General features: G+C 32.7%; 2 protein-coding genes and 2 long non-coding RNA genes across 5 annotated transcripts in view; 2 read left to right on the top strand and 2 right to left on the bottom strand.

The window, feature by feature from the left end:
• Positions 1-16627, bottom strand: part of LOC129914500 (secernin-3) — a 20571-nt gene extending 3944 nt beyond the window's left edge. The window contains exons 1-4 of one of the 2 annotated variants that reach the window (XM_055993795.1): positions 16301-16627; positions 16056-16240; positions 15791-15963; positions 15436-15715 (exon numbers count right to left, since the gene is read on the bottom strand). In XM_055993795.1, coding sequence (XP_055849770.1) covers positions 15436-15715; positions 15791-15963; positions 16056-16208 — 606 coding nt within the window. In that variant the 5' untranslated portion in view covers positions 16209-16240; positions 16301-16627. Of the gene's footprint in view, positions 1-15435; positions 15716-15790; positions 15964-16055 lie in introns of both variants that reach the window. The other variant, XM_055993794.1, reaches the window with a different exon arrangement.
• A 458-nt stretch (positions 16628-17085) lies between these two features.
• On the top strand, positions 17086-17403 carry LOC129914511 (uncharacterized). Its single transcript, XR_008772190.1, has 2 exons — positions 17086-17135; positions 17191-17403. It is a non-coding gene; the product is annotated as an uncharacterized LOC129914511 (long non-coding RNA).
• A 7120-nt stretch (positions 17404-24523) lies between these two features.
• Positions 24524-24841, top strand: LOC129914512 (uncharacterized). The gene is made up of 2 exons (XR_008772191.1): positions 24524-24573; positions 24629-24841. It is a non-coding gene; the product is annotated as an uncharacterized LOC129914512 (long non-coding RNA).
• An 8458-nt stretch (positions 24842-33299) lies between these two features.
• On the bottom strand, positions 33300-63483 carry LOC129914504 (uncharacterized). Its single transcript, XM_055993801.1, has 4 exons — positions 63316-63483; positions 63154-63206; positions 37716-37901; positions 33300-33777 (listed from the first exon to the last, which is right to left on the bottom strand). Exons 1-4 carry the CDS (start codon positions 63353-63355, stop codon positions 33307-33309), a joined length of 750 nt encoding a protein of 249 aa, XP_055849776.1. The 5' UTR covers positions 63356-63483; the 3' UTR covers positions 33300-33306.
• Between the last annotated feature and the right edge of the window lie 8606 nt (positions 63484-72089).

The raw sequence follows: 72089 nt of genomic DNA, 5'->3' as shown, positions 1-72089 counted from the left end.
CTTATAATTTTCAAGGATTGCACACTTATCTAAATTATTCACGCGACGCCACTGATGTATGTATATGTACAGCTGTGTTCAAAATAATAGTAGTGCCTGCATCAAAATAACATTTTTTATAATTACGGTGCTTCTACGGTTAAAAATTTAGTTTCTTTGATGTCAAAGTTTGTAACGGTCAATTACTAATAAATGTATCATAGTTTTAAAATGAAAAAGAAGGTTCCAAATAATTTTTCATTGACTTTTGGTTGTTCTTTCTAATTTGACCTGTTCAAAATAATAGTAGTTAAAGTTATTTTTGAAGAATTTAAAAGCGGTTTATAATATAGAATATTTATTTTTGGTTTAAAAGTAAGTACTCATATAATATGAACAATTTTTCAACAAAAAACGATTTGTTTCGGTTTTAATCTATTTAAAGTTCGAAGAGCAAAACACTGCAGTTCGGATAACGGAAACTTTTACGAAAGCTGCTTGAAGAAGGGAAAACCTACTTGGAAATTCAAGGTTATATAAGGATGCTCCCCTACAATGGTAGCCAATGCAATAAACTCAACGAAAAACCCGAAACGTGCGGTAGAAAAAGAAAAAAGACCGTCGTAGATGACAGGCGTACTGTCCAGATGAGCAAAGCTGAGCCTTCAGCATCGTCGTTTCGAATCCAGAAGGCTTTAAGCCTGGATTGCAGTGCAGTGAACATTCGGAGGCGACTGTTAGAGACTAATTTGTACGCTTGAAGTCCACGAAAAGTTCTGTGAAACATGTTAAAAAGCGTATCCAGTTTGTAAAAGATTACATAAACTGGCCAGCGAAGTAATAGCGTAACATATTGTTTACTGATGCGAGCAAATTTGTCCTCTTTGGTGGTACTGGATCTCCAGAATACGTCCGACGTCCACCCAATACGGAATATGTTCCAAAGTATACGACGGAAAAAGTTAAACATGGAGGGTCGAAAATTTTAGTATTTTAACATATTTCTTTGTTAACAGCGGTACTTTATGTGAACTTCAAGCGTACAAATTAGTCTCTAACAGTCGCCTCCGAATGTTCACTGCACTGCAATCCAGGCTTAAAGCCTTCTGGATTTGAAACGACGATGCAGAAGGCTCAACTTTGCTCATCTGGACAATACGCCTGTCATCTACGACGGTCTTTTTTCTTTTTCTACCGCACGTTTCGGGTTTTTCGTTGAGTTTATTGCATTGGCTACCATTGTAGGGGAGCATCCTTATATAACCTTGAATTTCCAAGTAGGTTTTCCCTTCTTCAAGCAGCTTTCGTAAAAGTTTCCGTTATCCGAACTGCAGTGTTTTGCTCTTCGAACTTTAAATAGATTAAAACCGAAACAAATCGTTTTTTGTTGAAAAATTGTTCATATTATATGAGTACTTACTTTTAAACCAAAAATAAATATTCTATATTATAAACCGCTTTTAAATTCTTCAAAAATAACTTTAACTACTATTATTTTGAACAGGTCAAATTAGAAAGAACAACCAAAAGTCAATGAAAAATTATTTGGAACCTTCTTTTTCATTTTGAAACTATGATACATTTATCAGTAATTGACCGTTACAAACTTTGACATCAAAGAAACTAAATTTTTAACCGTAGAAGCACCGTAATTATAAAAAATGTTTTTTTGATGCAGCCACTACTATTATTTTGAACACAACTGTATACACACACACACTTGCTTAAGTTTTCAAATTTTTTTATTAAACAAAAATTTAATTGTAAGTAGTGTGACGCGCAAGCAAATTTTAACTTTTGCTATCCTTAAGGGCCCAACCCATAGAATCCGTTGCGTCCGTTGCGTCGAAGTTTTCAACTGACAGCTTGATAAAATACACACGTTCTTATAAGAAGCGACCCATAAGCGACGGATCGGACGGATTCGACGGAAGAAGTAGCCCAACTTTCAAATTTTTCATCCGTCGCACATAGGAGTATTTCGATCAAAAACCTGGACAAAATTATTTTTTTAAGTAAAACAATTTATTTTTGCTAGAAATTATTATTTATGCAATGAAAGGTGGTTTTATGTAATAAGTTGAAAAACTTTAAAAACGCTCGTGATAATTTTTCATTGACTTTTGGTTGTTCTTTCTAATTTGACCTGTTCAAAATAATAGTAGTTAAAGTTATTTTTGAAGAATTTAAAAGCGGTTTATAATATAGAATATTTATTTTTGGTTTAAAAGTAAGTACTCATATAATATGAACAATTTTTCAACAAAAAACGATTTGTTTCGGTTTTAATCTATTTAAAGTTCGAAGAGCAAAACACTGCAGTTCGGATAACGGAAACTTTTACGAAAGCTGCTTGAAGAAGGGAAAACCTACTTGGAAATTCAAGGTTATATAAGGATGCTCCCCTACAATGGTAGCCAATGCAATAAACTCAACGAAAAACCCGAAACGTGCGGTAGAAAAAGAAAAAAGACCGTCGTAGATGACAGGCGTACTGTCCAGATGAGCAAAGCTGAGCCTTCAGCATCGTCGTTTCGAATCCAGAAGGCTTTAAGCCTGGATTGCAGTGCAGTGAACATTCGGAGGCGACTGTTAGAGACTAATTTGTACGCTTGAAGTCCACGAAAAGTTCTGTGAAACATGTTAAAAAGCGTATCCAGTTTGTAAAAGATTACATAAACTGGCCAGCGAAGTAATAGCGTAACATATTGTTTACTGATGCGAGCAAATTTGTCCTCTTTGGTGGTACTGGATCTCCAGAATACGTCCGACGTCCACCCAATACGGAATATGTTCCAAAGTATACGACGGAAAAAGTTAAACATGGAGGGTCGAAAATTTTAGTATTTTAACATATTTCTTTGTTAACAGCGGTACTTTATGTGAACTTCAAGCGTACAAATTAGTCTCTAACAGTCGCCTCCGAATGTTCACTGCACTGCAATCCAGGCTTAAAGCCTTCTGGATTTGAAACGACGATGCAGAAGGCTCAACTTTGCTCATCTGGACAATACGCCTGTCATCTACGACGGTCTTTTTTCTTTTTCTACCGCACGTTTCGGGTTTTTCGTTGAGTTTATTGCATTGGCTACCATTGTAGGGGAGCATCCTTATATAACCTTGAATTTCCAAGTAGGTTTTCCCTTCTTCAAGCAGCTTTCGTAAAAGTTTCCGTTATCCGAACTGCAGTGTTTTGCTCTTCGAACTTTAAATAGATTAAAACCGAAACAAATCGTTTTTTGTTGAAAAATTGTTCATATTATATGAGTACTTACTTTTAAACCAAAAATAAATATTCTATATTATAAACCGCTTTTAAATTCTTCAAAAATAACTTTAACTACTATTATTTTGAACAGGTCAAATTAGAAAGAACAACCAAAAGTCAATGAAAAATTATTTGGAACCTTCTTTTTCATTTTGAAACTATGATACATTTATCAGTAATTGACCGTTACAAACTTTGACATCAAAGAAACTAAATTTTTAACCGTAGAAGCACCGTAATTATAAAAAATGTTTTTTTGATGCAGCCACTACTATTATTTTGAACACAACTGTATACACACACACACTTGCTTAAGTTTTCAAATTTTTTTATTAAACAAAAATTTAATTGTAAGTAGTGTGACGCGCAAGCAAATTTTAACTTTTGCTATCCTTAAGGGCCCAACCCATAGAATCCGTTGCGTCCGTTGCGTCGAAGTTTTCAACTGACAGCTTGATAAAATACACACGTTCTTATAAGAAGCGACCCATAAGCGACGGATCGGACGGATTCGACGGAAGAAGTAGCCCAACTTTCAAATTTTTCATCCGTCGCACATAGGAGTATTTCGATCAAAAACCTGGACAAAATTATTTTTTTAAGTAAAACAATTTATTTTTGCTAGAAATTATTATTTATGCAATGAAAGGTGGTTTTATGTAATAAGTTGAAAAACTTTAAAAACGCTCGTGATAAGAAAAACTAAAAAAAAAATAGTACGAAATTTCATATACCCAAAATGTGAAAAATTAAAATATCTAAAATATTAGATTAAAAAAGGAACCATTGTGTTTTTAGGCTTTATGAATCCATATGCATCAATTTCAATAACAAAAATTTCTGGAAAATGTTAAAAACCAGTAAAAAAAAACGTAGGGCTTATGAGTGTTTTAAAATAAGTTAAGTTATCATAAATCTATGTATCGAAGCAGAATAGTAGGATAAACTATAAAAAAGCACTTAGACTTTTAAAAAAAGCAATACAAATACACTGCCGGTCATCTGAATACGTCCACATTTTAGTTCATCTTATTTTTAGCCTGGCTTGGTATTTAATGCAATGGTACATCTTTTTTACATACGTAACGAGAGAACATCTTTATGCGCTTAGCTTAGGAGAAAAAAAATTGTCTTGGGACCTACCGTTCTTCTCACACGGTAGCTAGACAAAATCTATTCATAAAAACAAGTATATTTTTTGACTCATCTGAATAGACTCAAAATCAAAAATGTTAATAAATGATGAGTTGCATGGGTCAGTTGGACTCAAAATTGTTTCTGTCAATAAATCTGATTGTCTATAACCTATAAGGACGAAAACGGCTCGAAAAAAATCATTAGGCGCGGGAAAAATGGCGAAAATAAAAGAAGTCTTTGAATTAGGCCGAAATCAACGATGCATTGGGACAAAAATTAACACAAGTTAAAATTTAGTATGCAGTTATTCGCGCAATATCCAAGGGTATAGAAACAACATTTACAATCGAAGTTGCTTAGCCACAACATTGGCCGATAGATGTGCAATGATCTGAACAGCATGACTTCGCGCTAAAAATTAAGCTGAAAACCGGTATGAAATGCAGTTCAACGACGGCAAAACGTGTTGTCAGAAGTGGTAAACATTTGAGAAGAACAAATCTTCGCAAAAACTACCACTTTACAAACCACGAAAAGAAACTCGCCTCCAATAGTAAAAAAAAAAACATGTCGTGAAAGTCGAATTTCCAACCGGTGATTTTACAAAGGAAAAAAATGAATTAAGTTAACCCTGAGGTCTAAATTCCTATTTGTATGACCTTCGTAGAGAGAAGGATTATTTTAAGTTGTCTGCATAACTGTGAAGGGAGTGTCATTAAGTGCAAGCTATTTTTTTTCTACAAAACTTTCGATCTGCAATTTCTAACACAGTTTTTTTTACTATTGGAGGCGAGTTTCTTTTCGTGGTTTGTAAAGTGGTAATTTTTGCGAAGATTTGTTCTTCTCAAATGTTTACCACTTCTGACAACCCGTTTTGCCGTCGTTGAACTGCATTTCATACCGGTTTTCAGCTTAATTTTTAGCGCGAAGTCATGCTGTTCAGATCATTGCACATCTATCGGCCAATGTTGTGGCTAAGCAACTTCGATTGTAAATGTTGTTTCTATACCCTTGGATATTGCGCAAATAACTGCATACTAAATTTTAACTTGTGTTAATTTTTGTCCCAATGCATCGTTGATTTCGGCCTAATTCAAAGACTTCTTTTATTTTCGCCATTTTTCCCGCGCCTAATGATTTTTTTCGAGCCGTTTTCGTCCTTATAGGTTATAGACAATCAGATTTATTGACAGAAACAATTTTGAGTCCAACTGACCCATGCAACTCATCATTTATTAACATTTTTGATTTTGAGTCTATTCAGATGAGTCAAAAAATATACTTGTTTTTATGAATAGATTTTGTCTAGCTACCGTGTGAGAAGAACGGTAGGTCCCAAGACAATTTTTTTTCTCCTAAGCTAAGCGCATAAAGATGTTCTCTCGTTACGTATGTAAAAAAGATGTACCATTGCATTAAATACCAAGCCAGGCTAGAAATAAGATGAACTAAAATGTGGACGTATTCAAGTGACCGGCAGTGTATTTATATGTGGCAGACTCTTTTCTCACTGTCATTTAATTGAACAAAAAACATTTAATATTTCCATAACGACTCTTTAATTATTATTCAATACCGGCAATTGTATTTTTCATTTGTAAATTTTATGTTTAAAAGCACACTCGCTCACAATCAATCTCTTAACAATGCTCAAATCACCACAAATTAAAAAAAATCCAGAAAATAAACAACAGACTTTGAACTTGTTTTGTCACTCCACACAATCTACCACAAAAAAGAGGTTGTCTGTAAAGCCGGTTTACGGACGATTATTTTACGTGATAACGTCGACAGAAAACAGGTTGTGTGCTCTTGTTTGAAATGAGTCAATTGAAGCGTTTACTTATTTCAAACAATCATAATTTACAAGAAAAGGTTAAAAAAAATACCGTTTTTATTAATTTTATTTTAAAAGCGTACAAAAAAAATTATGCAATTAAAAAGCCAAGTATTTCTTCTTAAGAATAAAACCATTTTTAAAATTTTACAATACGCAAAAAGTATAAAAATAGTTTATTGAAAACAATCATTTTCATCAAAAAAAAGCAAAAAAAACATGAATTTTTATCTTCGCAAGTCATTAATTCCATTTTTTTCCCTAACAACCTATACAAAATTTTATACCATCTGAAAGCTTATTGTCTTAGCTCAAAATATATATATCGATCAGGTCTATGAGCTCGATCAAATTTCATTAAAAAAAGCAAAAAAAAAAACATTTATTTTTATGTTCTCACGCTATGGAATCAATTTTTTTGTTTAACAACCTATACAAAATTTTATACCATAAGAAAGCTTATTATTTGACCTTTCATATGACGTATCAATCTCATTTCAAAGATGCCTACAAGACAAGTTAGAATTTTTTAAAGTCAACCATGTCGAATTTCCAGACTGAGGTTACGGTACTTCCCACACTGGTGGCTGTTCGGGGGGCAACTGATCTTAACTAGTGTTTTGAGGTTTTTCGCAAGTTTCTTGATTTAACATTGTGTAGCTTGTAGTTAGTCTACCGTTATGTGTTATATACCAAATGAAAGGTAATTGTATAGTATCAGGATGCTCATAAGTTTAATAAAACTTCTATCTGCTCCTGGTCAAAAGTTATAACCTGTTGAATTCTAAAATATTATTTTACCGTTATCTCAAAATTGTGTTTACGAAAATGATTGAAACTTCGCACACATTTAGTCGTGGTCATGGTCTATCATTACTCCATATACTTTATTCGAAATGGTAACGGAGTTACGAATACCAGAGTTACGGGCCACAGAGTTACGAGTGTCAAAGTTACGCCAAACCGAAGTTACGAAAAACTAGAGTTACGAATTCTAAAGTTATGTTAAGCTATAACATATGATTTTTGGGTTGGCAACAATTGCGAAGAACGATATGGAATTATGGAAACATAAATAAGAGAATATTGATTCTCAGTGGTTATTGGGTGTGATTTAATCTTTTTATGCAAAAAACAACCCCATTCCTTGTTTATTTATTTGACACAGGATAAGTTAAAAATCAAACAAAAACCCCACCTAATAAAAAGAATTCTAATATACCTATATATTTGCCATATGGGCAGGTCTTTTGTGTCAAATTTATGTACCTACCCAACTATCAGAACTTTATGTTAGTTGATGTATATTAAAATTTAATAATTGAGTTTAAAAAGACAACGAATTTCAGTATTTATCATCAATTAATACCTGACAATTGCAATAAGGATGACAGGTAGATACCTATATGAAAAAAAATATAAAAAGGAAGTAACACAACCACCTAAAAAATAACAACAAATTTAAGCAGCAAAATGTTCCATATAAAGTGTTCTTTTTTGGTGGGAGGTGGAAGTGGGAGCAACACAATCACAGCATGAACCTATCTGTTGGACTACTCGACTACTTCTCCCTCTCCACCTTGTGTTATACTTTACATAATACAACAACCTTATTTTAATGACACATTTTTTTCGACTAGTTGATGTGGAGGTGGGGAGTGTGTGTGAGAAAGATGTCATCTATCGTTGGCTTAGGTTTGTCCTAATCTAACAACAGAAACAGAGTTATATGTATAATGGAAATAAAAATGCGCTTTTTATTTTACTCATTCAGGTGGGGAAATAAGAATGCATGTTTTTTTCATTTAAGATGTCACTGTCTAACACTATTATTGTTATGAAAGAGATAACCTAACAAATTTTTAACTTGTTGACTTGTTCTTTTCTAAAACTTGCATTTAGTTCAGTCAATGGGGAAAAATCCGACAGTTGTGACGTCTGCTAAGTTTGGATGCAGTATAGAAGGGGGTTTATCCTGAGTATAAATCTCGGTTTGCGTATTATTTGGGGCGTCCGCCATTTTGAAAAACGCATAAGTCTGAATATCTCGAGAACGCCTGGTCGAACAGAAAATTTGCAAGGTCTTTTTAGATTGGAAATATAATTACACTGTGATAGTTTTTTTTAAACTTTTTTGCAACAGAAGGGAGACACATCGATTCTAGTTAATTCGAGTACGCTGAATTCAGTGGTGGCAACCGTTTTGAAAGTTTGGCTGTGGTTTTCGAGATATTTCGAACTACAAAGGTACGGAAATGTATCAAGTAATTGCATAGTGCTGAAAATACTTTCTAGACTCTCATAGAACTTTGTATTAAGTTTTTAGTACTTTCTAGTACCTTCTTTAACTTTCTAACACTTTATAGAACTTTCTTGAACCTTGAACTTATTAAAGTGAAATTTTCGACAACTTTCTCGATCCCCACCACTCTCACTCTGATTCTAGCTAAGTTCATAAGCATGACGGGTCTTCTTGATGCAGTTCTAAACTAAGTTTAAGAAATGAGCTATAGTTAAATCTATTTAAAAATCGTCAATTTAATTTTAGTAGAAGTACCTTTGTAGTTCGATGGAAAAATAAAATAAAAGACAAAAAAAAAAACTAAAAAAATGTAATTTTGAATCGAAAAATGCTTCGTTAGCATCCGAACCATGATAATGCAATTTGAAAATACTTTCTTCTTATATATATTATACATAAAAGTGGAGATCTGGTAATATATTAACGAAAAAACTACTAAAAACGATGAAAATTTTACGAAATTCTCATATAAAGAGAGCTTAGACCTAAAATTTTATTTTCGAAATATCTCGAAAACCAGAGCCAAACTTTCAAAACGGTTGCCACCACTGAATTCAGCATACTCAAATTAACTAGAATCGATGTGTCTCTCTTCTGTTGCAAAATCGAACTATCACAGTGTTATTTTTTTTTTCCCCAGTACTATTTTTCTCTCTGATTTATACTCAGGATAAACCCCTCTTCAATTCTGCATCCAAACTTAGCAGATGTCACAACTTTTGTCGGATCCACTGCTTGACTCCTCATTGACTGAACTAATTGTTATGAAAATAAAATAACCCTATTAGCCCAGTCATTTTAGTCATTTTTAAGCCCAATCTGCGGAAAAATTCCTACTGGGCTGAATTTTGGTATACAGCTAAATGACGGCTTTGTTATGAAGATGTGAAAAATCGACATTGATATCGTGTCCGCGTTAAGAGTTATAGGGGTCAAAAGGTCACAAAAACTGGTTTTTCACGATTTCAAGCAAAACGGTAAGTCTTATCAAAAAATTTTCAATGCAAGAATTGTAGACCAGATTATTATATATAAAAAGTGTCATGACACTTTTTTTCCTAAGACCCACCGTTTCTTAGGTATAACGATTCAAAAAGTTGAAGTTTAGTTGTAATCGTCATAATCCTATTCCTGAAAAAAAACTCCTAACTGAAAAGTTCCTGAAATTTCATTATTTTTTTAGTTTGAATTTCGTTCCTCAACTGTTAAGAATATGGGGAAACCAAAAAAAATGGAAATTTTCGCCATTTTTCCGATTGGGGCCCTTCTCCCGAAACCATTTCCCTGGGAATTTTTGTTTAGAATATGTCTGAAAATATACAGGGTGTGCAATAGAGAATGGACAACCCTAAAACGGCTTATAGCTACACTTATGATTGTTCTAAAAACAGATAGAAAAAAGTTCTATCGCAACCAGTTCATAAAATATGGACTTTTTTTCGTTCAGTGTATTTTAAATTTTATCATCTTATGTTTTCGTTCACTACAAGCACGAATGAATGAATTTTATTTATTTCTTTTTTTTATCATTTTCTTCAATAATTGTATGAGTACATAAACACTTTATAAAATTTTTTTTGCTTTTTCCATATTCTTAACAGTTGAGGAACGAAATTCAAGCTAAAAAAATAATGAAATTTCAGGAACTTTTCAGTTAGGAGTTTTTTTTTCAGGAATAGGATTATGACGATTACAACTAAACTTCAACTTTTTGAATCGTTTTACCTAAGAAACGGTGGGTCTTAGGAAAAAAAGTGTCATGACACTTTTTATATATAATAATCTGGTCTACAATTCTTGCATTGAAAAATTTTTGATAAGACTTACCGTTTTGCTGAAAATCGTGAAAAACCAGTTTTTGTGACCTTTTGACCCCTATAACTCTTAACGCGGACACGATATCAATGTCGATTTTTCACATCTTCATAACACAGCCGTCATTAAGCTGTATACCAAAATTCAGCCCAGTAGGAATTTTTCCGCAGATAAAACCTAAAATTACTGGACTATATATATTTTCAATTTATTTAAAGGTGGGGATATGATTTTTTTTGTATACGTTTTTAAGAGTCCATCCAACCCATAGAATCCGTCGCATCCCATAGGTCGACGGATTCAACCCACAATTGAATAAAGTACACAAGTTCTCATGAGAACCGGCCTATAAACAAACGGCAACCATCAAGTCCAACTAATATACGAATTGGTTCTTATAAAAATGTTGTTTATCAAGGTCAATTAATGCCGTCAACAAATCAACGGATGCGACGGTTTCTATGCCTTTACTTTGGCGCCTTTATGTAGGTGAGACGTCGGAGGCGTTACCGGGAAATTTTTTTTTTGAAAGTGCCAATGTTAACAACAGGTGCCAATTTGGGCCATTTCGTGCATAAAAGTAAAAACAAAGTCTGAAGACTAAAGAGATAACTAATGAGAATTATTAAGCGCAAAACTAGTAAATTAATTTAATTATAAAAAAGAACTTAATGAATGGCCACACAACAACCGTATTCGATAATGGTATGTTTGCAAAAAAAAAATTCCAAACCTGATGTACATCAACGTTAAGATGCGGAATTTTTTTCATACACTTACCCGTAGGTACCGCATACCTTTTCGGTGTGGTCAAACCCTTAAAGTTTCAAAGAAACATAACAAATAAATAAAGCATCAAGAAATTATTTAATTAAAAATATAAGTCCATACATAGGGGTGCGACATAAGGTCAAATTAACTAAATGTTGTAAATATTTTATCTTTAATATACATTTTTCTAGAGTGGCATTTCAAGCCATTTGAGAACCAGAGTACCATTTATATTAAAAAAAATAACACCAAAAGTAAAAGTGCCAATTCGGCAACTCTACGGTCGGATGTGAATGATTTTTTTTTTAATTTTTTTTGACTGCTCCTTCCATCTCTTACATCCACGATCCATTTTTTGAAGTGTTGCGGAAACAGAAACATTGATCGGCCACCACCATTGTTCTTTCTCAATAGGTTTGCATTGAATTTGTAAAATATCTGCTTTTATTTGTCAGTTATTGCCAAAGAAAAAAATATGAGTTTTTATTTACATAATTAAGAAAGTGTTTTATTCGCACCAACATGACAGACAGAACGCTTCTCGGAATAAAAATTCCCTTCTTGATTTCAAAACAGAATTCACTCAAAATCAATAATATTTATATATGTATTTCCTAGTAGAAAGAAAAAAATTTTATTTGATTATTCACCAATACAGATATACAATTTCAGAATTGATAGGAAGCGATTCAGACTGTTTTATTGGATTTAAGAATGAGTGAATCCTTGAGTGGAACCAATCGAAAACGACATAAATATCAGTGATTTTGAGTGAATTCTTTTTGTAAATGAAGAAGAGAAGTTCTCTTCTGAGAAGCGAAGCATTTCCGTGCGAATAAATAAACGCTTTCAGCAGGCTTCTGAATGATTCTGGAAGCTTCTGGATGGCCAATCGAAAACTAGACACATACCTTTATAAGTATTTTTTAATTCTCACACACAAACGTAGTTTTTATGAGAAATGGAGGAGCTGTCAATTTTTCAAGAATTTGAAAATGAGCTCGTCTAGTTTGAAATAAATAAAAATTGTGGACATTAAGAAAAATTAACACCGAAAGTTTTAGAGTCCTTATATTGCACCTATTTGCAACTTTTTAAATCTTCATTTGTTTAATTCTTTTAAGTATCTACAATATTTTACAAATAACCCATTTCGTGAATAAATATTAATTTTGTTTTGACACACAAATATGACTGTACAGCTGAGCTGATTGATATTCTTTTCGGTCCATGGAGTCAATTCCCGATCTGTGAAACTGTGGAGTGATAAGTTTTATCAAGTTTTCATATGTCGTTTTCGATTGGACGTCCAGAAGCGTCCGGAAGCATTCAGAAGCCTTCTGATACCAATTTATTGGCATGAAAATGACAGCCAGAACGCTTCTCAGAAGAGAAATTCTCTTCTCTATTTCAAATCCGAATCCAATCAAGAAGCACTAATACATTTAATACTTACATGTCGAAGAAATACTCAATCATTGTTTTTTTCTGTTTTTCATTCAATTTTTTTTTTGTTTTCTGCAATTAATTTGTAAATTTATTTTCAAACAAATAAATTATGCTTTTAAAATTTTTTTCATTAATAGCTAATATCATCGGCAGCCATTTAAAGTCAAATTCTTGTTGTTAAAAAACACATTTTTGTCATTATTTCGAAAAAAGCTTATATTATGATTGACATTTTTCTAACTTATTTTGTAGCCCTGTTTATGTCCTGCATTTTAAAGAAAAAATGGGCTCTTTATCAACAAAGATGGCCGATGAATGACCAAAACCCATAATCCCAAAGAGAAAATCCCCAAAGCCAAAATTCCCAAGACAAACCTGGGTATAGACAAAATCTCCAGGAAAAAATCTCAAAAATAAAAAAATCTCCGAGCGAAAATCCCAAAATTTTAGATGCGCAAGTTGTGTATCAAGCAATCAAATCGCGCGCGCGATTTGATTGCTTGATACACAACTTGCGCATCTTCATTTTGGAAAAACCTATTTTTACTCATATTTAATTGTATGCTGTGATAACTTGCCTCAAAAGATTATGCTTAGTTCAACTCGCTGTATCCTTCCAGTATATTAGAATCATGGTTAAGGCACACGAATGGTAGGTCAAACAAAGAAGGTTCAAGTCACAGTTGTTTACACAATTTATTTTTTCTATTCCGTTTTAAAAGAAGAACCTTTATGATTTTAAAATTGTTGTGTTTAGTTCTGATTTTACTTTGACTAACAGTGTTTTTTTTATCATTTTATTAAGTTTTTGTTTTTGCTAATTGGAGATGTTTGGGGATTTGGAGAAAATGGGAGAAAAAATTATTTATTGGAGATTTTGTCCATTGGATGCCTTTCCCCATGGAGATTTTGTCCATGGGGTCAAAAATTTTCTGGAGATTTTATCCGATTGAGATTTTTTTTTGGAGATAGTGTAGGTTTCCCGTGCGAAAACACCCAAAAATATCGTTTTTTTGGGAATAACTCGGCTTCAGGATGTCCTACAGCAAAAAATAAAGCTTTTAATTGTTCGTCACAACATTTTCTATCGATTTAATGCACATTATATTTGTTGAAACAAATAAAAAATAAGTAATATTAAGTCAAAGACGTTTTTTTGTTTAGCAAACTCTTGACATATTATTTTGTAAACGGTGCAAGTATTGGCTAAAAAAATAAAATACTGTTGTAGTCCTTTAAATTATCTACAATTAAAAAAAAAAATTAGCTCTCTACGACCCACACGAGTCGAATGATAGTTCTCAGTGCGAGAGGTTGTTTTCATTGTTTCTTGTTACAAGAGGATTTGTCTCATGTTTTTCGTTGGTCATTTGGAACTTTTTTTAAAAACTAGTTTCTCGGCTCGTGTGGGTCTTAGAGAGCTATTTTTTTTAAATTGTAGATAATTTAAAGGACTACAACAGTATCGATAGAAAATGTTGTGACGAACAATTAAAAGCTTCATTTTTGGCTGTAGGACATCCTGAAGCCGAGTTATTCCCAAAAAACGATATTTTTGGGTGTTTTCGCAACGGTTTTGCATGCGTTCATTTATCAATTGCTCGTCCATCTTTGGTGATAAAGAGCTCATTTTTTTTTTAATGCAGGACATAAACAGGGCTACAAAATAAGTTAGAAAAATGTCAATCATAATATAAGCTTTTTTCGAAATAATGACAAAAATGTGTTTTTTAACAACAAGAATTTGACTTTAAATGGCTGCCATTTTGTATTTACTCACTCAAATACAATGAAATTATATACAACAATAGAAAATATTATAACGAAGAGAATGTATGTTTATTTTTTAGTCTACGACAATCTGGAGCGAAGATATTAGCTTAGAAGTAAAATATCCCAAAGAATGCATTTTTGTGAATAACTCCGCTAAAAAGAATGATCAGGTGGTGAGAAATTGGGTTTAAGCCTTTTAAATATACCCCTATTGATCCATGAAATAAAAACTGACAGTGCCTCTCTGCGCAAGGTCAAATGACGCTTTGACTCGAGTATATGACAAGTTTGATATTTTAAATTTCACATAAAAACAAACACAAACAAAAAAACAGAATTGAGTGGAAGCGATTCAAACTGTTTTATTGGACTTCAGAATGAGTGATTCCAATCGAAAACGACAATTATAAATTCGATTCTGGATTTATAATAAAATCAAAACAAACTTCAAAAATTAAATTAAAAAAATTTAAAAATTAAAACAAACTTCAAAAATGTTTCATATGAAAACTAAAATGATAAATTTTTTATCATTTCACAGTTTCACAGATCGGGAATTGACCCTCAGTTCTGTTTCTTTATTCATTCCAGTCTGGATCTGGATATTCTTCATAAACTATTTTTTTTCGTCGGTCTATTCTTTTCCATAGCCGACAAAAATAAAGAAACACACTCCATTTCCATTTTACCAGCTATGATTTAGTGATTTAAATATAGGGGCGCCTTTGCAAAAATTAAATTGGTTGGAGGAATATTAGGTTTGCTTTAGTCTTTCAAAACAAATTGGGACGCCTTGTTCTTCAAAGATGAAAAAAGTTAAGGACAAAAATAAGAGCGCAATTGAAAAAGTAAAATAGAAAAAAAATTGGGGCGCCTTTGTGAGAGTAGAAATAAATAAAATATCGATTGGAAAGACTTCATTATTTATATATACTTTTGTTAAAGTTCAATTCTTGCGCCCCTGGGCGACGGCCCATCCTGCCACCCCCCCCCCTCCCCCCTAAAACCTGCCCTGAACCTACACGCTCTAGCTTTTTGTAATATATATTATATTATATATATTAGGTATATATGCAAATAAACAAAAAATAAATTTTAACTTACATCACCGCTCCATAGACCGAGTGACTTCAATGAGTCACCTAGACCCTCGCTGGACTTATCGATTGAAGTTGTTACTCCCAGACCAGAAGAAGGCAATCTTTGGAAACCGTTATCGAGCTTCTGCGCTGCCCAAAGCTTCCCACCGACACTTAATAACCAAGCTTCTGTGGGATCGCATATCAAAAAACTGAATCTTGCACTATCACAGCCATTGCTGTTGACTAAGTCCCCTATCTGATTCAGTGCCTTTAAAGATGAACAAGATCTCTCCAGTGCCAATCTGCAAGTTATAGTTAAAGTTTTACGTCGGGAAAAAAATGAAAAATCAATAAAAACGGTAGCGCATAGAACCCACCTCACAAGATCTGTGGAACGCAGTGCGTCACTGTCAGGCTCTCCGGCCGACCACAAAATTGCAATTGATACATTTTTTTCGTTGCTTCCACACTCGGCACCCCAAATGAGCAGAGGTTTTTGCAAAACTAGTGCGAATGTGGGAACACTATCTATTTCGGCTCCACCGTCACACTGTCACAAAGTCAATTGTTTTAAGATTTTCCATTATCCATGATTAATGCTCATTGATATTTAATAATGCGATATTATTAAATTGAATTTACCTTAATTGTACCCTTAGATGCTGAAGAAGGCATAAATAAAACTTCTTGAGCTTCACCATTTGCAGGTGAAGAATTTCTTCCGAAAATTAGTGATTTCTCTTGAGAATACGGGGTCAGAACAAGGAAACAATCACCGGATACAGAAGATGACATTTTTTGTTAGATATTGAACAACGACGACCGTACTAGAAAATTATAATAAAAATGTGTTTTTAAAGCACCAAATAAAGAGAGCCGTGTAGAACCTAAGTTGCAGAAGATGCAGTCGTGAACAAACTTTTTTTTTCAACCCAAATTTCTGACACCCCGAATCATAGACATACTATACCAAGACTGGAAACTTTCGCACCCCTTCAAGCAAGAAAACTGAGTTCAACAAACCCACTCCGACCTCAGAACGCGAAAATCGGGGTACACTCACACACTTGCAACTTTTTGTGTATGAACACAAAAGTCGAACGAGAATCGTGGTGAAAAAGTGTGAAAAGGAAAACACTATATGATAGGGACAAGTGCAACCCCATATTTCACAAAAGAACAAAACGTCAAAATTAATTAAACAAAAAAAAAAGTTGATTTGTCTAGTCTAGAATGCAGATCTTGCTACATTTCACCAACTCCTTTACCCGAAGGTACACCAATGCCACAGTACACATAAAAAGGTAATATATTCCGAACTGACGTTGGTCGCCAAATTGTCAAAATATGACAATTTGGCGACCAATGTCAACTACCGCATTTCTTAATTGTTTAAATTACCGACGAAAAACGCACAAAAACCGTAAAACCACGCACACAACTAATTTTTTAACATTTATTTATCTTTTTCCGAGACGAAACACGCAGAAAATTTGTTATTTTTCAATTTATAATTTTTTCAAATGACATTTTATAAATCAAAACAAAAACAAATTTCCTGTTTACTGCGATTGAAATATAAAAATTAAAGGCCGGCCTGACAGATTGGTGCCCATTTTTTGACAAACAAATTTTGACATTTTTCGGTATATATTACCTTATTATGTGTACTGTGCACCAATGCACCCGGATGTGATGCGAATGACTGGGAATCGACGGCATGTATTTAATAACATTAATATATCTCATGATCATTGTTTAATCAATATCTTTCTAGAGAATAACGAATTAGTAGGAGATATCAACAAAGGAATCCACCGTGTATTCACTAAGTGGAGGGAATACTGGACATCCAAAAGTGCACAAACAACAGCAGCAACAACAAATAAAAAGATTTATTTTATTTAATATGTGATTTAATATTGTATTTATTGTAATTTCTTTTGCTAAAAAAAACATTAAAATTAAAAAAAAAAACATTTTCAGTGAACAGAGATAAACAGAGTTTTTTGTTTTGCTAGAAATGTCAAACATATTCGATACTCGAGTATCGATCGATGTCAAAATGCCGGACGTCATTCGTTCTGACTTCGGCTCCGTTTTCTCGGAATGGAGATTTTCACCACACTAATACATATGCAATCGACTTCGCGGTGATTATAATTTCCATACTAATTTGAGCCGCCTTCGGACCAGTTTCTGAGCCTTAGAAAAAAACTCAATGAACAGCAAAAAGCTGTACTTTTCTGCCAGAACAGTCCAGCACAGTGTCAGTGAACACAGCTATATTCACGGTAAACTACCCTTCAAGCAAGAAAACGTAGTTCAGAAAAGACACTCCGACCGAGAAAAACGGGGTTGCACTCACACACTTGCAACTTTTTGTGCATGAACACAAAGTCGAAGGAGAAGCGTGGTGAAAAAGAGTGTAAAGGAAAAAAGAACGTATTAAAGACAAGGGCAAAAAAAACAAAGTCATTTTGTTATTCCATTTGTGAAGTGTCTCGTGTCGTGTCTTGTATAGTTAATTGTTTTTAAAATATATTAAATAATAATACAAAAATATTTAAAATTTACTATTAAAAATGAAATATGAAAATATTGTGTTTGCAAGTCGCGATTTTCAATGTGCAACCAAGAAGTGGAAGTACGAAAAATGAAAAAAAAATATTTTGGCGTGAGACGACATCATTAGCGAAATGAAAGAATTCTGCACAACACCAACAACCAGCAGCAACAACAAATGAATTAAAAGACTTATTGTATTTAAAGTTTTATATTGTATTTATTCTGATTAAAATAAAAGTTTGTTTGTCAAAATAAAAAAAATTCAACAAAAAAAATAATATATATTGTTCTTTTTTTGGTCGCAAATGCGTCATATTTGTTTTTGTTTTCGCAGCTCCGACTCGGGTACGACTTCGGCTCCATTTTCTTGGAGTGGAGATTTTCACCACACTTATACATATGCAATCGGCTTCGCGGTGATTATAATTTCCATACTAATTTGAGCTGCCTTCGGACCCGTTTTTGAGCCGAAGTCGGACTCAGCTCCGCCTGAGGTGGAGCGGATTCGGACCGAGGTCGGACTTGTTTGCTTGAAGGGTAGTGTAAACGAACGGTTTTTGGGTAAGACGTCCCTTCAAGCAAACAAGTCCAACCTCGGTCCGAATCCGCTTCTTCACCCCAATAGTGTCAAAAATTTTACACGGCGTTAACTATTTAACGCAATTCACACACGGCCTAAGAATAAGAAGTACAGGAACATGGTATAAAAAGACAAGGTATGATCATTAGAGCCGCTATCTTACAAAATGGGGTAATAAGTTTTTGACGTTTAATTTCGCAAAGTCAAAAGCAACAACAATTTCCAAGACAAATTTGTTTACAACAATTTCAATGGGCAGCTGTCAAAACCTTTAGTAGCCATTTTCAAGTTTTGACAGTTCTCGATACCGACCCTTCAAGCAAGAAAACGGAGTCCAGAAAAGACAGTCCGACCTCCGACCGAGAAAAGCGGGGTTGCACTCACACACTTGCAACTTTTTGTGTATGAACACAAAGTCTAAGAGAATCGTGGTGAAAACTGAGAAAAGGAAAAAAAAGTAGACAGACATAGCCAACAAGAGCAAAAGCGTCATTTTGTTATTTTTTGTTGAAGTGTTTAGTCGCGTCGTGTCTCGTGTCGTTGTTAATAAAATATGAGTATAATTATAAACAATTATTATCAAACTATTAACAATATGGAAACAAAAAAAGGAATGTTGTATAAATATATCGCTCAAAGTGTTTGGATTAAAGTGATGTGTTTCTGTTTGTGTTGAAGATGTAATCTCTAATGATGAAGAAAAAGGCAGAAGGTGAAACATGCGATTGGGCATCTAAAGAAACACCAACAACAGCAGCAACAACAAATAAAATAAAATGAAAAAAATGTATTATATTTTATATTGTATATATTGTGAAAATTTCGTTTGCCAAAATTAAATAAAAAAAACCAGTTTCAGTGAAAAAAAAAAAAAAAAATCTTGTTCTTTTTTTGGTCGCAAATGAGAAACGTCATCCCTTTTTTGTTCCTCTTTCTGGTAGGTTTTCGCTGATCCGCCTCGAGTCCGACTTCGGCTCCGTTTTCTCGGAATGGAGGTTTTCACCACGCCAATACATATGCAATCGACTTCGCGGTGATAATAATTTCCATACTAATTTGAGCCGCCTTCGGACCAGTTTCTGATCCGAAGTCGGACTCAGCTCCGCCTCAGGCGGAGCGGATTCGGACCGACGTCGGACTTGTTTGCTTGAAGGGCATTTTGTTATTTTTTGTTGAAGTGTTTGGTCGCGTCGTGTCTCGTGTCGTTGTTTGTATAATGTTAGTTTATTAATTATAAACAATTTTATTAAATTATAAACAATATGGAAAACAAAAAAGGTATGTTTTATATATCGCTCAAAGTGTTTGGGTTAAAATGTTGTTTCTTCTTGTGTTGTAGATGTAATCTCTAATGATGAAGAAAAATCTAGAAGGTGAAACATGCGATTGGGTATCTAAAAAAACACCAACAACAGCAGCAGCATCAAATGAAATAAAATGAATTGTATTTTATAAAAATGTATTGTATTTTATATTGTATTTATTGTGAAAATTTCGTTTGCCAAAATAAAATAAAAAATAAAACAGTTTCAGTGAAAAAAAAAATAAATCTTGTTCTTTTTTTGGTCGCAAATGCGAAATATCATCCCTTTCTTATTCCTCTTTCTGGTAGGTTTTCGCTGCTCCGACTCAGGTCCGCCTTCGGCTCCGTTTTCTCGGAATGGAGATTTTCACCACACCAATACATATCCAATCGACTTCGCGGTGATTATAATTTCCATACTAATTTGAGCCGCCTTCGGACCAGTTTCTGATCCGAAGTCGGACTCAGCTCCGCCTCAGGCGGAGCGGATTCGGACCGAGGTCGGACCTGTTTGCTTGAAGGGGAGTTTTTTCTAATGATCATACCATAAACAAAAAATACCAAGAAGGGAAACTCGGCGGTCAACTGACGTTTGCCTACAAGCTGCGAGGTGTGTCGAATGTCGTGAACCTATCGTTGTGTTCGTGTTGGATGTGTGGTGAATGTCGTGAACCTATAAATGTGTGCGTGTTAACGTCATTTACCAACGTGGTGGCTTTCACATATATTGACAGACAACATTGTACACAAAAGGGTTTTGGGGGGTAAGACGTACTAAAGTTTTTCAGTCTTGGTATTTTTTGTTTATGGATCATACCTTCTCTTTTTATACCATGGTCTTAAAGGATATAATAGGTGTGTTTTTTATTACAACCGGTCTTAACTGGACAAAAAAAACGCAGTCTGGGCTAAGCAATTTACATGTTAAATACAACAACACCTTAGCCCCTTGGGCTTAGTTGTTTAGCCCGGAGAATTCTCTGGGCTTAACTTTTTGAAGAGTTTTAAATCTGTGCTACCAAACTAATTTTTTCATAAATTGTTTAGAATTTGTTAAAAAACGTGAAAACTCACGTTTGGAAGGACAAAATGTATTAAAATAGTTTTGCTAGCATACATTTTTGTATCTCTTTGTAAAACATACATGAAAAATACAAGAAAATGACTAAAGCGAAAAATATGACAACTCTAAATTTTTGTTGTGTCTGCTGTTTTCGGAACATTCAATATACAGTGCTGCCAAGATTTCAGGTTAAGCCCCGAGACGTTTTTTTTGTCCAGTTAAGACCGGTGGTAATAAAAAACACACCTAATATACATATATATATGGAGTGCTTGTGCTGTTAGTTCCATGAAGCTTTTATAGAGGGCTCTAGTTACTTTAAGATTTTCGATGAGTGCATGCCTCCATTTTATTTTCATTTGATGGCTGTCATCAACAACATTGTATATATTAGAGTGACCGCAAGAAATCGATTTTCGAAATTTGGTCGGGGGAACCCCATAAAATGTTCCGCCTTTGCAGATTTTTAGATAGCCAAAATTTCAGCTCGATTGGATAACTCTAAATGGTGCCGACACTCGCTCAAAGTATCAAAAATCTCTGTTTTTTCACTGTTTTTCGAAGAAAATTAGCTCTAGCTCCCAAACAGATCGGGTTATTTTCACTTTTTATATATTAAATTAAGGGTAGTGTTGCTACACATAATTCAGATGCTAAATTTGTTTAGTTTTACTAAAAAACAAAAATTTTGTCATCAATTTAAATTTTCAGTATACTTACCTCAAAAAGAGCTGAAGTGCAAACTCGATTTAAAATGAAACTTTTTTTAAACTGTTTTATTTAAAAAAACGAAACATTTAACAGAATTCTAAGGCTGTGTGTGAATTGCGTTAAATAGTTAACAACGTGTAAAATTTTTGACACTATTGAGGTGAACAAAAAAATTTCAGCTGTATGGCTTATTGTTTAATATTTTTCTCTGCCTCTTTTCTGCTATGAAACTCCTTTTTAATAAAAAAAAAAAAAACAAAACCATCTGCAAAAAAAAATTTAACTCAAATTTAACCAGGTCCCAGAGCCCAATAAATTTTTAACAGCTGAAATTTTTTTGTTCACCTCAATAGTGTCAAAAATTTTACACAGTGTTAACTATTTAACGCAATTCACACACAGCCTAAAAAACAAAAAAAATAACATCGTGTTACATTTCTTATACATAATTAATGAAGTAAATACTAAAAAAATTTAATCAAGAGATTTACAAAGTAGTTTTGGAAGCATCAGGATACAATTTTCGGCACTCACTGACTACTTGAACCTTGAAGTACATATTGTTTTTGTTCCTCATCTTTAGTTAAAAGGTTATTAAAATCTGTTATTAATTTGACTCCTCTTTCTGTCATGTCATTTACGACTTTAAGTTATTGCACTTTTTTAAAGCCTTCTTTAAAATGCGGGTTTTCGGGCCAAAGATTTGGAGGTTCTTTGAGAAAACTTGTGTCTATTTCAATCGGCTGAAAATGTTCAATGTTTCTTTGTTCACAATATTTTTTAACCCTGCTGTGACAAATTGTTCATCTTCATGTGTATGTAGCTTTGGATTTACTATTCTGTTGGTTTCCGTTTCACTGGTTTTCAAAATTATGTTGGCCGTTTCTAATTTTTCGCCATCTCGTAAAGTTAGGTCAAAGAACGCCAGACCTGCCAGCTCTGAACTCAAATACCATAAATGGTTTGAGAATTTAGCAAGAGCCTTCTCTGAAATATCTTTTTCTATCTTGCGGTATTCAACGCAATTATGCAAAAGATCAAGATCTTGTTCAGGAGCCAGATAAGCTCTTGGGGCATTAAACCAAGCAAAAGTTTTTTCTTGTTGAATGTAAGTTAGATTTTGAAAAGTCAATTGGATTTTGCCCTAGTGCTTCTATTGTAGCTATAATTATGCGAGAAGCATTTCTATCAGATGCCTTACATCGATCCAATAACATAGAAAGTTTCATTGTTAATAGCTCTTTCACCCCACGACTATACCTCATACTTTTGCTACCCGAGGGCCCAGAGATAGAGAAACATCCATTCTATCCCAATCCGCAGAATAAAACAGTAAAAAAAAGTTTAATTTTAAATCGAGTTTGCACTTCAGCTCTTTTTGAGGTAAGTACTGAAAATTTAAATTGATGACAATATTTTTCGTTTTTAGTAAAACTAAACAAATTTAGCATTTGAATTATGTGTAACAACACTACCTTTAATTTAATATATAAAAAGTGAAAATATCCCGATTTGTTTGGGAGGTAGAGCTAATTTTCTTCGAAAAACAGTGAAAAAACAGAGATTTTTGATACTTTGAGCGAGTGTCGGCACCATTTAGAGTTATCCAATCGAGCTGAAATTTTGACTATATAAAAATCTGCAAAGGCGAAACATTTTATGGGGTTCCCCCGAAAAAAAATTCGACAAAAATTTTTTTCTATGGGAGTTGCGGTCACTCTAATGCCTACATTATTTATTTTTTATAATAACGACTGTTCAACTGTTTTTTTTTAATCTATTGAATGTATAAATATTGTATTATCAAATGTCAAATGAAAGAAACCCTATGGCGTATTGTAAAAAAACGGCTTTTTTCATTTTTTGCTTCTTTTTTATGAATTTTCGTGTAAATTTACTTAAAAATGGTGAATTTTATGAAAATTATCTTATTTTGATATAATAATGCAATTATAAATTGAATAAACACAAAAAATAATGTTGGCCATGTTTTTGGGAAAATTTATCTGTGTGGAGCGTTCAATTCCCTACAAGAATATGTAAAATTTGCTGAAATGTCAATTAATACAAAAATGATTCTTTTTAAGTAGAAGCTTGATGTAAAATTGGAAAATTGCGAGCCCGAGGACCTTCCCATTAATATAAAGATTTCATAATTGGTATGTTCATTCAAGAGGTGTCTAGCAATCGATTTTTCGGAGTACAAAATCAAAAAAATGAATATCGATTTTTTTGACCCACCCTAATATACATGGACGAAACGTTGTGACAAAAAGAAATTTGAATTTGAATTGAATTTTTTTTATTGAGTCTTTTAGGTTACATTTGCTGTCTTAGTCTAAAATAACAATTCTTTCTCAACTTTTATTAGTTAAACTGGCGTTTTATTAGTTAAAAACGTCAAAATTAATTAAACAAAAAAAAAAGTTGATTTGTCTAGTCTAGAATGCAGATCTTGCTACATTTCACCAACTCCTTTACCCGAAGGTACACCAATGCCACAGTACACATAAAAAGGTAATATATTCCGAACTGACGTTGGTCGCCAAATTGTCAAAATATGACAATTTGGCGACCAATGTCAACTACCGCATTTCTTAATTGTTTAAATTACCGACGAAAAACGCACAAAAACCGTAAAACCACGCACACAACTAATTTTTTAACATTTATTTATCTTTTTCCGAGACGAAACACGCAGAAAATTTGTTATTTTTCAATTTATAATTTTTTCAAATGACATTTTATAAATCAAAACAAAAACAAATTTCCTGTTTACTGCGATTGAAATATAAAAATTAAAGGCCGGCCTGACAGATTGGTGCCCATTTTTTGACAAACAAATTTTGACATTTTTCGGTATATATTACCTTATTATGTGTACTGTGCACCAATGCACCCGGATGTGATGCGAATGACTGGGAATCGACGGCATGTATTTAATAACATTAATATATCTCATGATCATTGTTTAATCAATATCTTTCTAGAGAATAACGAATTAGTAGGAGATATCAACAAAGGAATCCACCGTGTATTCACTAAGTGGAGGGAATACTGGACATCCAAAAGTGCACAAACAACAGCAGCAACAACAAATAAAAAGATTTATTTTATTTAATATGTGATTTAATATTGTATTTATTGTAATTTCTTTTGCTAAAAAAAACATTAAAATTAAAAAAAAAAACATTTTCAGTGAACAGAGATAAACAGAGTTTTTTGTTTTGCTAGAAATGTCAAACATATTCGATACTCGAGTATCGATCGATGTCAAAATGCCGGACGTCATTCGTTCTGACTTCGGCTCCGTTTTCTCGGAATGGAGATTTTCACCACACTAATACATATGCAATCGACTTCGCGGTGATTATAATTTCCATACTAATTTGAGCCGCCTTCGGACCAGTTTCTGAGCCTTAGAAAAAAACTCAATGAACAGCAAAAAGCTGTACTTTTCTGCCAGAACAGTCCAGCACAGTGTCAGTGAACACAGCTATATTCACGGTAAACTACCCTTCAAGCAAGAAAACGTAGTTCAGAAAAGACACTCCGACCGAGAAAAACGGGGTTGCACTCACACACTTGCAACTTTTTGTGCATGAACACAAAGTCGAAGGAGAAGCGTGGTGAAAAAGAGTGTAAAGGAAAAAAGAACGTATTAAAGACAAGGGCAAAAAAAACAAAGTCATTTTGTTATTCCATTTGTGAAGTGTCTCGTGTCGTGTCTTGTATAGTTAATTGTTTTTAAAATATATTAAATAATAATACAAAAATATTTAAAATTTACTATTAAAAATGAAATATGAAAATATTGTGTTTGCAAGTCGCGATTTTCAATGTGCAACCAAGAAGTGGAAGTACGAAAAATGAAAAAAAAATATTTTGGCGTGAGACGACATCATTAGCGAAATGAAAGAATTCTGCACAACACCAACAACCAGCAGCAACAACAAATGAATTAAAAGACTTATTGTATTTAAAGTTTTATATTGTATTTATTCTGATTAAAATAAAAGTTTGTTTGTCAAAATAAAAAAAATTCAACAAAAAAAATAATATATATTGTTCTTTTTTTGGTCGCAAATGCGTCATATTTGTTTTTGTTTTCGCAGCTCCGACTCGGGTACGACTTCGGCTCCATTTTCTTGGAGTGGAGATTTTCACCACACTTATACATATGCAATCGGCTTCGCGGTGATTATAATTTCCATACTAATTTGAGCTGCCTTCGGACCCGTTTTTGAGCCGAAGTCGGACTCAGCTCCGCCTGAGGTGGAGCGGATTCGGACCGAGGTCGGACTTGTTTGCTTGAAGGGTAGTGTAAACGAACGGTTTTTGGGTAAGACGTCCCTTCAAGCAAACAAGTCCAACCTCGGTCCGAATCCGCTTCTTCACCCCAATAGTGTCAAAAATTTTACACGGCGTTAACTATTTAACGCAATTCACACACGGCCTAAGAATAAGAAGTACAGGAACATGGTATAAAAAGACAAGGTATGATCATTAGAGCCGCTATCTTACAAAATGGGGTAATAAGTTTTTGACGTTTAATTTCGCAAAGTCAAAAGCAACAACAATTTCCAAGACAAATTTGTTTACAACAATTTCAATGGGCAGCTGTCAAAACCTTTAGTAGCCATTTTCAAGTTTTGACAGTTCTCGATACCGACCCTTCAAGCAAGAAAACGGAGTCCAGAAAAGACAGTCCGACCTCCGACCGAGAAAAGCGGGGTTGCACTCACACACTTGCAACTTTTTGTGTATGAACACAAAGTCTAAGAGAATCGTGGTGAAAACTGAGAAAAGGAAAAAAAAGTAGACAGACATAGCCAACAAGAGCAAAAGCGTCATTTTGTTATTTTTTGTTGAAGTGTTTAGTCGCGTCGTGTCTCGTGTCGTTGTTAATAAAATATGAGTATAATTATAAACAATTATTATCAAACTATTAACAATATGGAAACAAAAAAAGGAATGTTGTATAAATATATCGCTCAAAGTGTTTGGATTAAAGTGATGTGTTTCTGTTTGTGTTGAAGATGTAATCTCTAATGATGAAGAAAAAGGCAGAAGGTGAAACATGCGATTGGGCATCTAAAGAAACACCAACAACAGCAGCAACAACAAATAAAATAAAATGAAAAAAATGTATTATATTTTATATTGTATATATTGTGAAAATTTCGTTTGCCAAAATTAAATAAAAAAAACCAGTTTCAGTGAAAAAAAAAAAAAAAATCTTGTTCTTTTTTTGGTCGCAAATGAGAAACGTCATCCCTTTTTTGTTCCTCTTTCTGGTAGGTTTTCGCTGATCCGCCTCGAGTCCGACTTCGGCTCCGTTTTCTCGGAATGGAGGTTTTCACCACGCCAATACATATGCAATCGACTTCGCGGTGATAATAATTTCCATACTAATTTGAGCCGCCTTCGGACCAGTTTCTGATCCGAAGTCGGACTCAGCTCCGCCTCAGGCGGAGCGGATTCGGACCGACGTCGGACTTGTTTGCTTGAAGGGCATTTTGTTATTTTTTGTTGAAGTGTTTGGTCGCGTCGTGTCTCGTGTCGTTGTTTGTATAATGTTAGTTTATTAATTATAAACAATTTTATTAAATTATAAACAATATGGAAAACAAAAAAGGTATGTTTTATATATCGCTCAAAGTGTTTGGGTTAAAATGTTGTTTCTTCTTGTGTTGTAGATGTAATCTCTAATGATGAAGAAAAATCTAGAAGGTGAAACATGCGATTGGGTATCTAAAAAAACACCAACAACAGCAGCAGCATCAAATGAAATAAAATGAATTGTATTTTATAAAAATGTATTGTATTTTATATTGTATTTATTGTGAAAATTTCGTTTGCCAAAATAAAATAAAAAATAAAACAGTTTCAGTGAAAAAAAAAATAAATCTTGTTCTTTTTTTGGTCGCAAATGCGAAATATCATCCCTTTCTTATTCCTCTTTCTGGTAGGTTTTCGCTGCTCCGACTCAGGTCCGCCTTCGGCTCCGTTTTCTCGGAATGGAGATTTTCACCACACCAATACATATCCAATCGACTTCGCGGTGATTATAATTTCCATACTAATTTGAGCCGCCTTCGGACCAGTTTCTGATCCGAAGTCGGACTCAGCTCCGCCTCAGGCGGAGCGGATTCGGACCGAGGTCGGACCTGTTTGCTTGAAGGGGAGTTTTTTCTAATGATCATACCATAAACAAAAAATACCAAGAAGGGAAACTCGGCGGTCAACTGACGTTTGCCTACAAGCTGCGAGGTGTGTCGAATGTCGTGAACCTATCGTTGTGTTCGTGTTGGATGTGTGGTGAATGTCGTGAACCTATAAATGTGTGCGTGTTAACGTCATTTACCAACGTGGTGGCTTTCACATATATTGACAGACAACATTGTACACAAAAGGGTTTTGGGGGGTAAGACGTACTAAAGTTTTTCAGTCTTGGTATTTTTTGTTTATGGATCATACCTTCTCTTTTTATACCATGGTCTTAAAGGATATAATAGGTGTGTTTTTTATTACAACCGGTCTTAACTGGACAAAAAAAACGCAGTCTGGGCTAAGCAATTTACATGTTAAATACAACAACACCTTAGCCCCTTGGGCTTAGTTGTTTAGCCCGGAGAATTCTCTGGGCTTAACTTTTTGAAGAGTTTTAAATCTGTGCTACCAAACTAATTTTTTCATAAATTGTTTAGAATTTGTTAAAAAACGTGAAAACTCACGTTTGGAAGGACAAAATGTATTAAAATAGTTTTGCTAGCATACATTTTTGTATCTCTTTGTAAAACATACATGAAAAATACAAGAAAATGACTAAAGCGAAAAATATGACAACTCTAAATTTTTGTTGTGTCTGCTGTTTTCGGAACATTCAATATACAGTGCTGCCAAGATTTCAGGTTAAGCCCCGAGACGTTTTTTTTGTCCAGTTAAGACCGGTGGTAATAAAAAACACACCTAATATACATATATATATGGAGTGCTTGTGCTGTTAGTTCCATGAAGCTTTTATAGAGGGCTCTAGTTACTTTAAGATTTTCGATGAGTGCATGCCTCCATTTTATTTTCATTTGATGGCTGTCATCAACAACATTGTATATATTAGAGTGACCGCAAGAAATCGATTTTCGAAATTTGGTCGGGGGAACCCCATAAAATGTTCCGCCTTTGCAGATTTTTAGATAGCCAAAATTTCAGCTCGATTGGATAACTCTAAATGGTGCCGACACTCGCTCAAAGTATCAAAAATCTCTGTTTTTTCACTGTTTTTCGAAGAAAATTAGCTCTAGCTCCCAAACAGATCGGGTTATTTTCACTTTTTATATATTAAATTAAGGGTAGTGTTGCTACACATAATTCAGATGCTAAATTTGTTTAGTTTTACTAAAAAACAAAAATTTTGTCATCAATTTAAATTTTCAGTATACTTACCTCAAAAAGAGCTGAAGTGCAAACTCGATTTAAAATGAAACTTTTTTTAAACTGTTTTATTTAAAAAAACGAAACATTTAACAGAATTCTAAGGCTGTGTGTGAATTGCGTTAAATAGTTAACAACGTGTAAAATTTTTGACACTATTGAGGTGAACAAAAAAATTTCAGCTGTATGGCTTATTGTTTAATATTTTTCTCTGCCTCTTTTCTGCTATGAAACTCCTTTTTAATAAAAAAAAAAAAAACAAAACCATCTGCAAAAAAAAATTTAACTCAAATTTAACCAGGTCCCAGAGCCCAATAAATTTTTAACAGCTGAAATTTTTTTATTCACCTCAATAGTGTCAAAAATTTTACACTATGTTAACTATTTTACGCAATTCACACACGGCCTAAAAGGCCTAAAAAACAAAAAAAATAACATCGTGTTACATTTCTTATACATAATTAATGAAGTAAATACTAAAAAAATTTAATCAAGAGATTTACAAAGTAGTTTTGGAAGCATCAGGATACAATTTTCGGCACTCACTGACTACTTGAACCTTGAAGTACATATTGTTTTTGTTCCTCATCTTTAGTTAAAAGGTTATTAAAATCTGTTATTAATTTGACTCCTCTTTCTGTCATGTCATTTACGACTTTAAGTTATTGCACTTTTTTAAAGCCTTCTTTAAAATGCGGGTTTTCGGGCCAAAGATTTGGAGGTTCTTTGAGAAAACTTGTGTCTATTTCAATCGGCTGAAAATGTTCAATGTTTCTTTGTTCACAATATTTTTTAACCCTGCTGTGACAAATTGTTCATCTTCATGTGTATGTAGCTTTGGATTTACTATTCTGTTGGTTTCCGTTTCACTGGTTTTCAAAATTATGTTGGCCGTTTCTAATTTTTCGCCATCTCGTAAAGTTAGGTCAAAGAACGCCAGACCTGCCAGCTCTGAACTCAAATACCATAAATGGTTTGAGAATTTAGCAAGAGCCTTCTCTGAAATATCTTTTTCTATCTTGCGGTATTCAACGCAATTATGCAAAAGATCAAGATCTTGTTCAGGAGCCAGATAAGCTCTTGGGGCATTAAACCAAGCAAAAGTTTTTTCTTGTTGAATGTAAGTTAGATTTTGAAAAGTCAATTGGATTTTGCCCTAGTGCTTCTATTGTAGCTATAATTATGCGAGAAGCATTTCTATCAGATGCCTTACATCGATCCAATAACATAGAAAGTTTCATTGTTAATAGCTCTTTCACCCCACGACTATACCTCATACTTTTGCTACCCGAGGGCCCAGAGATAGAGAAACATCCATTCTATCCCAATCCGCAGAATAAAACAGTAAAAAAAAGTTTAATTTTAAATCGAGTTTGCACTTCAGCTCTTTTTGAGGTAAGTACTGAAAATTTAAATTGATGACAATATTTTTCGTTTTTAGTAAAACTAAACAAATTTAGCATTTGAATTATGTGTAACAACACTACCTTTAATTTAATATATAAAAAGTGAAAATATCCCGATTTGTTTGGGAGGTAGAGCTAATTTTCTTCGAAAAACAGTGAAAAAACAGAGATTTTTGATACTTTGAGCGAGTGTCGGCACCATTTAGAGTTATCCAATCGAGCTGAAATTTTGACTATATAAAAATCTGCAAAGGCGAAACATTTTATGGGGTTCCCCCGAAAAAAAATTCGACAAAAATTTTTTTCTATGGGAGTTGCGGTCACTCTAATGCCTACATTATTTATTTTTTATAATAACGACTGTTCAACTGTTTTTTTTTAATCTATTGAATGTATAAATATTGTATTATCAAATGTCAAATGAAAGAAACCCTATGGCGTATTGTAAAAAAACGGCTTTTTTCATTTTTTGCTTCTTTTTTATGAATTTTCGTGTAAATTTACTTAAAAATGGTGAATTTTATGAAAATTATCTTATTTTGATATAATAATGCAATTATAAATTGAATAAACACAAAAAATAATGTTGGCCATGTTTTTGGGAAAATTTATCTGTGTGGAGCGTTCAATTCCCTACAAGAATATGTAAAATTTGCTGAAATGTCAATTAATACAAAAATGATTCTTTTTAAGTAGAAGCTTGATGTAAAATTGGAAAATTGCGAGCCCGAGGACCTTCCCATTAATATAAAGATTTCATAATTGGTATGTTCATTCAAGAGGTGTCTAGCAATCGATTTTTCGGAGTACAAAATCAAAAAAATGAATATCGATTTTTTTGACCCACCCTAATATACATGGACGAAACGTTGTGACAAAAAGAAATTTGAATTTGAATTGAATTTTTTTTATTGAGTCTTTTAGGTTACATTTGCTGTCTTAGTCTAAAATAACAATTCTTTCTCAACTTTTATTAGTTAAACTGGCGGCTATAATGTATGGCCTGCTCTTTCTATTAGTTTGCAATAAAATACAATGTTTGCCTCATGGCTGTCAGTAAAATGTTTTACCTACTCTTGCTCATGACAGAGGGTTGTGTATGCTTTTGCTGTGACGTTTTGTCGTTATCTGTTACATTGTTGGCTTATGGTTGCAACGTTATAAATTTACATATATACAAAAACTTAAAACTAAATAATAAAAAAAAACTATACTAAAATGCCTATGGTTAAAGATTTACAGATATATATAAATATTCTTTTTATTGTATATAAGAGCGAGAGCTCTGTACATTACTTTTTCTTGTAAAATGTGACGAGACAAATTTAATAGACTTTTAGAGCGAGAACGCTCTATACGATTTATAATTTCATGTATATTAGATAGGCATACATTTACGATTATTGCACACAAACAGATTTTTTTTTCATGTATCATTTAGACAAAATAATATTTATATATTGATAGGCAAATGAAAAAAACATAAATGGAAGTTACATTGAATGCATGCATATTATTTTTGATTTTTCTTTAAAACAAAACAAAATGATTTACACTGATAAGACACTTGTCATTGAAGAAGATTCTTTACGTTGCAACGACGTTGGTTTGTGTATATTGGTTTCAGGTACAGCATCAGGTGTTTCGATGCGCCGTTATGATTCATACCGCTTACTTGTATGGATATATATAGCGTTCGATGAAATGCCGCTATTTACTGTTGTGGTGTGTTATGTTGTACTGTTAGCACAGTTTAGCTTTTTGTACATACTAGGTTTCTTGATGGTTTATGGCGATGTAAATATCCATCCTAGTCACTTTTTGTATTATTATTAGCTGTGGTTAATTGCTGTTGCTGTTGTTGATTTATGTCGACTTCATAGTCGCACGTTCTTTGCAGGACACACGAACGGGTTGGGGCATCCCGCAGACCCGTAAGTGACTCGTCCGGATCTCCCCCACTATTTGAATTAATTAGCTGTGGCTAATTATCTATTGCTGGTGTTGACTTATAAGTCACACGTGTTTGCTGGACATACGAATGGGTTGGGGCAATCCCACAGACCCATAAGTAACTCGTCCGGATAATATAACTTTACGTTAAACTTTTACTAGCTCTAAGAGCTGCGACTGCCTTCGCCCACGGTTACTACCAAACCCGAGAATGAAAAATGTGACAAAAAGAAACTGTTTGTTTCATTTGACCTGAAGCCCGTTCACCAAAAACTTATAAAATTTGTATCTATTGTTTTTAACTTTATGGTTGTTTTATATGTAGAATACTTAAATTTAACATAAATTTGTATACAGTTTGAACATAGTAATTTTGTTTTTTTAATTCTAACAAAAACGGAGTGATTAAAATAAATTGAACTAAAATTAACTAGTTCAGAACTAGTTCAGTAGCGTGATTTGATCGATCACTCAAATTAACTAAAGTGCCCAAATCTAATTTTTAGGCTTAGTGAACCCATAAGCATAACTTTAAAATAAGTACGAAACTACCCCCAAAATGTGAAAAAACTAAAATAATTAATAAAATAGAGCTCCTAGAAAGAAACGAATGTGATTTATAGGCTTACTGACCCCAAATACTATATCGTCTCTACGAACGGATTCCGCGTATCGTAGAAAATTTCTGATACGAATAGAATTCGTGATAAAACTGATTAAAAATAAAATATTTCAAAAATTAGAGCTCTAGAAAGAAACCTATATAAATTGTTTTAAATTCTTCCTTATTTCGTGACCTTTCTTTATTAAAATGATTTGATCTCCATCGTCGGCCATAGCCGAAAAAGAAGTGTTAATTTTTGTATACATATGTCTTATAAAAGTAATGCAACTTGTGCGCTATCAGGGTGCATTGGACCAATGCGATGACTAAATGGTTTCCCATCAAAAATAAATCTCTTGTACGGAACACGATTAAGGACTTGAAAATTATTGGCTTTACCACATTTTTGCGAAAAATTAGAAGTAAATAGTGCAGTTACAGCCTTTGGTCTTTTGTTTTGTAGATGTTTGGCAATCTTATTCACACCAATATTCTGGTTGAGCTCCCGAGCTAGATCTATTGAGTGTTTGGTAAGAGCACTTCCTAGGCCTTTCCTTCCGAACTCTGGCAGGACAACAAGAAACATTAACTCCAAGAGACAATCGATTTTGAACAGTTCAAATGGATCGATTTCTTCATCCATCTCTATCATGTATGACATTAGAGCTTTGGCGTTTTCCGATGCACAGCTGTTGTCTCGGAACTCAACAAAAAATGGAACTTCCACTGTCTCGTCAATGAACTAAAATTATAAATAAAAAAGGTGTCTCAACAAAAACATTTCGCTGGCTGAGAACTATAATGCTGTATGTCTGCAGGGTTTTCCATAAAACATAGAACATTATAGTTCTCAGCCAGCGATTTATTACAACCCGGCTGAACTGGACATTATCAATAAAAACGCAGTCGGGGCTAAACAATTTACATGTTAAATGCAGCAACATCTTTGACAAGTAACTCCACAGCGAATGCAAAGGTTTACAATTTGATCAAAATAGGAATTTTAATAAAAATTACAATCAGAATAATAATCAGAATGATAATTTTAAGACTGAAAGAGAACAAAGTGTTCGATTAAGCTCCCAACCAGTCGGGATGTACAAAAAATTAAGCTGAAATGGAAAAAATTAGATCGTGCAATTTTTTCATAGGATGGTAGAGGGGATCACTGAGAGCTTAAACCAGTTTTTCGGGAAAATCGACCTTGTGCTTAAGCCACCATCTTGGATTAAAGGTAAACCACGTTTTAGTGAATAACTCGGCCATTTTTGATTTTTGACAGAAATTATATATATAAAACCTGTCGAAATTTTTATTTTCTATAACTTTTATCTTAATAAATTTTTCTATATGACCCATAATATTCGAGTTAATTTGAAAAAAACTATACCCCACTCAGCTTAAACTTTATACCCGCTTTGATTATAGATTTTAAGATCAACGCAATATGGGAGTGTTTTTACATGTTTTTGGTGATGATAAATCTAGCTGCAATGTTAGTTTTTGCAAATTCCAAATTCAAATCGGTTCATTAATGCCTGAGATATGACCAATTGTGTATAATAAAAGCTTAAACGAGAGAGTGAGTTATAAACAATTGGTCATATCATTAATGAACCGATTTGAAAAATTCAAAGATTTAATTGTCTTGCTAGACATCAATTATAATATTTACTAATTTTGTTTAAAACGACCCTTACCGATTTTGAGATAGTTCCTTTTGTTTATAAAATTTCAGGAATTTGCAAAAACTAACATTGCAGCTAGATTTATCATCACCAAAAACATATAAAAACACTCCCATATTGCGTTGATCTTAAAATCTATAATCAAAGCGGGTATAAAGTTTAAGCTGAGTGGGGTATAGTTTTTTCAAATTAACTCGAAAAATATGGGTCATATAGAAAATTAAATTTTCGACAAGTTTTATATATATAATTTTTGTCAAAAATCAAAAATGGCCGAGTTATTCACTAAAACGTGGTTTACCTTTAATCCAAGATGGCGACTTAAGCACAAGATCGATTTTCCCGAAAAACTGGTTTTAAGCTCTCAGTGATCCCCTCTTCCATCCTATGAAAAAAAATTGCACGATCTAATTTTTTCCATTTGAAATGTTTAATTCGACTGGGCTAATATAGATATATCTCCTCTATGAAACAAAGTAAGCAAACACTTTAATTACATCCAAGAGAATCATTTTTTTTTTTGAGATTTTGTATAGATAATGCTTTGTAAATCAGTTCCATAAATTGATTAACACACATACTACAGGCAAAATAGTACCTACATCCATAAAATCAAGAAATAAAAAAAAATTGTTACACTCATGAAACTTGCCAAAAAGTTTGCTTTTGGGATAATAACCAAGGACAAAAAATGTCTATAAAAAAAAGTTGGGTGTTTTTTCGCAGACAAGAGGGAGGGGGTGAACGTCAAAAATATACTGAAAAAAATTGTTTGTCGAATATCATCATATGGCACATGTTTTCAAAGTATTTTTTGATGCTGAAAGCTGAATCTAATGACATAAAAATAAAGTCAATAAGAGTGCTATAAAAAAAATTATTGCCGATTAAAAACTAGGTGCTTGTTTTTTGACTTCAACAGGTAAAATATAACCGAAACCCATGTGAAAAACATGCTTCACTGATAAAATTGGGGATGAAGGTTTTAGATAAAGCAGGGACAAAAGAATTAAAAAAGTTCTTAAAAATATTTTTGAAGAAATGGTGTTTTTTTTGATGGGTTGAGTTATGTGTGAGAAAGGTATCATAACAGATGACTTAAATTTAATTAATTTTTAAAACTTGGTGAAAAAGTTTTGTTTGGTATAAGAATTAAGAATCTATAAAGGGTACAAAATTATCCTGAGTGAAAGGGTGTTTTTTTTTAAAGATGTGATGAAATTCGGAATTAGTACCACAAAAACTGGGAAAAAATTACTACACCAATGAAAATTGGTACCTACAAATGTTTGATTTATAACAGAAAACAAGAATCTATGTAGTCTATAAGAATATTTAAGGTTAAAGGGTGTTTTTTTTTTGGGAAATAGGGAAAACTCGCAATAAGTCCGATAAAATCAATGGTATAAAAGTTACCCTTACGAAATTTATTAAAAATGTTGTCTTTTCCAGGGGAATTACGAATAAAGTAAAACTATATTTTTTTTCATCTGTAAGGGTGTTTTTTTTAGGTGTAGAGAAAATTCGGATATATGTATTTGAAAAAGTGTGTAATACTAGTGTAATATTAGTGCTACCCTATTGAAATTCAGCAACTAGTGTAATATTAGTGCTACCCTATTGAAATTCAGCAATTAGGTTGCTTTTAAGATAAGAAACAAGAATCTAAAGTGTCTATAAAAATATCATATTTAAAAGGGTGTTTCTTTGAGTGAAAACAAAAATGATGGGTCACCCTAATGAAATTTGGTGAAAACATTGAATTTGGAATAGAAAGCAAGAATAAAGAGTTTTCATAAGAAAAAATTAGGTGAAAGGGTGTTTTTTTTTGAAGAGACAGTAAAATTTGTAATTGGTACCATTTTTTTTTTAATTGCATATTTTACCTGTAGGTACTAACAGCCCTATTCTCGTAACCGATTCGAACAAAATATTCTCCGTTTTCTACGAAATGTACAGTATAGAGTTCCCTAATTCCGGCCGTCTCCAGTAGCCGGCCACCTTTAATTACATATTTCATATTCCATTATTTTTGATGGCATATAGGAGTGCCATACATAATTCCACTGAAAATACTCCATCGGAAGTCCTATTTGGCTAAACAATACGTCTGCCAAGTGAGATAAAATTCGGATGTGTTCCAAACAAGCCACATGAAATTATATGAGTATGAAGATAACGTGAATGCAACACCGGTTGACATTCACAAACGGACATGGACAAATGCAAAAGCATCTAGTAACAGGCTGAGAACATGATATGACGCCCGAGTGTCATCAACAGGGTTTCAAGAACTAGAACTTTTGTGGTTTTACAATTCCCATCGACAAAAGGGACTATCACCGAAGCTACAACAAAACTGGGAAGGCCCTTACTCAGTAACAACCAGAATCAACGACGTGGTTTACCGTATACAGAGAGGGGTAAGAGGCAAACTAAAAGTAGTTCATTGTGAACGTTTAAATCGTTATAATGGTGAAAGAAGCGATGGAGTTGTTCGGGGCGATAAATTCTAAAAGAGGGGCAATGTGACGATGAATTACTGAACCACTTTGAAGATAAATACATATCTGAACCCACTACCTACTACTGCGAAGGTAGACACCTGAACGCACCTGTCAGAAACATGAACCTCCCTTTTGAATGCTGAATATCGCCACTGGAGGGGAAGTATACAGCGCCACCTCTTGGAAAGGAAATTTCTAGAAGCGAAAGACGAGAAATTTCCCAGTTCTTATCCCAAAAGCAAACTTTTTGCCATGTTTCATGAGTGTAACAATTTTTTTGTATTTCTTGATTTTATGTACTATTTTACCTGTACTATATTACCTCCTCTATGAAGTAAAACGTAAACATCGTTCAAAAGAGAGTAAAAAGTTTGAAAAATTCGTTTTCAACGAAGCACAACAAAAGAAATGCTTATATTTGAAAACGCAAATGAGCCTCGCTCACCCGCCAAAATACAAATATAATTTGATTTTTTTTTTCTTACTTGAAGTTTGTTAAATGAAACCCCTGCAATTTTATTTGAAGGCACATGTCTGGCAACCAAGGATACATTATCTTCGTTTACGATTTTACATAGTTCGGTAAGATCCTTACGAGCTTGAGCATTTTCTGGGAGATTTATTTCAGTACCAATGCAAACACATTCGTTGGCGAAAAAAGCTTCAAGAACCTGAAAAAAAAATAGAAAAACAAAGAAACGGTTTGAAAAATTAGAAAAGTATTTTATAAATGATTATAATTTGTAAGGTTCTTAATTTAAGGCATAAGGATGGTACAGATACTCTTTGATTTAAGGTTTAATGGTGTCATGATAAAAATCACGGGATGAGTTTGATTTTTGTTTACGTAAATTTTTCAAACACATTTTTTTGAGTCACTTTCCATATCAAGGGGCACGGTAGTGCCCAGCCAAGTTCTCTAGCAACTTTGGCACTACACCCTTATTTACAGGAAACAACTCAGGCCATTTTCGACCCCCCTCTAACTTCCACACCAAAGATGCTAGAAATTTCAAACTCGCTACATTTGTTGAGCTGGTCAAAACCAAACACCTCACAAAATTTCAGCCTCCTACGATGAGTAGTTTCTGAGATATAGGGCTTCAAAAATCGCAAAAACCGTAACTGACTCACTGACTCACTGATTCACTGACTCACTGACAGATCATCAAAATTATGGAGAACTTCCCGATATCGTAGAAACTTGAAATTTTACACGAAGGTAGGACTTGTGGTGTATACAAAGGAAAAAATCGAAAATTTGAGATTTTCAATTCAGGGGGCGTGGCATCCGCCCATTTCCGCTGAATTTTCATCAAATACTTTAGAGCACTTCTGATTATCGTAGAATCTTGAAATTCAGTAGAATGGTAGAGCTAGTAGTTTATACAAAGGAAAAAATTTAAAGTTTGAGAATTTTAGCCAGGGGGCGTGGCAACCGCCCATTTCCGCTGAATTTTCATAAAATATTATAGAGCACTTTTGATTGTAGTAGAATCTTGAAATTTGGTAGAATGGTAGAGCTGGTAGATTATACAAAGGAAAAAGTTTAAAATTTGAGAATTTCAGCCAGGGGGCGTGGCAAGCGCCCATTTTCGCTGAATTTTCATCAAATATTATAGAGCACTTCTGATTATCGTAGAATCTTGAAATTTGGTAGAATGGTAGAGCTGGTAGATTATACAAAGGAAAAAATTTAAGGTTTGAGAATTTCAGCCAGGGGGCGTGGCAACCGCCCATTTTCACTGAATTTTCATCAAATATAGAGATTTTCAATTCTACAGCCATACCTTGCAAAAAGTAATGAAATCACAACAAAAACATTACTGTTAAAAAAAGAGCCAAGTTCTCCTATGTTGAAATTATGCTGGCACAAAAAGTACTGAGATGTAAAAATTTACCAAGTTCTAAAGTTTGGGTTCAAATTCGTATCAATAAAATTTTGATTGTTTACTTGGCAATTTTTGAAATAACTTTAAAAATCGGTAATTAAAAGAAAAATTGTCAAGAGAACAATCAAAATTTTATTGATACGAATTTGAACCCAAACTTTAGAACTTGGTAAACTTTTACATCTCAGTACTTTTTGTGAGGAATTTGGGTTCGGCGAGTTCAACAAATGTAGCGAGTTTGAAATTTCTGGCATCTTTGGTGTGGAAGTTAGAGGGGGTCGAAAATGGCCTGAGTTGTTTCCTGTAAATAAGGGTGTAGTGCCAAAGTTGCTAGAGAACTTGGCTGGGCACTACCGTGCCCCTTGATAATATTTGCGTTTTGGTGTATATATAAAGTTAAGTTATAAATAGTGTCTAAATATTCTTGTAAATTAATTCTGTGATAAATTCGATAATAATCACTTATTATTGGTATGTCTCCATCTTTTATTAGGATGATTCCTTCATCTTCTATGTTTTCTATTTGGATATCAGCATTTATGCTTGTTATTTGACTCATAGTTAACAATGTTACAATTATAAAGATTGTTTTTCTGTTGAGTTGATTGAAAATCTGTAATAAAAGAATTTTATTGATTTTGGTTTTGTTGATTTGTGGGTTTATCTTTATTTGGTCCTTTAAAATACTTTTTCTGTCTTTTAATCCGTGTAGGATGGACTTTTAATTTTCTGTTGCCTTTATTATGTCTAATATTTCCTTCATCGTCTGGTTTAATATCTACTTTTCTAAATTTTGGTTTTTCTTTATGTCTTACTTGACCATAATTTTTAATATAAGCTTTATCGTAGGGGTATTTTTTATTTGTTTCTCTGTTTTTATTATGATAATCTAAGCATTGATTTTTCTTTGATTATAATAATTTTAAAATTTCATTAATATCTAAATTTCCAAATTGTACTTCTATTGGTTTCTTACCTATGGTTGAATGTATTGTATTGTTATAATACGTAGCTGCTTTAAGAATCTTTTCTGTGATTTCAAGATTCGGTTCCGTGATATTAAGTATTCTTATGTGTTCAAGGAGAGAAGAATGACATCTACTCATGTCAGCATTACCTGTATGGCTATTTGGAGAATAAAAATGAATTGATAGATTTTCTTGCTCTATAAATTCTATTACATTAGCTGTATTGAATTCGTTATCTGCCACAATTAATTTGGGTCTATCAAAATTTTGAATGTATTCTTTTATCATTTCAACTAAGGTAGTTGAGCCTTTTTCTGCAGTTTCTTTGACGTATAAATGTTTTGAAAATTTATCAATTACTGTAAAATAATATTTCTTTTCAGTGTGAAATATGTCTAAATGAATTATTTCGTTTTTATTGTTTGGCGTTACCGTATGTTTAAATTTTGGTTTAGGGGTTTCATATCATATTTTGCTAAGTTACAGACTTCGCAATTATTAATATATTCTGTTATTACTTCTTGAAGTTTATTGAAATAATATTTTAATTTTAGTTCTGTGAAGTTTTCATGGATGCCTCTATGGTTAGTCTCCTCATGAATTTGTTTTATCTTTTCAAAGCATTGGGTTTTGTTAAGTAAATCTTCTGCTAATAAGGCACATTTTATTAACTTATAATGTGACGTTGTAAAATTTGTAAACATTTTACTTTTAAATAATTCAAATAAGTTATCTTCTAATTCTGAATAAATTCCTAATACTCCTTTATCAGGTAAGTATTCTTTTAATATTTTAATCATTTCACTGTTATTTATTTCTTCATCTGTAATGAAGATCTTTTTCTTACTATGTACTTTCTTATAAGTTTGTTCCTTTTCTCATCATTATTAATTTCGTTAATATATATTTCATTTTTGTTAACATTAATTCTCGACAGAAAATCTGCCACTTTATTTTCTTTACCTTTAACGTATTCTATATTATGATTATATTCATTCAATCTTGTTTTCCATCTTATCGTTCGTGAATCAGGATCTTTAAGATTACTTAACCAAACTAATGGTCTATGATCCGTTTTTATGTTGAACTTCACTCCATAAAGATAAGGTGGGAAGTACTTAGTTGCCCATACTATAGATAACAGTTCCTTTTCAATTGTTGCATAGTTAATCTCATGTTCATTGAGGGTCCTAGATGCGAAAGAAATGGGGTGATTATCTTGCGACAGTACAGCACCTATGGCTTTATGTGAGGCATCAGTTGTTAGAGTAAATGTTTTCTTGAAGTCAGGATATCTTAATATCGGATGACTGGTAATCAAGGATTTTAACTCTTCGAAGGCTTTAAGAAAAGCTGGATCTTTTTCATTGATCCTTCTTCCTTTTTTCAAACATTCTGTTAATGGAATGGCAATTTTAGAATAATTCTCGATGAATTTTCTATAATAACCGGTTATTCCTAAGAACGGTTTTATTTTTTTTTACAGTTTTTGGTGGACGTAGTTTTTCTATGGCTGCTATTTTGTTTGGATTTGGTTTTATACCTTTATCCGTCAAAATGTGACCTAAATATTCAGTGTTTTTAGAAAAGAATTTGCATTTATCAATTTGTATTTTAAGGTTGCTCTTTCTTAGTTCTTTAAAAATAAGTTTTATATTTACTCCCATTTCTTGTAAGGAAGTTGCAAATATTAAAATGTCGTCAAGGTACACGACGCATATTTTGTTAATATATTCTCCAAGGATTTCGTTCATCATTCTTTGGAATGTAGCCGGGGCATTTTTTAAACCGAACGGCATTCTTACAAACTCGTAATGACCTTGAGGGGTGCTGAAGGCAGTTTTATGTTGGTCTTTTTTATCGACCATAATTTGGTGAAAACCTTTAGCCAGGTCTAGTGTTGTAAAACACTGGGCTTTACCGAGTTTATCGAAAATTGACTCGATGTTTGGAAGAGGGAACTTGTCCTCGTGAGTCTTTTCGTTTAATTTGCGATAGTCTACAACTATTCCCCATTTATTAACTCTCGAATTGTCTTGCTTTTTGGGTACTACCCAAACAGGTGCATTGTAAGGGGAATTTGACTTTTGTATGATGCCTTGTTTCAGCATATCCTGAACTTGTCTTTCCACCTCTTCTTCGTGTATTTTTGGGAAGCGATAAATTTTTGAAAATATGGGTCTATCGTCTGTAGTGGTTATAATATGTGTTGTGTTTATAGTGCAACTTAAATCAGTGCCTTCTCTATAGAATAAGTCACTATTGTGTTTTAAAACTTTTCTGAGGGAATCGTTTTCTTCTTTGTATCTTTGTATAAGCAATCTAAATTATTTGTTTCTTTAAGTTCTTCGAAACAATTGATTTCCTGTGGACAGGCATAGTTTAACTAAGAGTGTTTCTTTAAAAATTTTAATCGAACCTTCCCCTAGATCAGGGATGGCGAACCTTTTTAGAGCCTCGTGCCATTTAAAAAAAAATATTTATTTGAGGTGCCTTCGGCGTGCCATACAGTTTTGATCAAGTTTTTTTTTGTGACCACTAGAAGCAAAAATAATTAATTTTAAACTAACAGATTATTATTGTAATTCGTTTAAATAAAAAAAAAAACAAAATTTCAGATTAAAGGTATAACTAAATGGCCATTTTTTGCAAAAAGTGGGAGATTTACAAAATTATTATTTCTTTATAGCGCTATTTATTTATGAAAAACACTACAAAAATTGTTTTTGGAACCAAAAAATAAGCTTTCTGCATCATTGTTTCAAATTTTACGTTCGGAAAAACTGAGTTTGAAAAGAATGAATTTGAAATTTTTCACTTTTCAATTTTTAGATGTACCTCCTCAACAAAATAAAGCAAAGAAACAAAAAATAAAAAGTTAAAGAAATATTGTAGTATGAGTTCTCTTGTTGTGAACTCGATGCCAAGTTGTTTATATCAGGGCTACGTTTCGTCACTTTAAGCAAAATGCAGGCTGAACTGAAAGATAAAGTTGGAATCATCTGACAATATACTTCTAAGCGAATCTTTAATGTTATTCATTTAGACAAATTATGACTCACAGGCGTAAGTAGGTAAAAATATTATCAAGATCTCCAACTTTTCCAATTTCATGTTTCCATTAGTTTGGAATTGTTCGTCGTATTGACCTCGACCCTCTCTACTTTGATTGATTCCAACTCTTTCCTCGTTTCGACTAATTTTTGAGTCGATATCGGACAAATTCGTTCAGCTACATTTCAATTTCCTGCCAGTAAAATTTAGACATGTTAAGTTTGTCAAACCTAATTACCTAACCGATAAAAAACTGTTCAGTTAATTTTACTTCGTCTGGTTTTTCATGTAAATTCAATCCGTTCTTCAGAACGTGAGTATGAGTATCTTCTTCTGAGAAAAAGAGATTTTTACAGTTTTTCAATCTCAAGAAAAATTTTACTGGGAAAATCGTTGAACGTCGCTCAAATGCCAATTGAATTACTTAATTGGTGGCGTGCCGGAAATATTTTATGGCGTGCCACCAATGGCACGCGTGCCATTGGTTCGCCATCCCTGCCCTAGATTGAAGATGGCATTTAAAGGGTACAGAATATTCTGTCCTATTATGGCCTTGAAACTTTTTCCGGAAAAATTTAAAATTTTCCACATCATTTTATTGTTTTTAGGTGCGTTAAATTCTTTTGGAAAGGATGTTTTGATCTGTTCGGTTACTGTTGTTGTACCTGAAAAACTGTGGATTCGACTTTCTATAATTGTTTAATAGTTCGTATGCTTTTTGCATGCAATTTATGTTTCGACTAAGTACGAAACTTTCCTGATTTGTATTTAATTGAGAGCAGAAAATTCGAAAAAACATACCCCTAACATTTTCGGGTGAAAATTGATTACATTTAACCAATTCAAAATTATGCTTAATATTAATTCTATCCATTAATTCACACAACTTAAAATAATATGTTTCTAAATAATAATTTCGTAAACTTACGGCTTTTTGATATATATTGATGTAACTTTCCTGGGGTCCAAAGTTTTTGATAAGTGTTTCTCTTTAATTGATGTCCATGTTGCATATGGTCCTAGCATTCGAATTGGTTGTTGAGCTCTTCCCTGTATTAGTCCTCTGACTACATATATAGATATTGTAAGTTAATATCTATGTCATATATGAGGATGCCACGTCTCTTGGTCCTTCTGCATTAAACGGTTTAACTCTTTGAATTATTTTTACAATTTCCATTTCTGGTAGAACAATTGAAACAGGTTTGATATCAGGTAGTTGTTCTTGCTGTTGTTGCTGTTGGTCTTGTTGCTGTTGTTGCTGCTGTTGGTCATGTTGCTGTTGGTCATGTGTGATTTATATTATGTGATCAGAGTTTTTGGGTCAAACCTACCAGTCTCAGTAGGCGTTTTAAGAGTGTGTTTATATGACTTTCCCTTATTTATAAGGTCACACAACCCCAATTTACTCAATTTAAGATCAAAACATTTGTTTCACTTTTATTAGATCGGATTTGTTTTAACCTATATTATTTGTATTCGAGCGGATGCTGGGTATCCTACCGACTGCGCCAGTTAAGTTCGAGATCCTCCGGGATCTTAAAAAAATATAAATTTATCTTCTCCTAACGTGGAGGAAAAATGAAAACGCAAACACAACTTTTAATTTTAGGAATGAGATCAAAGCGATCTGTAAGATTAGAACTGACTTAAAACTAATATACATTTCATAACTTAACCTACGGTGCCGAATTGATTGTCTTTGTATTTGTGTTTAAATTATATTGGATTAAGTTTATGTTGAAAGGAGATGCTGTTTTGCTTATCCTTTGTTTAGTCTACGATTTCTTAATTAGGTTGTTATTGTTTAGTCTGGGGCATTGGTATCTGGATATGTACCAACTGTGGTGTGGCCATGGGAATGGGTACCTTTGTACCTCGTGCGCTATTTGATTGCTTGATACACAACTTGCGCATCTGAAATTTTGGGATTTTCGCTCGGAGATTTTTTTTTTTTTTAGATTTTTTCCTGGAGATTTTGTCTATACCCAGGTCTGTCTTGGGGATTTTGGCTTTGGGGATTTTCTCTTTGGGATTATGGGTTTTGGTCATTCATCACCAACCCATTTTTTTAATATTAAATATCGTCTATCGCAATATAAACAAAACCAATAAATCGAAGAATAATTATTAAAAACAAAATATTTATTTTCAGATGACAGCTGGTTTGAAAACATTTTTTCCTCAAGTCCAGATTTTACCTTTCTCAAGTGGATCTCTCTATTGTTGCTGCGAATAATGACATTACTTGAGGGAATGCTTAAGATGAGAAAAATCTCAACTTGAGTAACGATTGTGAATTCGGCTCTAAATCTTTTATTAAAATTAATTTTGTATTTAGCACAATTTGTAAGCATTATTATGTAAATAATAAAAAAATCAAATTTTTAACTTTCCATACTCCTCCATTTAAAATACTCCTCAAAGAAAATTCCATTTTTCTATTGTTTTTGTGAAAGAGCTTTTAAGATTAATGCTTTTTTCAAGCTTTTAAAACGAAAAAAAGACACAAGTGTTGTCGTGTGGTTGGTGGCTTTCTGTTTTTCGTTTATTTGAAAAACAATAATGTTAACATTTTAACGTGCGCCGTAATGAACTTTCAGGGAAAATTATTTGGCGGGCGTGTCGCATCGGGATGTTTCTTGAATAAGTACCTAAGTTGCAAAAAGTTACTTTTACATCTTGGTGGTGTGGAAAAAGATAAATCTATTTTTCTTTCTTTTAAAAATTTGTTACTGTGAAATCCTCCCCACAAAGGGGTAACGCTGGTACTTTTTCGATCAAACTTTAAACATTTTTATGCATAATGCGGGTTCGCTGTGTGAACTTTTTGTTCTGATAGACTTATGAGTTAAACATGATACAGAGTGAGATACAAACGTCCTATCTTACCCGTACTGACAATTTTTGTTGGACGGAGTATAGTTACTATTTGAACTGTGAACTCCCAAAAAGTAAGTTAATATAAATAAAATATTTATTTTTATTAACTTGTGTAACAGTCATCCTTAAAACACATCAACATTAACAACATAAATAATATAAAAAACATTTAAACATGTATACATTTAAAATTAAGTACTTAAATTCTTTAATCATTTTTTTTTTTGTTTATATAATTCATTAATTTTAACAAACACATTTTGACAAACCATGTAAATTTAAAAGTGCTAACAAAAGAAAAACAGAAACACAAAAACAACACATTTTATAAAACATAACCATTGTAATGTGCTGCCGCCTTGTACAGTATAAAAGGCCGCAGCAAATCAGTAGAAGTCGCATTCTGTCTAATAAAGCTTAATGGTAAACATACAACTTTTCGTTGGAGTTACTATTGTTTTTTTATTTTGATAGAATTTGGGTATTTTAGCTTTCGCTAATCATCGTTGCTACATAAGTAGACAGGCTGAACAATTCTTTGGTCGCCTGGCTCTTCACCTCTATATATAATCTTCGTCACATAAGACTGTAGACAGGCTAAATGTCTCTGACGGTTGCCTGGCTCTGTTATCGTCGCCAGTACAAAACAGGTTTTTACTCACGCACATCCACTGCATTCACATTCACGCACATCCACTGCATTCTCACACACGCACATTCACGCATTTACGCATTTGCACCCACACACCCCCAAGCATAACACCCACGCTTCAATTGGCGCCCAACGTGGAGCTACGTATGTCAGACTGTCAGTCGGTGGACAGTACAGTAGGACCCAGTTAAGTCCTATCAAAGTAAAACCCGCTTAAGTGGATAACAAAAAAAAAAAAATTTTTTTCTCCATATATAAAGGAAAAGCTGAGATTTTTTCGGACGGTACAGTACAACCCGAAAAATACAGTCAAACCTGATTAACTGCGTACAAATTTTTTTTTTTTTTTGTACTAATCGACGAATCAAAAGATAATCAAAATTAACGACAATATTACAGTCGAACCCGCTTAAGTAAGCAAAAGAATTTTTTATCAATTCTATTTTACACTAGGTATCGTGTTTACATATTTTGATATACAAACAATAATCGCACAAGAAAGGTGCTGCGCAATTTTTTTTTTTTTCTCATCACGGTATGAGAAAAAGTCACCGGTTATCTGAAAAACCGAAGGTTCAATATATTGAAAGAAGTTCTTCGTCATCAGACTCCTCCAACTATATCTCCGATATTGAGTATACGTCTGAATTCGAATCCCCAGAGAGTGAAACAGAGACTACAATTATAAACGAAAACACATTTAAAGAACCCCTACAGTCAAACCTACAATTTACAAATATGCCAGACGACCAATCAGCCTCGATCGCTCTATCCGAAGACCAACTTACCCGCTTGGTAGCTGCCATAGGCGTTAAAGAACTCCAAGGTACCTTTAGCCGATGCACCGCTCGTTATAATGGTGAAAGAAATACCTCCAAGCTAGAAGACTTCATTGCCACAATAAGTGTGTACAAAGATTCTGAAAACGTTTCGGATAAAAATGCTCTGGTAGGATTCCCACTCTTGTTGGAAGGTTTCGCTTCAAACTGGTGGCAAGGAGTAAAAAACGAAGCAAAATCGTTTGAAGATGCATTAAAGTTACTTCGCTCATCGTTTGCTCCACCAAAACCTTCCTGGCGAGTTTATGTAGAAATTTTCGAGGATAAACAAAAGCCAAACCAATCAACTGACGAATTTATTTGTAAAAAGAGAGTACTGTTTTCGCAGCTAAAAGATGAGATATCCGAACAGATCATGATTAATATGATTTATGGTCAGCTTCTTTTGAGTATCAGAGAAAAGGTTCCAAGAACCTCAGTCAACACATTTCAAGAACTTTTAAAGGAAGCTCGAGAAGCCGAAATCGTTCTCAGAGAAAGCCGCCCTCCAGGGAAACCTGTCGAGGAATTTAAAAAAGTAAGATGCACCTTTTGCAGAAAGCAAGGACATTCCGCTGAACAATGCTTTAAAAAAGCCGCAAACAATCAAAATGAGGCCAAGAAACCTACACAGAACAAACTGTCCAACATGCAGTAACAAAAATGCAAACAGCCAAGCAATGCTTGACTCATCGAGTCAACTGTTATAGGCAGAAATGTGCCTACTGTAGATGTTAATATTAATGGACTGAGAGGTGAAGCATATATTGATACCGCAGCTCGAACGAGTGTCGCAGGGTCACGTCTTTACCAACAACTTGTCCAAAAGGGTTGCCCTTTTCAAAAAGTCAATGCAGAGATAACTTTGGCTGATGGAATAACGAAAAAAGAAACCGTTCATTCAACTATAGTAGATATCATTATTGAGAAAAGACTACTCAAAATTCGTTTTATAGCCCTTCCAAAGGCCAAAGGAAATCGCACGTTATTAGGCATCGATTTTCTCGAACAATGTGGGCTTGTTTTAAATATTGCTCAAAGAGCATACTATTTCATTGACGACCGAGCAACTACGTTTGATTTTAAATTGGCTAAAAGTAATTACAAGGTTCAAATCGAACCTCGAGAAAACCCCTTTAAAACTCCAAAACCTACTCCAAAAGTAAATTACCACAAAATATTGGAAAAGGATGAAAAGCTCAAACAAGTTTCAGCATATTTGGCTTGAAAGCCATGAAATTATAAGCCCTATTCCAAGTACACCAAAACGCAAACGATCCAATGCTTACTCACCGCACAGCATCCAAGCAATCTTCTCTGACGCGCTGCCTCAGCAGATGAAAACACCTGAAAGAGGAAATGATCTTTTTAGTGCACCTAAGAAAGCCGATTCAAATGTTGATGACTGGTTCATCCTAAATTCGATAGACATTCAACTCAGCCCAGATGAAGGATATTCACTCAATGGTTGTGATAGAAAAATCCTTGAAAAGATGTTAAGCGAGCAAGAAGAAATTTTTGGAGAGATAACAACACCTATTTCCAATATAGAACACCAAATCAATACGGGAACACATAAACCCATATCAAATCCACCGTACCGAATATCACCAGCAAGGAAAATACAGTTGAAAGCCGAGATTGACGATATGCTTGAAAAAGGCATTATTGAAGAGAAACACTCCCCATGGGCCTTTCCTGTGGTCATGGTCCCGAAAAAAGATGGACAAATAAGAGTATGCGTCGACTATCGCAAATTGAACGCTATAACCATACCAGATCGCTATCCGTTGCCTAGAATGGATGATCTTCTGCACGCAGCGAAGAGTACGCCATACATGTCAACACTGGACTTACGTTCTGGGTATTGGCAAATTAAAGTAGCAGAAGAAGATCAACTTAAAACTGCTTTTATAACACCATTTGGATCTTATGTTTTCAAACGAATGCCATTTGGATTGCGAAACGCACCAGCAACGTTCCAACGCCTTATTGCCAATTTCGAAATGGACTGCCACAAATTCTGATCCTTGCATATCTGGATGATATAATTATCTGCTCCGAGAACTTTTCAACACATCTTAACGATCTACAAAAAGTTTTCGCACGTCTGAAGCAATTTGGGTTCAAACTTAACCGAGACAAATGCAGATATTGCTGGTCACATTTTGACACCCGATGGTTTCAAGGTTGATCCCGAAAAAACTGATGCCATACTACTTCGCCCAAGTCCCAAGAATCAAAAACAAGTGTTATCCTTTTTGCAAACTTTTTCCTGGTACAGAAGATTTATCCCAAATTTCGCAGATATATCGAAACCACTATCGAATTTGACGAAAAAGAATGTTGTTTGGAAATGGGGAATCGATGAGCAAAACGCGTTTAATAATCTTAAGAAACTTCTGACAACTTCTCCAATTTTGCAGCAAGTAAAAGATGATATTCCATTCATTCTCAAAACCTATGCCAGTAGCTATGCTATCGGAGCTGTTTTACTCCAGGGGGAGAACGAGATGGAACACCCTGTTGAATTTGCAAGCCGTTTACTCCTACCTGCAGAACGAAATTACTCGACAACGGAACGTGAAGCACTCGCAGTAGTATGGGCAGTCGAAAAATTTCGAGGATATATCGAAGGATCTGAAGTGAAGATTCTTACCGATCATCAACCCTTAAAATGGCTTATGAGCCTGAAATCTCCGACCGGTAGACTCGCCAGATGGGCACTTCAGTTACAACCTTATAACATTGAAATAGGTTACAATCCCGGTAGAAACAATGCTGTAGCCGACACTCTATCCCGACCGCCATGTCCCGACAATGAGCATACAGAGGATTGTATAATTTGCTCATTTATTGTTGATATACCAAGAACAGGTTCGAAGGAGATAAGAGATAACCAACTTGCCGATTTTGATCTTAAACTCATAATCGATTCATTCGAAAACAATGATGAAAACCTATTTCGTTGGACCAGTAGAGGGTACATGCTTGTGGATGGTGTTTTATACCGGTATTATTCTGAGGAAGATTCGGAAAACGGCCAACTCGTCATACCAAAGTCAATGATAGCTATGATACTGAAGAAGTATCACGATGACTGTACTGCTGGACATTATGGTGTGGATTAGACATTGGCTCGTATATCAAGTCGCTATTACTGGCATGGAATGAGATCTGATGTTGCTAAACATATCAAAGTTTGTGTCGAATGTCAACGCTATAAAACCTCAAATTTAAAACCAGCCGGTCTATTGCAAACAACCCCAAGTAGGAAAAGATTTGAAGTTATAGCAGTAGATCTTTTTGGACCGCTACCCACCACTCCTAGTGGACATCAATGGATTTTAATTGTCGAAGACTTATGTAGTCGTTGGGTTGAGCTATTCCCCTTGAAAGAAGGTACTGCTGAAAATTGTGCCCTAACTCTGTTAAATGAAATTTTCCTGCGGTATGGAGTTCCACGAAGATTGCACAGTGACAACGGAACACAATTTATATCTGCATTGATGCAAAAGTTAACTTATTGTCTGGATATAAAACAATCGTTCACTCCTGTATATCATCCAGAAGCAAACCCAGTCGAGAGAAAAAATCGAGATCTAAAAACCCAACTTTCAATCCTAGTTGGAAATCAACACACAATGTGGAATCTCAAGCTCCCAGCTATACGATTTGCGATGAATACAGTTAAATGTGAAAGCACTGGATTCTCACCTGCCTTTTTGACATTTGGAAGGGAATTACGAACGCCGGATGACGTCAATCATGATCTAAAAGCGATTGTCCAAACAGAAAACTTCATACCCCAGATCACTCCACACTTAATTAAACTAGCCGATACTCTGAAGGAAGCAAGAGAAGAAAAAGAGGACGACCTGTGAACCCTAATCCTAACGATGAGCCTAAAATGACCGATTCAAAGTCTAAAAGAAAGAGAGAAGAAAGATCTGCAACACCCCAAACCATTTTCGAGGCAAAGATGATCGATCCAAAATCCAATAGAAGGATGACTCCACCTGAGACCACAAATACAAATGATCCTGCCACATTTCCGAGACGTTCCATGAGGCAGAGGGGGAGATTGTAACAGTCATCCTTAAAACACATCAACATTAACAACATAAATAATATAAAAAACATTTAAACATGTATACATTTAAAATTAATTACTTAAATTCTTTAATCATTTTTTTTTTGTTAATTTTAACAAACACATTTTGACAAACCATGTAAATTTAAAAGTGCTAACAAAAGAAAAACAGAAACACAAAAACAACACATTTTATAAAACATAACCATTGTAATGTGCTGCCGCCTTGTACAGTATAAAAGGCCGCAGCAAATCAGTAGAAGTCGCATTCTGTCTAATAAAGCTTAATGGTAAACATACAACTTTTCGTTGGAGTTACTATTGTTTTTTTATTTTGATAGAATTTGAGTATTTTAGCTTTCGCTAATCATCGTAGAGATAAGTAGACAGGCTGAACAATTCTTTGGTCGCCTGGCTCTTCACCTCTATATATATTCTTCGTCACATAAGACTGTAGACAGGCTAAACGTCTCTGACGGTTGCCTGGCTCTGTTATCGTCGCACAGTGTGCAATTTTGCCAATCTAGCAGTACTTAATTCTAATTCCAAGTAAACTTAATTTTTTTGATGCAAACCAGCTTAATTTTGTTTAGTATTGTATTTCTACAAGGGTTTTATTGATTTTCAAAATTATATATCTAACTATATGTCCAATATGTGGTATACGAGTACAAAATGTACCACAATGGGTGGGGAAGAGCCGACATCGAGCAAACGATTTTGGGAGTTGGTTCTTAAACTGTCTCTATTTCGAAAACGAAGCAAAATATCGAAAAATTTTATTTAATCTTTTTGTCTTATTTTGCCAACAAGAATCTAAAAAAGTCATTTTCAATTTGTAAAAATGTGATGTGCGATTTTTCAAAAGATCAAAAAATTGGTTTTTGGCCTATGTACCTGAACAAAAAAAAAAATTTTGTATGGGGTCAGCAGTCTAAAGCATGGAAAGTAAACGAATTCTAACACAGAATATACCAACGGAGATTTTAAACCCAATAACACGAAATATACACGAGGATACATTTTTAAAACGCTTCACAAAGTTACAGAACACAATTAAAAAACATCACTTTTAAGGACTTCAAACAAACGACTTTTTTTTTTTATTTGTAAGTGCACAAAAAAATTACTTACCCTGAGAAGTTATAATATATTACCAAAAATAAATAAAATAAATTTAATTTACACAACTTATTTTCCACTTGACCACGCTGTTATCAGCTTGACACAAGAAAAGCAATGAGCTTCAATTTTTTTTTCTCTTGAACCAAGCTGATGTTTGTGATTCTGTGGAACGGTAAATACAGTTGTTTTCTTGTTTTTTTTTTTTAACACTCTATTGCCAGAGGTTTTACCTTTCATATGATACCAATTTTGTCGCATTTGAGAGACATTTATTTTTGATTAAAGTTCCGCTAGATTGGCAAAATTACACACTGTGCGTCGCCAGTACAAAACAGGTTTTTACTCACGCACATCCACTGCATTCACATTCACGCACATCCACTGCATTCTCACACACGCACATTCACGCATTTACGCATTTGCACCCACACACCCCCAAGCATAACACCCACGCTTCACTTGATGTTTATTTTATATGTAGAATGCAGGGGCGTAGCTTCCGCTGAACCAGCTGTATCCATGTAACAGGGCCCCCGAGATATAGGGGGCCCCTAAAAAAATTGAGTAATAAAAATTTTCTGATAACCATTTTTTGTACATGTGTCTTTTTGATAGGTTTTTGTTTGTGTCTCAACGAAACGAATGTAAAAAAAAAATGAAACATTTTAGAGACCTGAGATTATTGTGTTTGAAATTGTATAAATCCTGTTTCCAAACTCTTTCAGCATGAACAAAATGTCTTAGAGAAAGAAAGCATTTTCTTTTTGGGAAGTGAGACATGTTTTCAAAAATAAAAGCAGGAACATAACATGAATTGGCAGAAGTAATTAAGTAATAATTTTAAATCCAGAATCGTACTTTGAAGTCAACGTTTACTATTGCAGCCTGGATATTTCGATGGGTCAAAATCAACAAGGATTTTAGTGCTTTCATGTTCTCAATAGTATCTTCGACACATTAGAAACAGATAAACTATTTCCGTTGATGCAATAAAACAAGGACCAATAAAACTGGTAGAAAAAAAAAACGGTGCAAACCCCAATTTTGTAGCTCAACTCTTTTTGAAATATTTAAGGTTATGGCGCCTGAGGTAGTGAGTTCGATTCTCAGCCTTCATAACCAAAAACTAAAAAGTTTTTTTTTTTCAGGGATACTACCTCTTTCGTAGCATTGACAAAGCTTCCAAGAGTATCATTAGCCGTTTTTTATTATCACTTGATCCATATAGATCATTAATTAAAATGTATTACAACAACTACATGAGATCTTGCAAGATCACAATTCGTGATCCTGATGAAAAGCAAGATCACGATTCGTGATCCTGATAAAAGCAAGATAAAATGTATTACAACAACTACATGAGATCTTGCAAGATCACGATTCGTGATCCTGATGAAAAGCAAGATCACGATTCGTGCACAGAGAAAAAAAGACCACATAAAATAGAACAAAAACAATAAGATTTCTCTATGGTTTTCATCCAAGAAGGAAACCTTATTAAAACAATCGGGTTTTCCTTATTGTTTTAAAATCTGCAAAAAAATAAAAAAAACGATGAGCCGGCTGGGAATCGAACTGGAGACTTCAAATCATTAGTCGCCCACCTTACCACCTGAACCAACCTGCCATGAAAATATTGATCGCGATTTTTGTTCTAGTGCTAAGTTACAAAAAAAAATCAACTTTTCAGTCAAATTTTAATAAGATTTTCTCTATAAAAATAATAAGAAATCTTCTTAAAAAAACCTTATTAATCGTTGATTTTAATAAGATTTCCTTATGAAATGTATGGACGGTAAAACAATATGGCAATCTGTTAGTTTTTAGCGGGTCATATTTTTTTCTGTGTGATCCTGATGAAAAGCAAGATCTCATGTAGTTGTTGTAATACATTTTAATTAATGATATATATGGATCAAGTGATAATAAAAAACGGCCATTGTCTTGAAAAAGTGCATCTCTGCTTAGAAGTTCGGATTCGGCGGTAAACTGTAGGTATCTTCTATTCTTGAAAATTAATTACACGCACGCAAGAATTGCTTCTTATCAAGTAAGTTTTCAAAATATGCAAAAATGCAAAATTCTAAAATTTTTCTGCAGATTTTGAAGTAACCTAGACCGAGATGAATCGCTTTCATCCCCGGTTTAGTAGAAAACTAATCGAGCAGCAAAATCGAGGTTTTAGCAATTCATCAGAGTCCCGGCAGCTTTAAATTTTTACCAAAACAATTTTTTTTTAATTTCGCATAGATATTTTTGATATTGAAAGGTGTCTTTTGAGCTAACTTTTATTAACAAAACAAACTCTCATTTTACTAGCTAAAATTTCTGGGATTTTTTTTTATTCCGCCATAAAGTTGAGTTAATGGTTATCGAATTGTATATTCTTGGTTAAAATTTGTCTAAGGTTTGTTGACCCTTCCGTTTACCAGGAAAGCTGAAAGAACAATTTCAAGCCAAAATATTAAAAAATATCTCACAACATCTATGGGACATTGACGGTTATCGGACTTATCGATTTTATAAATAGAAGCAGAAAATCTTGATCTTGTTCAGCTATGGAAGATTTAATCAGCAAATTTGTCTTAAGACAAGGAAAGAGTACTAGAGTAAGTTCTGGTAATGTGGTATAGGTTGGTAATGTGGTACACATTGTTTTCTAAGAAACTAAAGATAATAGAAGGACGTCTTTTGAAGCAATAGGTGACAACTTTTGTTTAACGAAAAATGCACGAAAATATTCCATACTTTTCAAAAAATTGTTAAATCTTAATAAACGGTTACGTGGACTTTTTTTGGGAGCTTTGCAAAATGCGTTTCCAAGCGTTTGCAAAGCAATATTTACAAAAATATTTTTTTTAAATAGAACAGTTTGCTATTGATTTACGTGATTTCGATATGAGTTTGGTTCAAATCTAACTTTTAATATATTTTTTTAGTTTTTTGTACAATATCACTATTTTCGCTTATGTGGTATACTAACAATACTCTAATGTGGTATAGTAAACTCCTTTAGAATATGCCATCAATGAAATAAATATTTTATCTTAAATTTAACAAAAACACAAGTAATTTTTAATCTTCTGTTGTTTTTTCTTTCATTCTTAATAAAAACAAATAAAAATATCTTTATTGGTTATTTAAAAAATTAAGACACTCATAAAATATATAATATTGTATTGGAAAAAAGTAAACCACATTAGCAGACCTATGTGTACCACATTACCCTCCACTTTCCAAATGTGGCATTTTCGAGGTCATAGGGTCAATGTGGGTAAATGTAAACAGGGGTAAATGAAAACATGGCTCATAACAATCTTCAGTTAAATCTCTTTGATGCATACATAAGAACAAATCGCGGACGCATGTATCTTTTAACTAATACGTCAAGCTCATTGCTGTCAAGAGAGAATTCATTCGACGAGCGTATTTTCCGTGAAAGATAATTTTTTAAAGTGCCAAACAAGTCTTTCAGAAAAATTAAATATTTTTGCTGATTCAATTAAGCCAGTATAATTTGCAAATACTTTTTAGTTTTTAATTTTGATGTAGATTCTATATGAAACAAACAAATTTTAAAATACAGGACATTTATGTCGATTTGCATGTGTAACATTTACCCCAGAATATTTTTCATAATGGGTAAATGTAAACAACGTATTCTGGGGGTAAATATAAACATATATTTTTGCTGAAATTATTGGTTTTAATAAAAATAAAGTATTTTTAGTCAATTACTATTGCTAAAGTGCCGCGGAGTCACATTTTAAAGCAGCTAACACAATCATTTTCAGTGGATAATGTTTCAAAATCGGTCTTTGACAAAAAAAAAATATATGACGTTCAGAGCTGCTCAGGATGCATATTGGGTGCTTATATAAAGACTGAAAGGAAGAAAACAAAAAATTTTATTGGAATTTGAAAAAGTTTTTGTCAAATACCTTCTTGAACATTTTTCAATGATAAAGAGGAAATTCTAAATTTTAAACCACCGTTTACATTTACCCCGAATTTGTAAAAAAACAGAAACATGGTAGGGTATTTGTAAACATGCCGATGCCATATTTGACAGTAATTTAAACAATTTGGGAAATATTTGTTTATATTTATAAAGAAGAATTGCCATCATTTCATATTTGCATTTGAAGATACATGTCAAGTTGTTCCGTGAAAACATATTAAAATCTAAAGTCAAAAGAAAAAAAAAGACATGAAATTGTTTACATTTACCCACATTGACCCTAGCACCTTTTGATATAAAACTTTTTTTTCAGAAACGAATAACCACTGCAAAACATTCAAAACACGAAACTAATAAACCATTGCACATCTTCACAAATTTTCGATTAGTTTGATTCAATATTTTCCGAAATATATTCCAAAAAGAAACATGTGTACCATGAAATGAAACTTATTGAACTGAACTATTGAAGTGTTTTAGTTAAAAAAAAAGCTTGATAGGCTGTGTCAAAGTCTAGTAATGTTTTTTTTTAATTTTTAGAAGAATGGACTTATTAAACTAAATTGGACTAAAATGAACTATATAGTTTAGAACTAGCTCAGTAGCGTGTTATGAACTTAATTTATTGATCACTGAAACTGAAATGAACTAAAGTGTCACACTATACAAATTTTTTTCGGCGTGCTGCTTTGAAATAAAAGTATTAAATTGAGTTTTTATAAAACTTGGAACTGTTAATTAATTTGCAGCGAAATGGCGAATGAAATAAAAAATATTTGGATTAATTAAAAATAATTCTTTCTTGAGTAATTCCATGTGAAAAGAATATACGAAAAATACCTATGTCATAAAATCTTTTTGTCATTTTTTACCGGTTCCTTAGCTCAAAATATGAACTTCTGTATACAGGGTGTCCCAAAAGTTGACGTCGAAATGAAAACAGGTGATAGGGTAGGTGGTGACCGTTATCAGAAAAATAATAAAAAAAATCTTAGTCGAGTATTTTAGAAGTTATAGGCATTTGAAAAAAAATCGAAAAAATGGTGACCCTGTGACAGTTTTTTAAGTGCTGTGATTACAAATCTTAATTTTTCTCAATTATTTTTTTTCTTACGTAATCTTGAATAACCCTGCTAATAATTGCGTTCAAAAACATCAGTTTTAAAGCAATTAGCGCTTTTTTGCCCAACTATGTACTCAAAATTTTTACATGACCCTAATTCAATGTGCAAAAAAAATTCAATGTGTAAAAAAAATGTACTAAGAAAATTTGGCAAGTTATCTTAAAAGTTGGCGTGTTCAATTCTCTTTTCAAAATGGTACAACATTATTGAGAATATTCCATAAATAACGGAAAAAATTTTTTTTTTCTTAAGAAACACAATTTTTTTTAACTAGCTAATTTTTCCATTTTATTTTTTTTTACCCTTTCAAAGCTGAATTTATGTTTTTCGCAGTAGTAAAGTGCTGATTTTTCGAAAGATAAAATTATTTTAATGAATTCTCAGAAAAGTAATTGTTGGCAAGCAACGTCTGACCGGAAATGGCGATAGTAAAACTAAATTTTTCAACAAAAATTACATCAAACCTTTATTTAGACTAGCTATAACAAGTGTTCAAATTGTTTGCCTTCAACGGCAATGCAAGACCTACATCTTCTTAAAAAAGATCGCTTAATAAGACGAGCGAATCTTCTTGAGTTAACGTCTGCTATAGCCTCCGTGATTTTTTGGCGCAGTTCAGCTAAGTTTTGGATCGGTTTTGAGTAGACTTTCTCTTTTACTGCCCCCCAAAGAAAAAAATCCAGAGGGTTTAAGTCAGGTGAACGGGCTGGCCAAGAAATTGCACCAGACCGCCCTATCCACCTGCCTGGGTATTCTCCATCAAGGAATTGTCTCACTGAGCGAGCATAATGCGCTGGGCAGCCGTCTTGTTGAAACCACATATCTCCATAAATGTGAAGTGGCACATCTTCCAATAAATTTGGTAAGTGGTTTTGTAAAAAGTCTAAATAAACCTCGCCGTTCAAGTTTTCTGGAAGCTCAAATGGTCCAATAATTTTACCATTCAAAATTCCAGTCCACATATTAATTTTGAAGCGATACTGCGACTTGTCTTCTCGTATCAAATGTGGATTTTCTACATGCCACTCGTGCAGATTGTGCAGGGTCATGTATCCATCCTTTTTAAAGGTTGATTCATCGGACCACAGAATTTTGTCTAAGAATAGTGGATCTTCCCTGTACCATTGTAACATCGTTCGACAAAATGCAACTCTTTCAGGGTAATCTCGGGGTAGTAAACTTTGCACTCGTTGAACATGGTATGGATGCAGCTGATTTTTCTTCAGAATTCGGTGTGATGTACTTTTGGATATTCCTGTTCTTGTTTGAATTCCACGTACAGAAGAACTTCGTCCTCGTAGGGCATGAGGGGCCTGCCGTCACTAATTCTTTGGTACGGAAATCGACCTTCTGTGAGTGACTGATGTAAATTCACAAACACCCGATGATCCGGATAACGCTCAGCATTTGGATATTTCTCACGGTAAAGTCTAGCTGCAGCGCAAGCACTACCTCTGCATTCTCCATAAATAAGGTGCATGTTCGCATATTCTTGCGCAGTGTAATACCGTGGCATGGTGATGAATGATGATATTAGCCAGAATGTACATAAGTCCAAAGGATAGCAAAATTATTCAAGGATCGAATCGGTTTTACTAAACGAGAAGGCTACCAAAACTCAATTGAATAAAAATGCAAGTGTTCGTCTTTAAAGTATCCAACACAGTTAGAAAAATCACGCCAAATGTTGTACCAACAACATACAAATTTGAATGAAGTAAAAAGAAAGCAATAAAGAACTATTCGGTCTAACGCCTTTCTAGAGAAGTCAAAAGTTCATGCAATCATTAAATACCACAACAATATCATATTTTTGTAGGTATCCCAAATTTTAACCCTTTTAAGAAAGTTTTATTGCGTACCTACCTGCTTTGGGTACGCGTGTCTTTTACGGCCGCCATTTCCGGTCAAATGACGGAAAGGATTGGTTTTTCCATTATTTTCATTCATAAACCCATAGTCAAACGTAGCCTACCAACAATTACTTTTCTGAGAATTCATTAAAATAATTTTATCTTTTGAAAAATCAGCACTTTACTTCTGCGAAAAACATAAATTCAGCTTTGAAAGGGTAAAAAAAAATAAAATGGAAAAATTAGCTAGTTAAAAAAAATCGGGTTTCTTAAGAAAAAAATTTTTTTTCCGTTATTTATGGAATATTCTCAATAATGTTGTACCATTTTGAAAAGAGAATTGAACACGCCAACTTTTAAGATAACTTGCCAAATTTTCTTAGTACATTTTTTTTACACTACAGCACATTGAATTAGGGTCATGTAAAAATTTTGAGTACATAGTTGGGCAAAAAAGCGCTAATTGCTTTAAAACTGATGTTGCTGTGTTAAAATTTTTGAACGCAATTATTAGCAGGGTTATTCAAGATTACGTAAGAAAAAAAATAATTGAGAAAAATTAAGATTTGTAATCACGGCACTTAAAAAACTGTCACAGGGTCACCATTTTTTCGATTTTTTTTCAAATGCCTATAACTTCTAAAATACTCGACTAAGATTTTTTTATTTTTCTGATAACGGTCACCACCTACCCTATCACCTGTTTTCATTTCGACGTCAACTTTTGGGACACCCTGTATAAATAATCCCCCAGAAAAATTAGCAAGTGAGTAGAATGAATTAATTCCCTAAGTCACTCAATTTTCGAGAGTAAAAAAAAACATGATCTTAAATTACTTTTTTGCATATTTCTTGCGACTTTATACATAATTGAATGAATGTTTTTTGCATTTGTAGGGTGATATTTAGACCTTTCCAAAACCGTTATTAAAAATGAAATTAGTCCATTTTAAGCTGATCTATTACAAAAAAGGTGAAAAACACATTTTATTTTTTTTTCAAAAAAAACCATTTTTTAATTTTTTTTCAAAACTGTTTTTGAAGTAAAAAATTATGATCTTTTCAATAAAAATAGTTTCGTGATGATTTTTTCACTTTTAAGCTGTTTTTTTTGCAATTTTTTATTTTGATGATTCAAATTTTTACATAAAACGATAATGAGGCTCGGCACGAGTACGATAACTTAGGCGACAAGAATTGATAACGGAATTGTAGAGGAGTTCAATACAATTATTTTTTTTTCTATGGGAGGTGGGGTCTATCTCCCCTCGTTTAGGCGGGAGGGGCAATTTTCTAAAATATGACGTAAAATACTAAAAAAATTATTAAAAACCAACGGCAATACTTAAAGTTATAATTGATATCTTTCTGAAAAGCCAGAATTGTACACTTAATTCTAGTTTTTAAATCAAATTATTTCAATTAATTTTTCTCGAAATAATCAACTTCAAAGTCAAAATTTGGGGAAAAAAGTTTTAAAAAAACACATTACATACTATTTTTGCCAAGACTGTCATTTTAAATATGAAATTAATCAATGAAATAAAAAGATAATTTTCTTATTTTCAATTTTCTCAAAAACTAGAAGGCATAGAAGCATCTGGTTTTCAGTATTTGATAAGAAATTGATTGATGCAGTTTATTTCATTGATTAATTTCATATTTAAAATGACAGTCTTGGCAAAAATAGTATGTAATGTGTTTTTTTAAAACTTTTTTGTGCAAATTTTGACTTTGAAGTTGATTATTTCGAGAAAAATTAATTGAAATAATTTTTGATTTAAAAACTAGAATTAAGTGTACAATTCTGGCTTTTCAGAAAGATATTGTAACGATGAATTACTGAACTACTTTTAAGATAAAAGTCTGAACACACTACCTACTACTGCAAAGGTAGAAATTTGAACGGACCTTTAGTAATTAAGAAAATATTCCACTGAACACATCTCAAAATATCCCACTGAACACATCTAAAAATATCCCACTGAACACATCTAAAAATATCCCACTAGACTGGAAGTATGAAGTGCCCCTTCCTGGAAAGGAAGTTTCGAGAGGCAGGGATTCCGGTATAAAAGGGCAACGTAGACACCGACCGGAGACAGTTTAATCTTGAAAGTGAAAGAGTACAGTACAAAATGAAATAAGGTGTTGCGAATTGTTAGTAGTAAATAAAGTGATTTAAAAGTGTGTTTGTTTGAGCGAATAATAAAAGTAAATTGAGTTGAAATAAAAAGTGTTCTTATTTGAACGGAAATATAAGTGGAAATTAAATAAGTTTTATTGTGAACCCGGAATAAAACATTACAATATCAATTATAACTGTAAGTATTGCCGTTGGTTTTTAATAATTTTTTTAGTATTTTACGTCATATTTTAGAAAATTGCCCCTCCCGCCTAAACGAGGGGAGATAGACCCCACCTCCCATAGAAAAAAAGTAATTGTATTGAACTCCTCTACAAAATACCGTTATCAATTCTTGCCGCCTAAGTTATCGTACTCGTGCCGAGCCTCATTATCGTCTTATGTAAAAATTTGAATCGTCAAAATAAAAAATTGCAAAAAAACAGCTTAAAAGTGAAAAAATCATCACGAAACTATTTTTATTGAAAAGATCATAATTTTTTACTTCAAAAACAGTTTTGAAAAAAAAAATAAAAAAATGGTTTTTCACCTTTTTTGTAATAGATCAGCTTAAAATGGACTAATTTCATTTTTAATAACGGTTTTGGAAAGGTCTAAATATCACCCTACAAATGCGAAAAAAACATTCATTCAATTATGTATAAAGTCGCAAGAAATATGCAAAAAAGTAATTTAAGATCATGTTTTTTTTTACTCTCAAAAATTGAGTGACTTAGGGAATTAATTCATTCTACTCACTTGCTAATTTTTTTGGGGGATTATTTATATACAGAAGTTCATATTTTGAGCTAAGGAACCGGTAAAAAATGACACAAAAAGATTTTATGACATAGATATTTTTCGTATATTCTTTTCACATGGAATTACTCTCTTATTATTAGGCAATGTTTTTGTGAAGGAATTGTAAAAAACAAAAAATCAATTATGGGCGGAGTCAGCAAAATACTATTGCAGAGTAGAGATTTTTCGAAATTCCACAAGAAATGCATCGAATCGAAAATCGTAAGGATTTGGGATGAACAAGTTACCAATTCTGATAGCCCTTAAGTTGGTTTCGTTTGATCCATTACTTTTGGGACAAACTGTATAGCTATAGAACTTAGTACATATTTACATTTTGGTATGCTTCAAAAATTTGCTGTGGGCTCTACTCTAGATCTACTTCACACATACAAATATTATATCATAGCCTAAAAGATTTTATTATATGTACATATAGGTACATATATTATGTTATATGTGTATCGTCATTATACAGTTTTTATGATAGTACAATAAAAAATTAAACAAAAAAATACACACAAATAGATATTGTTTTGTAGTTGGTTTGGTGCAATTATTTTGAAATACTTACTTGCAATGCTTCATCAACGTCATCATCTTCCAAAGTTATAATTTCGTATTCACCTTTAATGGAATCCCCAAAAAGAGCAAAGGTTTTTTAATGTAAACAAATTAATGTAAAAAAATTAATGAAATGAAAAAGGTAAGGTAAACAATATTTATAGCAGCCTACCGTTGCATAATGTTCCCCATACTCTGGCTTTGGTTGTCATGTTTAAACTAGCAAATAATTCCTAAATAATAATAACAGCTTATCGTAATGACGTTATCAAGTTCGTTTATAAATTATATTTGATTTATTTATTTACTAGTCGCGAGTAATATCACATTCGTACTAAAGAATAGTGTGGTGAAAAGTTTTTTATATATCAAAAAAAATGTGGAAGAATTAAAGCAGAAACACAATCACGCTTTGTCGTCGATTTTGACCATACGAAATCTGTGTAACCTGTAAACCTCCCTTCAAGCAAGAAAACGGAGTTCTGTTTGATTTCTCGATTTGGGCACGCCATTTTACTCGCACATAGATAATTTTTTGTGTATGAACACAAAATCGAAGGAGAAACGTGTGGTGAAAATTGACGAAGGAAAGACAAAGGCAACAGAATAACAAAAGCTTCATTTTATTTTTTTGCAAAGTCTGTTATGTCGTGTCTCTTAGTTTTATTTAATTATTTTAAATAATATTTTAACCCAAAAAAAGTGGTCTGTTCTTTTATTGAATAAAGTTAACTATTGTTGTTATGTCTAAAAAATCGTTGTATTTGTTTTTGTTAGATTTTGTTACAAAATGTTAACTTTGATTTAGGAACGACTAATGTTACATTTTGTTGATCTGTCAAAACAAAATTTTTTGAGATTAATTTTATGAATGAATAAACAAGAAAGAATTAATTTGGTACTGAAATAATTCTTTTTAATTGAATTCTTAGCAAATTGAAACAAAAATATGCATTCAATAATTTCAAATATGGAAACAAACGAAATTCTCTTCTCACATCGTCCCCTCTCTTCCGCATTTAGTTGTGTTTGACAGATTAACATTGAAACTCAAGTCCAGGAGCTGAGTTGGAAAAAGTAACAAAATGTAACTATTTGACACTTCAACACTGGATTTAGGAACGATGTTGTGACGTCACGATGTTACACTTTGTAACTTTTTTCTCATTTAGGAACGATGAAAGTTAACTATTGTTAACAATAGTTAACATTGTCGAATAAAAGAACGCACCAAAGGTATGCATCGCTGAAATGTTGGTTAGTGTGCTTCCGCAGCAATTTTATTAATTAAAAACTTTGTGTGTTTTCGTAGGAAATCATCTTCTCCTGCAGCCTGACACCACCACCACCCACGAACAACAACAGAGAAAATTTGTGGGATAACATCAACATCACCTGCCGCTTGCTTGAAAATAATAAAAAAAATTTTGTTTGTGAAAGTTAAAAAATAAAATAAAACAATTTCAGCGAAAAAAAATCTTGTTCTTTTTTTGGTCGCAAATGCGAATAGTCATTTCTTTTTTTTGTTCCTTTTTCTGGTAGGTTTTCGCTGCTCCGACTCGGGTACGACTTCGGCTCCGTTTTTTCGGAGTGGAGATTTTCACCACACCAATACATATGCAATCGGCTCCACGGTGATTATAATTTCCATACTAATTTGAGCCGCCGCACAGTGTGTCGTCCCCTTATGATAAATCACTTTTTTTTGTTAAAAATTAATATTTTTGCTATTAAAATATAATTTAGAAGTGTCAACTCATATGAAAACATATTTATCTTAGAAAATAACCCAGGTTATGTATTCAAAATAAGCTCCGAAACATGAGTACCTCGGAAATCGAAAATATTTTTTTTAGGAATTTATGGGAATCTTTGAGAGTGTATATTTCACGTTTGGTAATTGTTTGAAAAATTTTGTTAATGTTATTTTGTTTATTTGAGTGTTGTTATAAAACGTATAACAAAAAAAAATTAAATTTATAAAATTATATATGAGTTATTAAAATTTCTTTGATAAATGGCCAAAAAAAAAAGTTTAATTTTTAAACTTAATTTAAAAAAAAAAACATATAAAATCATATCGATAATTTTTTATATTATTTTGCCTTAGGCCTATACTTAATATTGGCAAAGTTTGGTCTGCTTCTGTTTGCGATTACCAGAGATATTCACATTTATGTGCTACGAGTCAAGTACTCAAAATAATTCATTTTTTGAGAAACATCTTCAAGGGGATCACAAAAATGGAAAAATCGATGTTTTTAATAATTTTTAGCCATACACAAGTAACAAAAAGCTGTTTATGTAATTAAAAATATTTTAAATGTTGTTTTCAACAAGAAAAAAATTATATTTTTCTGCATACTAAATTTTTAATATAATTACTTGACCCAGCCACGCTCTACTGTGTATTATAGCGTTCTTACCAACCTTATCGATATAAGAATTTACGAAAATGCAAATAAAACGTTATTTCAAAATTTGAAAGCGATTGACAAAAAACTATTCGAGATTTTCTATGAAACGCAAATAAACATACGATTTTTTTGTATAGAGAAGATAAACAAAACAAGTTGACTTCAACTTAAGATTTCTCAAAGTAGAAAGAAGATATTGAAAAGATTAAAACGGGCTTTAAAAGAAAACATTTAGTTCTTTTAGAAACTGTCACAAATTTATTTAAAATAAATCACCACGTTCAAGAACATAACCTCAAAAACTGTTAAAAAACGACATTTCAGATTTTCTATTATCCAAAATTATCCAAAAAATGACAAAAGTCCAATTAAATTCCCCGATATTTTGGAACAAAATATTTTGAAAGGCGCTTTAGTATCCACAGCTTTTTGTTTTCTAAAAACAAACTCATGAAGCATCTTTATGTTTGAAAATTTTACAATTTAAGCCAATTTTTCGAAAAAGTTCTTATTTTTTAGTACTGAAAATGAGTCTACGAAAATGTAAATATTTTGAAGATGAGCAAGTATGAGCAAAAAAGGTGAGCAAAATAAGAAAGTAGAAATATAAGGGAACCTTGTGACATACAAGATTCTGCTACAGCTTGCTATATTCTGATATAAATTTAATTTTTGAGTCACAAAAAACAGGGGGGTCATTCGGTAATTTTGAAAACGATAATCGAATCGATGATAATCGTTTTACAGTTTGAGAATCTTTAAAGGTATTTTAAGTCAATTCTGATTCAATATTTCCAAAATAGTTTATATAAATAAAAGTTTTCGTATCCTTAGAAGTCGTATTAGTCTAGGTGATTTAGTAGTTGCCTCTTACTCGGGTGACCCAGGTTCAAATCCAGAAATTGAAATTGTTTTTTTTTTTTTTTATTTTCTCAATAATCGTCAATAAATAAACGATAGCTAAATAGGTCTCGTTTTTGGAGAATTTATTCGTTTTTGGATGCAATATTTGATTTTTGAAAAGTGTTTATTAATTTATTCCAATCACCGATTAATTTGCAAACTCCACAAACAAAAAAATATTAATGATTAATTTCTACAAATAACCATAATGTTAGAGTAAATTATTTTAATATGTGTAGCGAAAAACTATTTGTTTTTTAATACAAGATATAGCCGGAATGTATATTGAACGGCGGCCGTTGTTTAAATTAATAGTTTCTAATACTAAAACGAACGCTTCTTTGGATTGGAAGAGACAAAGGATTTGATTTCTTTCTATGTTGCCTTCTTAATCGTATCGTACCTATATAATTTTTGAAAATTTTCATTTTCCAAAATTAATGCGATATGAATTGTTTAATGACCCAAAAGTTAAAACTTACATACATTGAATATAATTTTGGAAAATGCATAAACTGTTTTGTTACACATATTAAAATAATTTACTCTAACATTATAGTTATTCGTAGAAATTAATCATTAATATTTTTTTTTGTTAGTGGAGTTTGCAAATTAATCTAATCGATGATTGGAAAAAATTAATATACACTTTTCAAAAAACAAATATTGCATCCAAAAACGAGACCTATTTAGCTATCGTTTATTTATTGACGATTATTATTGAGAACTACTTAATCACCTAGACTAATACGACTTCTAAGGATACGAAAACTTTTATTTATATAAACTATTTTGGAAATATTGAATCAGAATTGACTTAAAATACCTTTAAAGATTCTCAAACTGTAAAACGATTATCATCGATTCGATTATCGTTTTCAAAATTACGGAATAACCATCCAAACTTTTTTTTGGTTATATTTTTTAAATACTAATTTCACTTTACAAAAACAAATTGACATACACACCTGATCTTCAGATAATCATTTTGATAATTAACAAAAAAAAGTCAAGAACATTTGTTTTCACTTAAAAAAAACTATAAACATCAATTTGAACCTTAGCTTGAATAATCAAAATATCATGAAAAACACCACTAATCTTTTTGAATCTTATATAGCAGTGAACAACTGTGTTTTATTATTGTTGAATATAAGCCCTATTTTGATTTTTTTATTTTTGTCCACTGGTCAACGCACTGTGAGCCGTGGAGCCCGTTTCGTTGTCGAGAATTTTAGAGACAAGGAGCCGAATTTTAGAAATCTTGGAGCCAAAAATCGCCAATTTCAAAAATTGTTCATAAAAACTCATATTAATGCATTTTGTACAAATTAAAAAAAAAAAATTTTATCATTTTTTTCCAACTTCAAATTAACTTATGGCGTTTTTAATTGGCAATCCGGAATTGTTCTTCGATTCGGAATCCCAATTGAACAATTTTTTTTTAATCCGAAGAATCTGAAGTTTGGTGCGAATGTATTGGTTGGGTTTGAAATGTGTCACATATGTGCATTCGCGCCAAATTTCATTTGTTTTTGTTTTTTGGTCAAGTGTGACATCTCACATTTAAATCTATGAATGTGTGAGTGATTCTGCTTCTGATTCTGTTTTTAAAACCAGAAGAGAAATTCCCTTTTTTTCAGAATCAGAACTGTCAGTTTTGCCCAATTGAACGCTTTCAGATTGCTTTTTTTTGCTTCCAGATTGCCAATTAAATATATGATAACATAAACAAAAAATTATTTGAAATTTGTGGATTCTTCTGAACTTTAAGAGGCTTTTTCTCAGAAGTTTAAAGTTAATATATATATATTTTGCCTATGTACCTAAGTATATAATGAAGATACAAAATATGTAATAAAAATACTATTTAGGGCCAATTTTTCAATAGTCAGTTAAACAGCCATTTCGTACTTATTCCTAAGGATAGAGAAAAAATCATTTTTTCAACAGGAAGATTAGCTTATTCCTAGGAATAAAACTATCTGCTTCTTTCAGAGACGAATAAAAATTATTCTAAGGAATATTCTCAACAAAGCTGTTAGATGTCAAAGCTGTTTTAAAAGAATTTTGAAAAAATACAGCGGAACACAAAAAAAAAACAATCATGAATAAAAATGACGTTTAATTTTGAATATTTTTGAATTTGATTGAAAAATTCAATGTTTTTAACTGATTGTTTATGAGCCTAATAACTTTATTCGTCGAACAGTCAACTGACTGTTTATAAGAAGATTGAAAAATTGGCTCTTAGGGCCAATTTTTCAATAGTCAGTTAAACAGTCAGTTAGTACTTATTCCTAAGGATAGAGAAAAAATCAATTTTTCAACAGGCAGATATAGCTTATTCCTAAGAATAAAACTATCTGCTTCTTTCAGAGACAATTAAATTATTCTAAGGAATTATCTCATTAAAAATATTGTGTCAGTTGTCAAAGCTGTTTTGAAAGAATTTTGAAAAAAAAAATACAGTGGAACACAAGAAAACAAAAACAATCATGAATAAAAATGACGTTTAATTTTAAATATTTTTGAATTTGACAATTTTTTTTTTATTCTGTAGAATAAATTATTCTTGATTGAAAAATTCAATGTTTTTATCTGATTGTTTATGAGCCTAATAACTTTATTCATACAGTAAACTGACTGTTTATTAGAAGATTGAAAATTTGGCTCTTAAATAAATAAATTTAATTTTTCAATAAATACACAGAGAAAAATATGACCCGCTAAAAACTAACAGATTGCCATATTGTTTTACCGTCCATACATTTCATAAGGAAATCTTATTAAAATCAACGATTAATAAGGTTTTTTTAAGGAGATTTCTTATTATTTTTATAGAGAAAATCTTATTAAAATTTGACTGAAAAGTTGATTTTTTTTTTGCAACTTAGCACTAGAACAAAAATTGCAATCAATATTTTCATGGCAGGTTGGTTCAGGTGGTAAGGTGGGCGACTAACGATTTGAAGTCTCCAGTTCGATTCCCAGCCTGGTCATGGTTTTTTTTTTTTTTCTTGCAGATTTTAAAACAATAAGGAAAACCCGATTGTTTTAATAAGGTTTCCTTCTTGGATGAAAACCATAGAGAAATCTTATTGTTTTTGTTCTATTTTATATCTGCCTGTTGAAAAATTGATTTTTTCTCTATCCTTAGGAATAGGTACTAACTGACTGTTTAACTGACTATTGAAAAATCGGCCCTAAATATTATTATTAAAAAAAATTTCATCCCAATGACAAAAAATCAAATAAAACTAAAATTTCGATTTAATTTTTCTTTTTCTTCCTAAATTTCCTGTTTTTTTAGGGTTTTTCTGAATATGTTTTATAAATGAAAACAGCATTAAAATGAAGAAAATAAAAATCAGCCAAATCGTTCTCGAGTTTTTGTGAAACTTACGCACGACAATTTTCGTAAAAGACAGATTTACTTGGGTGCTGGAAATTGCTCTGCAGACTACAAAAGCAAATAAAAAAAATGTTTTCCAGATGAGTATCAATATAAATGTATGTATCATAATTTCAAAGTTACAACCCGTGTTGACCTGTGTAATTTAATGATGTGGTAAACTGGTTTTATTATTACTTCTCTTTAAAAAAGAATATAGATATGTACAAGTACATCATTTTGATTAGTTTTGCTTTTATAACTATAGGCACAGATAATATATGTAGTTACATAGATATCGCACGCAGAGGAAAAAAAAACCTTTTTCAATTCCTTGGGACGTACCACTACGTCCCAGTTCGATCAAACTAGCGTGAATCATACTCAGACTTTATGTTGCTTCTTATTTGTATTGTATTAGGCGTGTTTTTTTGGCATCGCTATCTGCAGCCAAATTGTATTTCCCAAAAAAACGTATCCGCAGTTGCCCATCCGCAGCTGTCTAGCTGTCAGATAATAAAACAAAAACAACAAAACCGAATTTTATTCAAGATTATTTTTGAGTAGTTTTTACGCATAATTTATTGATTTTTAAACGTTAGAAATGAAACAGACCAAATTAAATTACTAAAAATGGATTTTCCTTATTTTCCATTTGTACATCCATCTGCATTTGTTCAAAGTTTGATTTTTTATTTGGGTTTTGCTTTCGGATAAGTTTTTGACATATTGGGATATGTTCGTAGATTTGGGTACAGTCGTCGTTCATGAATTTGGAGTTTTTATAGGTGGCCCGTTTATATGCAGGGTCGAAAGATCGAAATTGAAATTCGTATATGTGAAATGTGGAAGACTTTTTTTAATTTTGACAATAAGGGTCAAAATTTGTATAAATAACTTTTACTTAACTTTAAGGTATAACTACAACGGCCACTTTTTGCAAAAAGTCAAAAAGTGAAAATTTTCAAACTCATTTTGTGATAGTTTTTCTGTCCACAAAATTAAAAATAATGATGCAGAAAGCTTATTTTTTGTTTTAAAAAACAATTTTTGTAGTTTTTTCCTAAAACAAATAGCGCTAGAAATAAAAGAAAAATTTTTACTTTTGTAAATTTCCCACTTTTTCACTTTTTAGGTCATTGTTGTTATGGCTAAAGTCTCAAACAGATCATGAAATCTGAGACTTTTCCCCTTTTTCCTCACTTTACATCCACTTCTAGCTGTCAGATTCATAAATTTGAAAAAAGTGGACATATCCAAACTCATTTTTTGAAAGTTTCTGCATACCAAAATTAAAAGCAATGATGCAGACAACTTATTTCTTGATGTCAAAAACAATTTTTTTAGTTTTTTTTTAATATGGCGCTAGAAAGAAAAAAAAAATACTTTTGCAAATAAAAACGACATTACAGAAAAATATTAAACACCGTATAATAATTATGTGCGACTTGTTCCTTGATTTTATTTCACTAAAAAGCATTTAAAGTTTAGAGTAGGTTAAGTTTTCATCAATGGTAAATATGTATATAAATGAAATGTAGAAATAATTTTATGTGTGCGTTCCAATACTAATTCAAAATAAACTTAAATAAAAGAACGCACTTTAAGTACGTTGCAGATTGCACTCTGCGAACATAGCTTCGAGACTCTTGATTTATCCGATTATCCGAAATTTTCTCCGATCGAGTATCGATACTGGAAAAAATGTCAATTTCTTATCCGCAGCTAGATTTAAGTTTAAGTTTTATCCGCCTAATAGGTTGGTCAAGTTGCTTGTTGTGTTTTCTTTTTTTTTAACTTCTTGGTCTTTTTTGTTGTTTTTTCTTTAAATTGTGTAGATTTCAGTGGCGAAGGGTTCATATAACTCGATTATTTCCGTCTTACCTTTTGAAATTCTCAAACTCAACAACAATAACTTCTGGCAACATGAATATAATTTCAATCAACATCTGCACACGCTGTCAACATTATTTCAAATACTCTTCTTTCAGTTCTACTCTACACACCTATCTGCTTTTCAACTCATTCCATAAACAAACACAAAACTAGTGCAAAAAAAAGGTAACCCGAAAAATGCCGTCTTATAAACAATAGAACAAATTTGTTTTTTTTCCTCTTTTTTCATTTACTTATTACTGCCCTTGTGACCTCTCTGTTTAATACACGCTTTCTTATGGAAGAAAATAAGACGATATTCTTCGTCTTACTTTTTGGTGAATTTTTATGTATCTC

This window comes from Episyrphus balteatus, chromosome 3, assembly GCF_945859705.1.
Source record: "Episyrphus balteatus chromosome 3, idEpiBalt1.1, whole genome shotgun sequence".
In the NCBI taxonomy this organism is placed as follows: Eukaryota; Metazoa; Arthropoda; class Insecta; order Diptera; family Syrphidae; genus Episyrphus; species Episyrphus balteatus.
This window is presented reverse-complemented; position numbering and strand designations above follow the sequence as displayed.

Excerpts from the sequence above, each read along its gene's own strand:
- LOC129914504 (XM_055993801.1), bottom strand. The coding sequence starts at position 63,355 with ATGACAACCAAAGCCAGAGTATGGGGAACATTATGCAACG. Across the intron at positions 63,207-63,315 it reads ATGGGGAACATTATGCAACG|GTGAATACGAAATTATAACT; the intron begins GTAGGCTGCTAT and ends ATTCCATTAAAG. Across the intron at positions 37,902-63,153 it reads ACGTTGATGAAGCATTGCAA|GTTCTTGAAGCTTTTTTCGC; the intron begins GTAAGTATTTCA and ends TTTTTTTTTCAG.